Raw genomic sequence first — 72,089 nt, 5'->3', positions numbered from 1 at the left:
GGAAAGTTTGAAATACTGTTTACAGAGAGTGTGAGTAACATACGTAGTTCAGTTGCCCTAGGATCTGGACTCTTAGATCCCATTGTACTAGAGGCTTATTATGTATTCATTGGTAAGAGCTGTAGTATGTGAACTGAAGATGTTCCACTCCCTAGGGAGGTGGGTATCATTAGCTCTCTAATTAAAATTGTAAACTTGAAATCCATTTAGATTGTGGGAGTCCATTTAATATGTGTGAATGCCCATTTTGAGAATGTTGTTCATTTTGTAATAAAGCTGTTAGAATGCTCAGCGTTACCATGGGAGCACATTTTAACATAGCCTTTTCAAAATGATGCATTTTTTTAAAATGTCTTCTATTTCCCTGGCTTACTGTGAGTTTATAACCTGGTCATCAAAGGGTATGTGTGCAACAGATCATTGATTGAAGGAGAAATAGCAGCTGTGGATTTTGCAAATTAAAATAAATCTGAGGTTTTACCTTATACTCAGCAAATTGGCAAAGATGCTGAAAAATGAGAATTATCAAAGAGTGGTTGTGGAAAGGCTGGCACTTTAGTGAACAATTGGTGGAGCTGTAATTGGTCCAACCATTCTAGAAAACAATTTGGAATGATGAGTAAAAAAGTTACTACAGTGTTCATACCCTTTCACAAAGAGATTCCATTGCTAGATGTGTACTCCAAAGAAGACAGTGGCACAAACACAGGCCTACTATGCAAGACAATATTTACGTCAGCACTTTCTGTAGCAGCAAAGAACTAGATAGAAAGTAGATGGCTATCAATTAGGATTTGGCTAAACAAATTCTAGCATATGAATGTAAGAGAACATTACTTTCCATATGGAATGATGTATATGATGAATATAGAGAAATATGGTAAGACTAGTATGTACTGATACAACATGAAATAAGCTGAACCAGGAACAATAAATATGATATAAATAGAAAAAATAACAACATCAAAACAATCAAAATGAAATGCTACAAAAATGTTATGCCCAAGCTTATGAAAATACATGAAATAAAGAGACATAAGACTATAATAATAGTGACAATTGCTAGCATTTACATAATGCTTTAAGGTTTGCTAAGTGCTTGGCATGTTATCTTATGTGATCCCCACAACAATGCTGTGAGGTAGTTACTATTATTATCATCATCCCCATTTTATAGATGAGAAAATTGAAGCATAGAGAAGTTAAGTGATTTGACCAGGGTCACACAGCCGGTAAGTGTTTGAGGTAGGATTTAAACTCGGATCTTTCTGATTCCATGTCCTGTGCTGTATCCACTCTATCACCTAGCTGCTCATGAGTATGAACTGTGGGTGTGGAGCAATGTCTGACTTTGTTGATGTGTTGGTTAGTTTTGCTTTACTGTTTTTTCCTCATTTCTTATTCTTTGTTAAAAAGACTGCCCTCTGAGAGTGGGATACATTTGGAAATGAGGTGATATAAAAACAAAAGATGTCAATAAATATTATTTTTAAAAAATAAATTGATTTTTCTATTCTCAAGGTGCTAGGGTAGTACCTATGACCTCTTTTCCAAATTATCCAAGAAAGAGCTAGAGGATTTGGTGCTTAAAGCTGTCAGTGAGGCAAAGGGTACAGTTAGTATCGTAGCACTAGATTTGGAATGGGAAGAATGGGTTTTAAATCCTCACTCTTTCACTTCCTACCTGTATGACCTAAAGTAAGAGGGGAAGTCATCTTTCAAGGCCTCAATTTCCCCATCTGTAAAATGGAACGGGGGGCAGAAATACATGATCTTTCATATTCCTATCAGCTCAGAAGTTGTGATCCTGTATATGAAGAACTTTCTCAAAAGGCTTCCCCACTACCAACTCTGAGCCCTGGAAACTGGAGTGCCTCTACCTTAGAGGCTGTTGGATTAGTCCTTGTTGGGACTTTTCTTCTGAAGGAAGGGATTTGTACCTACTGTTTACTTTTTCTGCCACAGACTTGGTTTTTTGATTTGTTTGTTTTTTAGGTGATTGGGGTTGAGTGACTTGCCTAGGGTCACACAGCTAGTGTCAAGTGTCTGAAGCTGGATTTGAACTCAGGTCCTCCTGACTTCAGGACCAGTGCTCTATCCACCTAGCTGTCCATCTCTGCCACAGACTTGGACTGGAGACAGTGCTCATCACAGATGCCAGTTTCTTTTTCAAATGTGCTTTGGGCGAGACAATTGGGTATTTCTCATTTTGGGTCTTGAGGCTGAATATTTGTTCCATTTGTAATTAATTCTTCTAAGAAATCTCTTTGTACAATATCTAGGGCAGCACCATGCATAATAAGGCCCTTAATAAATGTATTTTGATGACAGTGGTGATTCTCAGAGCTGTCTTGTGGCACCTATATATGGAACCAAAGGATCCTGAAAATGAAGAAGTTGGAGTATGTTTGGTCACTTTTCTGACTCAGTGTACGCATTTGCACCAGCATTTAATGTAGCTGTAGAGGGGAGACATAGGCCTAAAGTTCATCTTACATTTATATTGCAGCTCAATAGTGATGAGTTTTGTTTTAAGGAAGAGCTGGAAAGACTTGGTTATAAACAGACATAAGAAATGCCAACACTGGGTCATCCCAGTTTTCCGTTTAGCCCAGCCTTCTGTTTTGGATAGGGGTATCAGAGGATGGGTAACAGGGAATTGTTTGTCTTCCATGATGTCATTCTCACAGTTTAGCCAAGTTTCCACAGAATTGTAGTCTTGTAGACTCTTAGAGCAGGAGGGGATGGGATTATAGGATCATTGAGTTTAGAGTTGGAAGAATTTTGCATTCCACATAGTTCCGTTGACTATTACCTATTCTGGATCTCTCACCCATGGATTTCTCTAAATCTTCTTGAACTTATTTCTTTATCTGGTCTGTCAAACCATTTTGGTAGTGAGTTTCTTAAGTTTACTCCTCATCCTATGAAGCTGTCAGTTCCTTTAGTTAAATAGTTAGACATTATGATGTCCCTTTCCTTCATGATGCCCCCTCCTCAGTGGCAGATTCTGTCCTGCCTGGTTTTGGGTTTCCTTTTGTGGTTTAGAATGGGAATGCTGGGCTGACTTCAAAATGAAAATCTCCTTTTCATCTTTTGAGTTTCTAACTTGGATGACCATCCTGCTATATGACAAAAAAATCTTTTGAATGCTTTTTTTAGGTGTTGTTATGTCTTTGACCCTCAGCTAATTATCATAGATCAGACTGATTCTTATGGTTTCATGCTTACTGTAAGGTGAGAGCAATCTGATGACATTAGCTACACCTACCTTCTTTTGGTAAAGTGACCTTATTAAATGGGTTTTGTTGGTTTTAGCAAAGCTTTTTGTGATGTAAAAGGATAAAGACATTTTATTTCCTTATGAATTTTATTTGCTTGTAGGCAGCTGGGGGATGCTGTAGAGTGCTCAAGCTGGAGTCAGCAAGATCAGAGTTCAAATATAGCCTCAGATACCAAGTAGCTATGTGACCCCAGACAAATAACTTAACTTCTGCTTGCCTCTGTTTCCTCATCCGTAAAATGCGGATAATAATAACACCTACCTCATTGTATTGTTGTCATGATCAAACAAGATATTTGTAAAATGCTTAGCACAGTTCCTGGCACACAGTAGATGCTATGTAAATGTTAGCTATTATTATTGTTATTATTATTAAAATTAGATTGCTTACAATCCGGAATTATAGTCATTTGGCCAATGTTCCTTTGGAACAAGGGTCCAAAGGCCAGGATTAGGATACACAAACATTTATATATGAGTGTGGATCCTGCATGGATGTGTTTTTGGGAGGGAGGTAGGGAGGAGTGCAGCAGAGTTCCCAGCAACATGGTTTTACATGTTTGTGCAGAGTCTCAGAGAGCCAGATCCCTAAGAAATATTTGATTGTTATTTTTGCCTCAGACATAAAAAAGTATCCGAGGCAAAAGTGACTGAAGTGATATCCTAGATATAACCAGAAGTATTTAGGTAACAATGACTAGAGTATTGGACTTGGAGTCAGGAAGACCTGAGTTCAAATTTTGCATCATGTATTTATTAGTTATTCTCACTCTTTCTCACTCCCCATATCTAATCTGTTGTTGAGTCCTGTTAGTTTCCCCTTCTTAACATCTCTCAAATACACCTGCTTCTTTAATCTGATACTGCCGTCACCCTAGTGAGGATCCCCATCTCCTCATGCCTGGACTATTGCAATAACTACTGGGGTGGGGGGTGGTCCTACATGCTTCAAATTTCTCCCAAATTCTAGTCCATCTTTGATTTAGCTGCCAAAGTGATCTTTCCATACCAAAGGTCTGAACGTCTCACCTCCTGCTCTGTAAACTCTAGAGGCTTCCTATCATCTCCAGGATCGTATATAAAAAATCCTCCATTTGGCATTCAACACCCTTCGTAACCTATACCCTTACCTTTCCAGGCTTCTTACACTTGACATCCTTCCCTCCCACCATGTATTCTGTAATCCAGTGTTACCCGCCTCCTTGTTGTTCCTTGAACAAGACACACTCCATCTCCTGACTCTGAAAGTTTTTACTGGCTGTCCCCCACACCTGGCATGCTCTCCCTCCTCCTTTCTGTTTCCTGACTTTCTTCAAGTCCCAGCTAAAATCCCTTCTTCTGCAGAAAGCACTTCCCAATCCTCCTTAATTCTAATGCCTTCCCTTTGTTGATTGTTTCAAATTTATCCTGTTATATGGATTGTTTGTACCTAGTTGTTTGCATCATTAGACTGTGAACTCCTTGGGAGCAGAAACTATCTTTTTATCTTTCTTTGAATCCCCAGCACTTAGCACTAAGCCTGACACATAGTAGGTACTTAATAAATATTTATTAACTGACTGAGTAAAATTCTGGGTAAATCATTCAATCTCCTCTGGGCTTTGGTTTCTTCATCTCAAAAATGAGAATAATAATAGCACCTACTTTACAAGGTTGTTGTGAGGATCAAATTAGATGTCTGTAGAATGTTTTATAAACCTTAAAGCGCAATATAAATGTTAGTTATTATCATCATCATCATCATTATGCAGAGTTCTTGAAAAGACTTGAGGAAGAGAGAGCTTTTGCTTTCTCCTAACAACAACAACAACAACACCAAGAACATACACACACATACAACACGAAATATCCCTTTGTTGTTGTTATTCAGTTGTTTCTGTCCAACTCTTTGTGACCCCATTTGGGGTTTTCTCAGCAGAGATACTGGAATGGTTTGCCATTTCCTTCTCCAGCTCATTATATAGATGAGCAACTGATAAACAGGGTTAAGTGATCTGCCAGGGTCACACAGCTAGTAAGTGTCCGAGGCCAGATTTGAACTCATGAAGATGAGTCTTCTTGACTACAGGCCTGGTACTCTATGTACTGTGTCACCTAGCTGACCTCACAATATTCCTAGCTGACCTAGTTTGTGATACTTTATAACCCAGCCTGGCTTTTTGCCTATATTTTTATTCATTGGCTGCATGAGGCATTATACTGAAAAAGTTAAAATCTCTGAGTTTGCTTTTTTTCAACTTTAGAGCCAGTTATATGCAGGGGCTGAGCCCCTTCCAGAGTGGTACCCTACAGGAAAGGGATTCCCAGGGCATAAAGTAATTATTTTATTTTCAGGGGGGAAGGGCATTGCAGCTTGCCTGCAGCAATCTGGGTTGATGTGCACATTCTGAGGTTTTACATGATTATTTAGTTTCCAGTTTTCTTTTCAATTAAGTAGTTATTCTCAGACAGTTGCTGTTGCTATGGGAACTGTGCTACTGACTAAAAGCATTTCCTTAAAGCCATACTCGACTCAATCATATGGTATTGAATATTATGACCCTGTGATGAAAAAATACAGTGGATCTTTACACATAAGAAATGGCAAATTACCCACACCTCCTCTTTCATAGAGGGTTTAGAGAAGAAATGCTTCTTCCTGACAGAGGGAAGAATTTATAGTTTAAAATGAGTACTGGGTTTGGAGTCAGCAAAATGGAGTTTGAAGGCTCTTCTGCCTACTCTGATGGACCTCAGAGGTAATTTCATCTCCTCTCTGAAATGAAGGGGTTAGATTAGATGAACTTTTTAAAGTCTCTTCTAGCTTTAAAGTATGATCCTATTATCCTGTGATTTTAAAAATCATAAATCAAAATTTAGAGCTGAAAAGGTCCTTAGATCTATTGCATCCAACCCGCTCATTTTAAAGATGTGGATACTGAGTCACAGAGAGGTTAAAGGACTTGCAATGGATTGCATAGTAGTCTGGTGGGGCTCAGACAATGAGGGAGATTTGAACTGAGGTCTTGCTAGCTCCAAAACCATGCCCCATGTCAACTTAATCTTTATACTTGGACACATTTTTTCTTTACCTTTGAAGTAATTAGCATATTTGTTCATTTTTATTTCCTGATCTTTGTATTTTAGGGCAGTCCAGACTGTTCTATGTAAGAATCAAGCTCTTCTTTCTTGATAATGGAAGGCAACAGAAATTTGGGAATGGCCAGGCCCCATTCTATCCCTCTGTTTCATGCCCAGAATGACTAGCCCTTTGTAATTGTGGGGATTCATTTAGGGACTTTCAGGAGCCAATACTCCACAACTCTAGGGATCTTGTTAGGAGCTTTCAGAGCTCAGATCTCTGTGGCTCTTGTCTGGAGCCAGATCAAAATCTGGAAGCCATACCTGAGCTGGTCCCATAGATCAGGAATTGTAAGTCATTCCTTTTCTAGCAGCCTCCTTCTGTTGACTTTCTTATGGCCCAAGATGACTTGGCCTTATTCCTTCTGTCTGTTCTCAATAACATCTTTGGTACACTGGCTATGCCGAAACGGTTCCTGATGGGATAAACATTTGGTTTGTTTATTGAGTTTTTGTAAGAGTATGAAAAAGAAAAATGATGCATACTATCACGCATAATCGTTCTATTAAGTAGTTTTGGCTAAATGATTTTTTTTTAATCAGAAGGTAGTAAGGATGAATGATAGAATTGTTTGTTGGCAAGCAACTGATGTGTCAAAACAAAATGCCTCAGTAAAAAAAAATGAGTATAAAGGTTGTCTATTTCGTCCTGTTTTCATGGAGTCTGTGTTATTGAAGGAGCATTAAAGTTCTCAGTTGGGTTACTTTGGCACTCTGACAAGCAGGTGATATTCTATCTGGGGAGAACTAGAGGTGAATCACTTAGTATGCATGCACATACTAAGACTTCCGAAGACTTCTCACTATTTGTGGCTGTCCCTGCCGTGTTGTAAAATTAAAAGATAAATAAATGACCATCATCTCTTTCTTCTGAGCAAAGATTTTCTTGAATCTGAGGCTTCCCAATCTGACTAGGGAGATCAGTATATCAGGATATAAGGATGTGAGTTCCTGTGTGACTGTAATCTGAGGCTCACTCTAGGCTAAGAAGAGGTTTAAATTATAAGAAGCAGTAGATTTTGTTTTTTTCATATCTTTTGGAAGTGACAAGAATGACTAGGAGTCATGTAAGAGAATATCTTGGGGAATAGTTTTGATGCTTAGGAGAAACATGTACCTTATATGTTATGTAATATCATTGCTTTACAAGTTGTATTGATGATAAGTCACAACCTCTCTGGGTCTCAGTTTTCTCATGTAAAATGAGGGGGGCTGGATTAGATGTTTTTCTAAAGTCCCTTGTAGTTCAATGATTCTATGTCTAACAAGGTATTTTACTGGAAAAAATTTTTTCATTATTTCTGAAGGTTTTTCTTTTTTTTTCCTCTTGTTCTTCTTCCTTGCTGCCTATTGTGGTTTCCTCAGGTAACTGGACCTATCTGGGATGGGGAGAACCTCAGAGTATGTAACAGTTTTAATTCTTTTTAACTTTCTTAGTCCTTCCTTTTATCATCCTTCTCCCTCTTTCTACCTTCCCACCCCAACCCCAAGAATCTAGCTATTCATGCATACAAACATAACACTAGGTTGTCTTTCCCTCATTTGTGTGTCTCTTGGCATAATTTCTTGAGGATGGAATGGCATGTGCACTGGTGTACTTCCAGTTTGGTTTCCTAACGGCTTTTTGTATCAAACTTAAAACCAAATTCCCAGTTTTTATGGCTAGCAAGGCCCAGTAGTACAAGTCTCCATAAGCCTTGGGAGAGTTCTTCTGCCTAGGTGTTATCTGCCACCAGCCAGAGTGCTAGTCTTCACATATGATAACACATTTATGATTTGGGAAGCAGATACAATGTCTAGTGCCCTTGCAAATTTCAGGTAGGTTGAGTTTATCCCTTGAATTCTACCTCAATTGGAGAAAATGGACTGAGGGCAAAAGGAAGTGGCCTGATGGTCGGTTTTTAAAACTAATCCATTTTGACAAGAAAAGTGAATGTATTTCTGGCCAAAGTCCCTTTTTGTAGCGATGGGGGAGATGGTCCTCATTTCTTCTTCAAAATAGCCTGGTCTAAACAGACATTTTCATCAGCCTAGCTTGGCATCTTTGATCTGAGAACCCATATACCTAGCAAAGCATGTCTTTTCAACAGGATTCCTAGTGCCAAGCTGGTTGAACTGATTGTCTGATAAACCTAACTTGATCATCCCACTGGTTAGGTTTGGGCCATTGAAGTAATCTACAATCTGTGGTCAGAAAGATGAGTTCTGTGCTCTTGATGAATCCTTTAAAAAATTTTGTTTGATTCTAACCCAGAACGTTTGTCACTATCACTGTAGAGTCAGTCTCACTCTGCTTTTAGGTGATTGAAAGTTTTAAAATAGAATCATAGAAAAAGAAACTGGACATTGAAGGAAAATGTATTTGAGCAATGATTACTCATTATTCCCCAAACATAGCCTATGTTTTCCCATCTCTCTGCCTTTTATTATGCCATATTTTCCTGCCATGTGCAATGTCCTCTCTCTGTCCCTCATATCTCATTGTTCTCCTGCAGGGCCCAACTCAGATGTGACCTCTTTCATAAAGGCTTTTTTGACCTTTCCCAGATGAAAATGGTAGACTCCTGTATCACTTTGTGCCTCATGTATTTATTCAATTGAGTTCAACAAGCACCTATTATCTGCTGGGTTTATCACACATGATTTTGTGTTAGAATCATTTGGAGACATGTGTTATCTCCTTTACCAGCTTATAAACATCTTAAGGACCAATACCAAGTCTGATATGTCTTTGTACAACCGCACAGTGCTAGGCACAGTACTTTGCACACATTAGATATTGAGTAAATATTTGTTGGCTGGATGGACAAATGAATAAGTGAATTTTCTCAGTCTGGTGGGGTTTTTTTTTTTTCTGTTCCTAGACTAGTCATTTCCAGACTGAAGCCTTTGTCTTCCAGATAGATGACAGGTCCCAGTTTTGGTTGGGACTGTTCTACAGTTCCACAGTCTTTTTTCAGTATAAATAGTGCTGCCAGGTGACTTGCAGGAGAGGAGGCAGTATCCTTTCTGAACAAGAAGAATAAATCTCTGAAGCAAACTGGGTGGTTGTGAAATTTCTCCTTTGGTTTTTTCTTTGGTATAAAACCATTATTCAGTTGGTCCCAGAAGGATGATGCCATAAGTGTGATATAGGCATTTGGGATGAGAGAAGTAGGTGTAGGTGGGTCCATTAGCTCTTTTCTTTTCCCTCTTCCCCTCTTTTCCACTCCTCCTGCTTTCCTACTCTTTGTTGTCTCTTTATCCTCTTTTCCTTTCTATTTGCTTCCAACTTTTGCCTCTTAGAAATTGGCCTTTACTTATTTTGTTTAGATCATATACTAAGCTTCCTTGGGAATATTGGGCAATCCCCCCAGATTAGTAAGGGAACAAATACTGAGCAATGGTGGAAGAAGGAAATGAGTCAGTATATGGGGCAGTTGGCTTGAGCCCTGCACTCCTACTGAACCTCTTAATTCTCGTTACTGAAGAGGTCTCTGAATTCTTTTTTTTTTTACTCTTTCTCAGCCCTGTTTCCTGAAGCAGATTTGTCTTGTCTGCCATTGTTTTTTTTTTTTCCCCCAGGACTTTTCCCTTAAAGGTTCCTTTAACTGTTGCCGTATTGCTCTAGTACTCCCTTATGCCAAAGTCTGTGTTGGTATTTCTGTTGTATCAACCACACTTCTCTTCCCCACTGAGAAGCTATTGAGCTTCCTGTATGCTTGAACAGTCCAGAACTGAGAGAAGTCCCTCTTTCCTGCATCCTTTCCTTTTATGTGGGCTCTAAGCTCATGGAAAGAGAAACTGATTTTATTCCCTGAATTTTAGGGGCAAGGGGAGACCTAAGGGGTGCATTTCAAACTAACAGATGCATCAGGGTATAAAATAACCATGGCTAGGGTCTCTCTTTTCTTTACTAATTCGTGTCAAATTTCTTGAACAGCTTTCCTTGACCAGGTAAAAGTACAGGTTTCCAAATTTAGATGCCTTTGAGTTCTGGCTGCCTGCTATTTTAAGTCTTTGTTGTACTGTGTGTGCCTGAAGAGGCTGTCTTGTTTCAGCTAGTAAGCATTAACAATGTAAACTTCTTGAGAGAGAGCCTGTCTTATACTACTTTTTCCCTGAGATTTTGGTAAACCGCTTCTCATTTTCTAATGATGTTCATAGGAATGCTTTGCAAATTGGAGAGCATAACAATCTAGTAAGTCCGTATCTTACCCTGTAGCCCTTTGGACAAGGCGTGTTCTAGTTATGTACACATAAATACCTTGTCTGCCTTGTGGAAGATATTCTGTGGCAGAAGTGGCTTACTGAGACTTCAGTGACATGCGCCACTAGAGTATTGACCCAGACTAGTCACAATGACCTTCTCATATGGTAGTTTCTTCCCCTCTGCCTGGAGAATAAGAGTAACCTTCGACATCTCTTGTGCCTTTGAACAGATTGTGGGTATGGTTTTAGTCAAGCCTTTGCTGAGGTGACCATTAATACTCCACAAATCACCCTGGGAAACTGTAAACACTGCTTCAGGGTTGGAAATTCAGATCTCAGGCAATGCCAAGTTTTATTTCACAGTGTGGACATCTAACACAGCTTTTAGGGTACAGTGGAAAGAATACTGGGATTTGGAATCAAAAGAGCTAGGGCCAAATCTTGGCACTACCATTTGGGGGGCCTTGGACAAATCATGTAATCTCCCTGGGCTTCAGTTTCCTCATTTGTAAAATGAGTGAGTTCAACTAGATGATTTTAGAAGTCTATCCCAACTCTAGATCTATGATCTTTTATGTAGCTCTCTAACTGTAGACATTGTTGGGTAATGGTATATATTGTATGCTTTGCATATATTGTATGCTATTGTATATACAGGGAGGATTAAAGCTGGAAGAGGGGTTCCCAACCAAGACCTGAAAGGCAGTACACCTAAATTTTTTGATTTAAGGGCATTTGTGAGCAAGTGAAAAGTCACCAATTTTAAACATTAATTCTCTCCAGAAAACCCAAGGTTAATTTGATATACTCCACCAGAGTTCTAATACTCAGTTTTTGAAGTAGGAAGAGTTAATTCCCACAGATGATATGATATCTCAGTAAATGATCATTGAGCCCCACTTCCACCATCCATAGTCTTTAAATGCTATGTCACATATCAATTCCATGAAATAATCTATGGTAAAGTACTTTGTAAACCATAAGAGCTCTGTAATTGCCAACTTCTTATTATGCCTAGTATCAAATGGTAATTTGAAATGTTTTTTCAATCTTTTGAAATTCAGTTTATTTTGTTGCAACAGTGCTGTTGGTTTGCTCAGCAGATGACTACACCTAATGGTATAGTCAGGAGCAGGAGGTTGTGTGCTATCTTCTCTGAGGGCAATCAGACTGACCTGATTGCATTTGGAAGGAACCAAGAGTTAGCCTTGAGACTTCAAGGCTAGATGAATGTTTTCAATGAGTGAAAACAAAATAAAACAATGGGCTTTTATGAGTGTCCTACATCAATAAAGCATTCTCCATCTACTAGTTAACACTGCATGTGGGAAGAATGCATGACTGGAGATATCATTGAAACCAAATCCCTATTTAAAAGCCTGTGACTGCCCTTATTTTGATCCAGGCTTGACATGTCAGAATTAGTCCCTTTAAGTGACTGACGGAAGAATTTCACACAATTATTCTTCCATGTCAAGCAGTCCTGTGGGGATGAGTCATGCAGACTTGCCTTGCAGCTTTTCAGGCCGTATTTAGATCCGATGGTTCTTTTCAGCTAATATTATGGCTGTGGTTATCCTGGTGGTGGCCAAAATGGGTCTTGTGGGCATTCCTCCTTGTTTTGTGGTATGTCTGCCCTGTCCTTTTCTCTAGTTCCTAACTAGTAACCTGCCAAAGAAGAACTAACTGCCTGGGACCACCTCTCCCAGACAGATGAATAGCAGATGTCAAATTCTGGTATCAGAAATGTCGTCCTTTTTAAGAGTGACAACAAAGAGCTTCTATGTTGAGCTGCCTTAAAAAACACAGTATAATTAGCCTTTATTTTTGCAAAGGACTAAGTCTGACTGTTGTGCATTTTAGCTGACACATTTACAAAGGCTGTTAATTTTAATTTCACCCTGTGAAGTCAGTGAGAGGCAGAGAAAATTCTGTTGAAGAGTAATCTTTGTTGTCAAGTAAACTTGGCCATGTTTTCAACATCATCTTGAATGATTTAATTTACATTTCTATTTCCACTTCTCCCTGAATTCAACCCAGTGCTGATCTCTCCCTCAGAGTACAGCAAAAGAGGAATGATTCTATATGAGCTGAGTTTAGAGGCTGAGGAAATATTACTGAAGCTAGACAAGTCAAGTTCAGGCAATAAATATTATGTGCTAGCTACATTCCACACATGGTGTTAATATAAAACAAAACAAAACAAAAAACCAAAAAACCCCACAGAAGACAGACCCTGCTCTCAAGAGCTCACAGTCTTAATGGGGGAGATAACATGCAAACAACTATGTGTAGACAAGATATATGTGGGATAAATCATAGATAATCTCCGAGGCAAGGCACTAAAATTAAGAAAGACCAGGAAAGGCAATAAGATTTCTGTTCCTTGAATTTTAGACCCATGGTTCAGAATCCTTAGGTCTTAGTTTGGACTACTGTAGCTCCAGGAGCCCTTGAAGTTCTTCTGTGTCTGCCAAATTTTTACTTTGATAGAATCATTCAATATATATATTTAAAACAGATTTCAATAGCTCTATAATTTCATTGGTGTGAACCAGTGCAGAAAGCACTATCTTCACCTACATGTCCTTTTATTCCTATTCATGTTCTCACAGCTAAGTGGCACAGGGCAGTAATTAGAGCACAGGGCCTGGAGTCAGGAAGACCCGAGTTCAAATTCAGCCTCAGACATTTATTAGCTGTGTGACCCTGGGCAAGTCACTTAATCTTTGTCTGCCTTAGTTTCCTTATCTGTAAAATGGGCACAGTAATAGCACCTACCTCTCAGGGTTGTTGTGAGAATAAGATGAGATAATATTTATATACTGCTTTGTAAGTGGTTAAGCACTGTATAAGTGCTATTCTCCTCCTCCTCCTCCTCCTCTTCATCCCAGTGTACTAGAGGTCTTTCTTTAGGTCTTTTTACGTTTTATAGGAGCAATACTTGGGCTAATGACCAGCCCATCTCTTTTTTTATAGTCACACATTTCCGTGATAAGATTCTTTATGCTATTTCTTGCATGTGGATCATTTTTGGAAACATATTACACACTAATTGTACCCCTCATGCATTATTCCATTGTCTTCTGGGTCACTCACATCTTTGATTTTTCAGAGATCCACAGCCATATATTATCTCCAGAAGAATTTTTGTATGTCCCAAGTACAATCTAGCCTATTCTTCTTTTCCTCTGATTTAATTCTGAACCTAACTTATTGTCCATTTGCAATGCTTGACCATTGCCTTGCACATAGTAGGTATGCAATAAATATTATTAAATTGAATCTATGTACTGTGGTACTAACAATAGGAATTAGGGAAAAAACAGATTTTATTACTTCTCCCCAAAAGTGATCAAGATGACATGAATGATTACCAACCTATATGGCTAAATTCTGAAAGATTTTTACAGAGATGAATGAGATCTTCACATGTATTAATGGCAGCCTTGATGAAGCTATGAAGAAGAAACAGGCACATTTTTACAAATGATTTTCTATAGCAGATTTACATCTTTACAGTTTGATAGTTGAACTAAAGGTGCAAAGAATAAAGGTTCCTTTTCTGTTTATCATTTATCAGTTATTAAAAACCAAAAAGGGAGGAACTTAGTCTTGGTAGAGAAAAACAAAATGTTAAAGGTTTTCCTCCTGAGTCTCTTGTGTATAAGTCAAGATCATTCAAGATTCATTGATAACTCCAACCACCAAAAACAACTTTTTAATCGCTTTCTGAATATTAATGCCAAGTGAAGCATAAAACAAGGTGAATGGATGCTTGGTAAAGGTGGTTACCACTGAAGTGGAAGATGTCTTACCTAAGGTTCAAAGTGAAAAGGGATTCCCTCTACATCAGGAATTGTCCAGTAATCATGCTTGGGATCCACAGGTCTGTGGATGGGTTTTAGGAGGTCTGTGAAGTGTAATGGGAAAAAAAATTTCATCTTTTTACTAATCTCTAACTGAAATTAAGTATTTACTTTAGTTATAAACATAGGTAACAAACATTCTGGGAAGAGGGTTGATAACACAAAAATGATTAAGAGTTCCTGTAGGTGATTAAATTCTCCCAGTGCTCCACTTTGCAAATGATATTGTGCTGATTTACAATCAGGTGTCTGCAATGGAATCCATGATTGCTAAAAAGAGATTAGCCTAGAAATCCTTGGGAGGGATGGGGGGAGACAACTAAATAGATGAAAATGCCCATTGTCCGGACTATGACATTTAATTTGTGAAAATGTCAAACCAGAAAACTCTTTCCCTTTTCCTCTATACCAGGAAAAGGATGGACCAGTGTAGGAAGGAAGGACCACCCCTTGCCCCCACAAACCTTTCTTGCTTTAAATGGAGAGTGTATATAGTTTGTTGGAAAGAACACTAAACTGAAAGTCAGACAACATGAATTGGAGTCCTGGTCCTTTCATTTAATAAAAGCATGACTTTGAGGCTAGTCATCTGAGGTCATATGATTTGGAGTTGAAAGGGATCATAGACCATTTACTCTGGTTCCTTCACTATATGGGTGAGGAAACTGAGTCCCAGCAAAGAGATCCAGAAATGATCTGTGACTAGCCACGTTTGATAACTAGGGAGTAATATGAATAGGAACAAAGGATGGAGCAACAGAAGAGTTTTTGTTGTGGATTAAGTGGTCTCTGAGCCCACCATGTAGCAGCTTTACATATTCTTGGCTCAGGCTTACAACTAAATGAGTTGGAAGGAGGGAGACCTTGAAGGACTGAGGCTAGAGTGTTGGGTACTAATTGCAATTCTTCCTCAGCTTTTGAGGACCCTGACAGTGCTGTGGACGATCGAGACAGTGACTACCGCAGTGAGACCAGCAACAGCATTCCTCCTCCGTATCATACTACTTCCCAACCCAATGCCTCTGTTCACCAATTCTCGGTGCCAGCCCAGCTGCAGCAGCAGCTGTTTCTTCAGGGAAGCTCTCGGGACTCCTGCAATGACTCCATGCAGAGCTATGACTTTGATTACCCAGAGCGGAGGGCCCTCAGGTGGGTACTGTGGGTGAAATTGTGTGTGTGTGTGTGTGTGTGTGTGTATATGCACATGGGTGTGTGCATGTCTGTCTGTCTCTATCTCTGTAGTAGAGAAAATCACTGCCTCAGGAGACTGAAGTACTTCCCACTGGAGGCAGCTAGATAGCACAGTAAATAGAGTTCTGGGCCTGGAGTCAGGAAGACCTGAGTTCAAATTCAGCCTTGGATACTTACTAGCTATATGACCCTGAGCAAGTCACTTAACCTCTGTTTGCCTTAATCTACTGCCAAGAAAACCCCATAGACAGTGTGATCCATGGGGTCATGAAGAGTCAGACACAACTGAACAAAAACTAGAACTAATCCCCACCTCTGATACTTACTACTCATATGCTTTTGGACAAGTTAGTTAACTTCCCTGGGCCTCAGTTAATTCATCTATAAAACAAAAGGGGCTAGACTAGAGAGCCTCGGAGGTCTCCCTAACCTCTCTATCTGTGATCCTATGATCCTACAAAAACTTCATGCAAATAGATCATTGATGGGAGGGATTTGGGAGCTATAACTGGAAATTCAGTTAAAATACAGAAATGTGACCTCCCAAGCTATGGGTGCTTTGTGTAGAGTATTTGGATTTGTTCCTTTTCATCAAAATCTTTCCCTGGGAACTTACTGAAAAAATGCCCCAAACTTGTATACCGACTCACCATACCATGAGAGTGGGGGTAGGCCCATAGTGGTACAGAAGGGACTGCATGTGGGTAAATTTACCATACTGGCTGACTTGACAGTTTATTTAAAAATAATCTAATTGAGCTAATCTGTTTCTTAAATGGAAGCTGCTGTCTAGAAATCTCTTCCTATTGTCTATCTTGCCACATTGCCATCAATGAAACAAAAATCACAAACTTCAATCTGGTGGGCATCTGTCTCCCTAAGAGAGTCATTCAGTGGATTACAGGCTGCCCTGGTTTAATATTCTCTTTAAGGATCTTTCCAAGGAACTTTCTTCACATGCTTGTCATAGAACTAAATTCTGTTTCTTTGTAATCTGATCGTAAACAAGGAATTTCCTTGGAGTTAGCTCCCTTTTAAACTGTATCTTTTACATCTACATAAATATGTACATGTTGTTTCCCCCATTATACTGTGAGCTCCTTGAAGAAATGATTATTGAATGATTGATTGGTTAAATCAATTGGTCATTTGGTTTAATAGTTGGTCACTTGGTTTCTATAGTTTTAATTGTTCTTGGTAGTTCATTTTAGTTCCTGTCTCTCCTCCTTCCAATGGTGATGAGATGTACATTCACTGGCATTTCTTTCACTGAAATCATCACTAAACTTAACTCTTTCCAATTTGGTATGAGGGATGTTGGAAGGATGACAGCTATTCTAGCTTAAGCTTGAGTCATAATGCCCTTTCATTTGCTGAGCATCTCTTATTTGGGAGACAGAGACATTTTGAAATTCATTTCTATAACATTCAGTTTCTACTCTCCTAGAACAGTAAAAACTTGGCACCACAGCTCTTTCCAATCCCAGGTAAATCAACTCAATCTGTAAGAGTCTACTGAATGCCCAACACTCTACTAGGTGCATCATGGGAGTCAATAAAAGTGTAAGACAACCCTGCCCTGGAGCTCCTAATCAGGAACTAATTGAGGATAAAAGACTAAGACACATTAAACAATTAGAGAGCAAGGAAGTCTTAAATTCTGTGGTATTTCCTATAAGGACTATAGTAGGTCAGAGAAAAGAAAGATCTTTATGGAATGGAAATTTAGGGAAAAGTTCTCCTTATTTTGCTATAAATAAAGTTCCCCTAACGTGTAGTGATTAAAATTGAATACTTTAAAAAACTTAGTTGAAAATTTCCTGTGTAGTTTTAGAGTGAATCACACAATCAATCAACAAATATTTTAAAGTGTCTGTTATGTGCCAGACTCTGTGTTAAGCCCTGAGCACTCAAAGGCAAAAACAATCTCTGCTCTGAAAGTGTTCACAGTTCAATAAGGGAGACAGACATGCAAACAGGTACACACACAGGGCATATACAATGTAATGAGAGGGAAGGCGCTAGCAATTTGCAGTGGGGGTAGGGAGGGAGTGGTTTTGCATAGAAATTTTGCCTCTTGAAGAAGATGGAATTTGACCTGAATCTTGAAAGGTGCCAAGGGAAGACAGGCTGCTGAGATGATGAGGGGGAACATTCCAAACATTAGAGAGAGCTAGTGAAAATAACCAGAGTCAGGACATAGAGTATCATGGTGACTGGAGCTGAGAGCTGAAGAGCAGAATTTGAGATGTGCAACCCCATTTTTTGCTTTACTCTGCATCAATTTTGTCAGGTAACTTGCATGAACAACAATTGCCTACTTTTAAAATTCTTAAACAGATTTAAGAAGTATGGGAAATAGCAATGTACTCTATTGTAAAATATCCTAATTAATTATTTTTAATTGATTGAGTATACAAGATTGCAGTTAGTTTAATAATCTAATGATCAGAATTTGAACAGTAAGATAATCAAAACCTAGGACTCAAGTTAGTCATTAAATTATTTTCACCAAACAACTATTAAACAGTCACTATGGGTATGGCACAGGCTGCCACTGCCTGCTGCTGGGCAAGATATCTTTGAGTTACAAATGTCAGTTTTCGAAGATAAGGGTAAGGATGGTTCCATGTTAATGTAGAATGGATTGTAGATAGATTATACTAAGGAAGAAATGAACCAGAATCATCAACTAATGAAAGGACCTTGAAAATCATCTAGTAGAAAGAGGAAGTCAGACCCAGGTTCAAATCCTGCCTCTCACTTAATCTCTCAAGGCCACAGTTCTTTTCATCTGTAAAATGAGGGATTTTTGGACTAGATGTCATTTAAGATGCCTTCCTGCTCTAAATCTGTAATCTTATGATCTAGTTCAACTTCCTTATTAATGAGAATACTGAGTTAATGTGCCACAAAATCAGTGTGTAATACAAGGGGAAGGGAGCCATAGGTGAAAAGTTCTGCCACCAGAATAGATTGAAGAAATTCACCAGTTTACCAAAAGACATTCCAGGAGAATTCAGCAGGCTTGGACAGATTTCTAGTATTTGCCAGCAGCTAAGAGACTTGTTTGCTTCAAGCCTCTTTTTTCCAAGCTTGCTTGTCCTATAGCTAATGAACATCAACTGGTATGATGTAATCATGAATAAAGACATAGTCTCTGGCCTCATGGAGATTTCAGTTTATTAAGGGAGATAAGACCCATCCACAAATAACTCTAATACAAAATAGTGTCTGATAAGTACATAGGAAAGCATTTTTAAAGTTCTGTGGGCATTCAAGAGGAGAATTTATTTCAAGTGAGGGGGGTCAGGGAAAACTTCATAAAAGAGGTTCCATTTGAGAAGGGTTTGAAGGATAAATAAGCTTTCAAAATGTGGAAGTAGGTGGTGATAGTGGGGAACAGGGTACATTCCAAGTACAGAGGGGAGTCATGAGCAAATGTATCCAAGTAGGAAAACTGAAACGGCCAAGGCTAACTATGTCAGAATATAAATATTGGTTCTAAAACGAAAGAGCATAAGGAGCAGTACTAGAAAGTGAAAGCAGTTATGCCTGTCTTAATCTGACTCAAGGGAAAAAGAAAACCTGCAAGGCCAAAGCAGTAGCAAGAGGTTCTCAGAAGCAAGCATGCATAGCCAGAGAGAACAGAGGAAGTACAGAACTGGACTGTGTTGTTCCTGACTTCTCGGGTGTGCAACTGGAAGCAGAGAGGACAAGTAAGAAAGATAGAGCTCCCTTGAAAGGCTCTAAAAAGAAACAAGAGACTTTGCCAAAACCTGGTAGACATGACTCCAAAGGTTTGGGGGATAAGTAGCTAACCGTGGCTCCTTGGTTGTATGGACTATTAATAATAAGAAAGAATCTGCTAGAAAAATAGCCCATTCATTGACTTTCATTTCACATTACCTAACTATGATATTTTCAAACACGATTTCTATTGATTCCCTACAGAGAGGACTAAGCTATATGAATTACTTTTAGTGCTCATAGAAACCTTATCTTTAGACACAGTTGAAAACATAACTGACATAGAAAATACTATAAAATGAAAGAGACCTGGCCACTTAACACTTAGCCCAGTGCCTGTCATGTAGTACATTTTTATTAAATACTTGTTAACTGAACTATTATTGAAACTTAAATATGCATATTTCATCATACTATAGAACTTTAGAGTCAAGAGGGATTTCACAGATCACCTAATGCAATCTCATGCTTGATACATTAATAGCCTCTTGTAGTTCATGAAAAACCCAAGACACAAAGTTTCTGGGTAATTAATAATAAATTTTATCTTTTTCTATAATTTATTCTTAATTTTCAACATTCACTTATGTAAGATTTTGAGTTTTAAATTTTCTCCCCTTTCCTCTTCCCCCTCCTCAAGATGGCGTGTAATCTGATACAGACTCTACTTATACATTCATATTAGGCATATTTTCACATTAATCATGATGTATAGAAGAATTGGAACTAATGGGAGGAACCACAAGAAAGAAGAAACAAAACAACAAAAGAAAAGGAGAGCAAATAGTATGCTTCCATCTGCATTCAGACTCCATGGTTCTTTTTCTGGATGTGGATAGAATTTTCCATCATGACTCTCTTGGAGTTGTTTTAGATCTTTTCATTGCAGAGAACTCAATCTATCCAAGTCGGTTATCACATAATGCGGCTGTTACTGTGTACAATGTTTTCCTGATTCTGCTCATTTCACTCAGCATCAGTTCATATGAGGCTTTCCAGGTTTTTCTGGAGTCTGCCTGCTCATCATTTCTTAAAGCACAATAGTATTCCATTACATTCATATACCACAACTTGTTTAGCCATTCCCCAATTGATGGGTATCCCCTCAATTTCCAATTCTTTGCTACCACAAAAAGAGCTGCTATAAATATTTTTGTACATATGAGTCTAATAATCAATTTATTAATTAGGCTAGCAAATAATAAATTAATGGTCATTGGTTTCTCTTGGAAAACTAGGAACAAAACCATGGAGAGGCTGAAAGTTTTAATATACTTTTAAAAAAGGGGATGCCCCTGACAAGTAAAAATCAACCTTGATAGGTGGACGTTTAATGAGGAGGTGGGCTAGAAGTCTTCAGCTTCTCCTGCTGAGAATGTGCTGCCTCCAGCAATCTGGACAGCAATCTAGAATCCATCTCTTTCCAGACCATTCTGGTTGGCTTTCTCCTTCATGAGCTGGGTCACCTCAAATTCTAATAGAGGGTTACAAGAACAAGGGTTTATTTCCTCAGGGAAGGAACCGCCTAAACTAGATTCTGTTTACACTCTAAATAGAAGTAAGGTCTCCTAGTTGGGTGGGGTCAAGATTGAAGAGCATGTTCCCAGGGTTAGGGCAATATTATCAATCTGCTATGTCCTTAGAGACTGACTGGCCTTCTACAGGGTCTGGGCCTTAAATGAAGAAAAAAAAATTTTTTCTTTTTACTTTTTGAGTTTTATTTTATAAACAATTTTTTTAAACATGTGTTTTTAAAACTTTGGGTTACAAATTTTCTCCCTTCCTCCCTGCCCACCCACACTCATTGAAAAGGCAAGCAACTTGATTCAGGTTATAGATGTGTAGTCATGCAAAACACTTTCATAGTAGTCATGTTGTGAAAAACTAAGTATATTTCCCTTCATCCTATCCCTCCCCCCATTTATTCTATTCTCTCTTTTGACCCTGTTCCTCCTCAAAAGTGTTTTCTTCTGATTATCCCCTCCCCCAATCTGTCCTCGCCTCTATCATCCCCCTGCCTTCTTGTCCCCTTCCCCCCTTATTTTCCTGTAGGGTAAGATAGATTTCCATACCCAATTGTATATGTTATTTCCTTCTTAAGCCAAATCCTATGAGAATAAGATTCACTCATTCCCTCTCACCTTCTCCCATTTCCCCTCCACTGTAAAAGCCTTTTCTTGTCTATTTCATGTGAGATAATTTACCCCATTCTACCTCTCCCTTTCTCCTTCTCCCAGTATAATCCTCTCTCACCCCTTAATTTTATTTTCCAGATATTACCCCTTCATCTTCAACTCACTCTGTGCCCTCTATCTATCTATCTATCTATCTATTCATACATATAATTTTTTTCCCTCCCACTATCCTAATACTGACAGAGGACTCATAAGTTACAAATATCATCTTTCCATGCAGGAATGTAAACAGTTCAACCTTAATAAGTATCTTATAATTTCTCTTTCCTGTTTACCTCTTCCATGTTTCACTTGAGTCTTGTATTTGAAAGTCAAATTTTCTATTCAGCTCTGGTCTTTTTTCAAGAATGCTTGAAAGTCCCCTATTTTACTGAATGACCATTTTTTTACCCTGAAGGATTATACTCAGTTTTGCTAGGTAGGTGATTCTTAGTTGTAATCCTATCTCCTTTGCCCTCCAGAATATTATATTCCATGCCCTCTGGTCCTTAATGTAGAAGCTGCTAAATCTTATGTTATCCTGATTGTGTTTCCACAATATTTGAATTGTTTCTTTCTGGCTGCTTGCAATATTTTCTCCTTGACCTGGGAATTCTGGAATTTGACTACGATATTCCTAGGAGTTTTCCTTTGGGGATCTCTTTCAGGAGGTGATCGGTGGATTCTTTCAATTTCTATTTTACCCTCTACTTCTAAAACATCACGGCAGTTTTTCTTGATAATTTCTTGAAAGATCATGTCTAGGCTCTTTTTTTGATCATAGCTTTCAGATAGTACAATAATTTTTAAATTCTGTCTCCTGCATCTATTTTCTAGGTCAGTTGTTTTTCCAGTGAGATATTTTACATTCTCTTCTATTTTTTCATTCTTTTGGATTAGTTTTACAGTGCTTTGATTTCTTATAAAGTCACTAGCTTCCAATGGTTCCATTCTAATTTTTAAGGAAGTATTTTCAGTAAGCTTTTGGACTTCCTTTTCCATTTGGCCAATTTTGCTTTTTAGGGCATTGTTCTCCTCATTGGCTTTTTGAACCTCTTTTGCCATTTGGGTGAAGCTATTTTTTAAGGTGTTATTTTCTTCAGTATTTTTGGGGGGTCTCTTTTAGCAAGCTCTTGACTTGTTTTTCATGATTTTCTTGCATCACTCTCAGTTTTTCCTCTACTTCTCAAAATCTTTCTGAGCTCTTACATGGCCTGGGACCAATTCATATTTTTCTTGGAGGCTTTGGATGTAGGAGCCTTACCTTTGTTGTCTTTTTCTTCTGGGTGTATGTTTTGGTCTTCTTTGTCACTAAAGGAAGATAATATAGTCTGACTCTTTTTGCGCTGCTTGCTCATGATCCCAGCCAATTACTTGAGTTATAAACTGTTAAGGTAGCGGTCTGTTTCCAGTGTGGAGAATGTACTGTCCCAAGCTTCAGGGGTTTTGTGCAGCTGTTTTCAGAGCTACTTCTAGGGACATGTAAATTTTCAGTTCTTCCAAGGTGCTTTGATCAAGGGCGAGGTGTTTACTCCTTTCCTGGCCTGTGCTCTGGTCTGTGAGTGCCACAAACACTCTTTTCTGTCTTGAAACTGTGAGGAGGATTTCCTCTCCATAGCCACTACAAGCTCTACCACGCCAATGCTCCTCCTTGCCCCAGGACCACCACCTAGATCTGTGACCAACTGTGACCAGATCCAAGCACAGGCAAAGCAAGAGAATCCTGCACCAGCAAAGAGATCCCTGCAATCCCCCTCTGATCAGCCACTCAATTCCCCCTCAGTCTGTGGGCTGGAAGCTCCGGAGGCAATTGCCACCCTGGCACCGAGCTCTGGGACTAGAGCTGAGACCACCATACTTCTCTCTCTCACCATAGACACAGACTTTTCCCACTGACCTGCCAAGTTGTCTTTGGCGTTCCTGGGTTGAGAAGTCTGGAAACCGCCATGGCTGCCCGCAATTCAGTCCTCTGAGGCCTGTTCCAGGTTCGCTGGAGCCTGCGCACCCACACCGGACTGCATTCCTCTCCCAGCCTGACGCAATATGCCTTTCCAATCAACCATCCAACCAACCAGCCAAGGTTGTCTTGGGCGGAAATTTGTTTCACTTTGTCTTTTTGTGGGTTCTACTGCTTTAGAATTTGTTTAAAGCCATTTATAGGTATTTGGAGGTGTTTGGGGGAGAACTCAAGCAAGTCACTGCTTTTATTCTACCATCTTGGCTCTGCCCTTAAATGAAGAGATTAAAGGAGAAAAACCTGGATTCTAACTTAATAATTGGTTATTAATGTAATAGTAAAATAATTCCTCTTACTCTATGACACCTCAAGCAGGTATTCAACCATTTGCTTTCAAAACCTCCTATCACAGATAACTCTTCACCTCATATTGCAATCATTTCATGTTTAGACAGCTCTAATTGTAGAAAATTCATACTTATCTTCAGCAGAAATCTGCCTGCCTAACTTTTATTCGTTGGTCTTAATTCTAGGGATAAGCAACATAAGTTATGTCTAATGGAATGCCCACCCGGATTTGGATTCAGAGATAGATTTCAGCAAAACATTTGACAAAAATCTCTTATACAGTGCTTATGGGTAAAATAGATAACAACAACAACAACAATAATAGAACTTTAAGGTTGGCAAAACACTTTAAAAATATTTTCTCATTTATCTTTGTATCAACCTTGGGAGTTAGGTCCTATTATTATTTTCTTTTATTTTATAGATGAGGAAACCAAGGTAGATAGATATTAAGTAACTTGCCGATGATCACATAGTTAGTAAGTTATCTGAGGCTGGATTTGAACTTAGGTCTTCTAACTTTAAGTCTAGTGTTCTATCCATGGTACTGCGTAGCTACCTCTACGAGAGTTTGGGCTCAATGATAGTTTAGTTAGGTAGATTTGGAACTGATTAAGTGACAGTACTTAAAATATAATCATCAATAGGTTAATATCAGTTTGGAGAAAGGTCTCCAGTAGAGAGCTCCAGAGATGTATCCTTGGCTCTGTTCTGGTAAGCATCTTTATAAGTGCCTAAGATGATATACTTGTCAGATTTATAGTTGGCACCACAAAAATTGGCGGGATAGCTAACTCTGTGATCTGTGAAATCCCATATTTTGTTAAAGAGAATGCTAGTATTACAAAATGAAAGTAGATGATCAGTAAAGAAGATTTAAATGGGTCTTTTACTGTAATTTTTTCATGATAATTTACATATTCTATTTTTGGTTAGCTTAGTGTATGAGAGTACCATGCTACTAAGACAAAGGTCATAGATTTAATCTCCTCTTGAGCTAGTTAGTTTTGTTATGTTACATGGCCACAGACTGTCCCTCCAACCCTGTCCTGGTGACTTACAAATGTGTACCTTTGATCACAAGGGGTACCAAATGAGAACTGATGGATCTGTGCAAACTCAACTTAACTACCAGAGGCCTATTCTCACTCTTCATCCTTCTTGACCTCTCTGCAGCTTTTGACACTGTTAATCAGCTCTTTCTAATTGACTTTTTGTCCTTTTCTTGGCTTTGAAGACATTGCTGTCTCCTGGTTCTTCTTCTAACCACTTCACTTGATCATCATCTTCTTCTTGTCCTTTAACCTGGTTGTTTTCCAAGGGTCTCTCACTGGCCCTCTTTGATTCTCTTATTGTATTCTCTCCTTTGACTTTTCATTCATTCTCAAGGATTCAGATACTACCTTTATGCAGGGAACCCCCAAATTTATATCCCCATACTGGACCTTTCTTTCTTGGTTTAGATTCACATTTCCAACTAGCTACAGGACCTCTCTACCTGGAAGTTCCACTGTTACCTCAAACTATTTATATGTCTCAAACTGAGGTTATTACCATTCTGCTTAATTTTATTCTTCCTGATTTTACTCTTTCTGCCTATGCCACTTGCATTCACAATGTCTTCTGTATTAGAAACCTTGGGATTACCTTTTACTCTTTCTTCTTCCTCAATTTTCATATGCAATTTTTTTTTTACCAAATTTTATTGATTTTACCCCAATAATATCTCTTGCAACAATATCTCATGTTTCTCCTCCCTCCCCTTTCCCACTGGTAATGTCCTCTATTGCCATCTATCAGGACAACTGGAATACAAATCTTACTGCCTCTATTCCTTCTCCCTCCAAACTGTCCTTCCTGTTGCTGTGAGGATAATCTTCCTTACACATGGTTCTAGTCATGTTGCCCCACCACTCAAAATTCTTCATTGGTCTTCTATTTCTTATTGAGCTAAGGTCAGACTCATTTGCCTGACATTCAAGGCTCTCCACATTTGGCACTAACCTAACTTTTCGTTCTTATCTCATATAACTCCCTTCCACTCACTTCATACTCTAGTCAAATTGGTCTGCTCCTTGGCTCCCTCACATTCCCTTGAATTCTCCTCCCTCTGTATTTTTGTTCATATAGTTCTCCCTTTCTGAATTGTCTTGATCACCTCTTGAGTTCCCATCCATCTTTTAAAGTCAAATTAAGTGCCACCTCCTCCATCAGGCCTTCCTTGATCATACCTAGTCAATAACTAATTTTCCCATTGGACCCTACATAGCACTTTGTTTTTGTAATTCTAAAACAAACTTGCCATGTAATATTGTGTTTTATAATTATCTGTGTCTATCCTATGTCCTTACTAGATGATAAATTCAGTGAGAACAGGGACTGTCTTATTTAAAAATGGTATCTGCTGGCTCCAGATCCCAGAGCTAGTATGTAGCAGAAATATATATGTGTGTGTGTATATATCTCTCCTGATTTCAAGCCTAGTAATCTTTCTTCTGTATGTGGAGATGCGATCGATATTATCTCCAAAGGTGATTTTTTTTTTTGCATTAAAGTAAAGTCTCATTCATTTGGGTCCCAGTAATTGTCATTTATTACATTGGGGGATGGAGTTGTATCAATCTATTGTTTTTATACATGCTAAGGATAAATTGCTAGCACAGACTCCTGGGAAACCTTTAAAATACTTTCCAGAATGAACTTCTTTTTTGAGTACATCTAAGTACTTTGGAAACATAGTGATTCTCGTGCAAAATCAAAGGCATGATTGTCTCTTGATTAAAAGTGTTAACTAATAAAAACTCAAATCACCAAATGTTCATATGTATGTACTACATATAAAATAGCACAATGGACTTCTAGGCCTCATTGTGCTTGGTTTAGATTGATGTAGGTACTTGAAAATACCAAATGATATTTCTACACAGATATTCTATAGGTCAAAATTTGTGGTAAATCATCTGAGCTGTCTCCTGCGATTCCAGATTAGTAAATTTTTATTAATAGGCTTGATGCTGTAATTAGACTTAGCTATTATTATTAAATAGATAAACTGCTCCATTCTCTGAGCCATGATCTGAGAGGCCAGTAGGAATATAAATAGAAGATTTCAAACCTTTCTACCCTTGGTCAAATGTCAATTCCACATGGTAATATGTGAAGGATGCCTTTTTTGGATTTCCTGAATTAACTTGCCTCTTGCAGCCAACTTTCCTTTCTTTTATTTTGATTTGCAGTACAAACACTTGGACGGCTTAGTGACTAACAACATTCCTCTTTACTCTTGTTTGTATTTACTTTAGAGACAATAGATTGTACACTATATTGCCAGTAGGTGTCAATTTTCTTGTTGAGTATAATGAGTAGATATGCTTCCTGGGAAGCAAACAGTCTTTAAGTCTGAGAAGTGGTTTAGACCTCAGTTGACAGCTTAAAAACCACCTGTACTTGCAATTTATTTTGCTGTTGTAGAGTGATATAATGATATCCAATTTCTAATATGATTCTAGCTATTGACGTGCAGCCTTCTGTGCTTCTTTAGTTAGATTTCACAAAGGAGTTTATTAATGTTAGTTTGTTAGAATATGACATTTTGACAATAGTTTTTTGTTTCTGATAGTACAATACATGTTTGATAAAGTCTGGTTCATGTTGACGGGCAAGGATTATTTTCATTGCTTTAATTTTTTTTTTCTATTTCTTTTTTCTTTTTCTTTCTTTTTAAAGCCATGCTTTAGGTCATGTTCCTGGCTATATGGACTCCGAAGACTTACTTAGGCAAGTGGGCAGTCATACTGGTGTTTCTTTAAACCCCGACTTATCTTTTATAGCCATAGAACTATTGGGTTAATGGAGTTTTCTTAAAACAAATAGATATAGCATAGGTCTGTTTGAAATAATTAGCTCTAAGATTTTAAACTTGCAAATTTATTTCAGGCACTAATAATATAAATTCATTTTGTTATTTCAATGAAAGTAGAATTAAATTTAAAACCTAACAGAGACAAAATGTGGCATATGCATACGTGAACAAATTTTTCATTTTGGATATAGTTATTTTTTTCAGACTTAAATTATTCTCTTTTACTTCATAGGAATGACATGCTTTAGGAATTCTAATATACGTTTTCTTTGTACCACATTTACAATTTTATTCATTTTGATTGTTTCATATATATTATACAAATCAAATTGACAACATAACTTTTATCTTTCTTATGGAATGTTTATTAAATAAACTTTTTTCTCCCTTCCTTTCCTTCTTTGCCTTCCTTTCCCTTTTATTTTTCTTCTTACATGCCAGACAAGGTTCACTAGTTAGAAATGAAAAAATTAAGATCATTCCAGCAATCTCCAGACCTGGAGATGAAGAACAAGAAAACATATATGAGAATTTAGGAGAGCAATTCATAGAAGGGTTTTTAGAAAACAATCATCAGAACTGGCAGGAAACAAAGCTAAAAGAAATCCAAACCCTTTACAAAACTGATGAAAATTATCACCATCAAGAAAAAGCAAATCCTAAGAACTGGCAAAAGGTGGAACTCCAGGAGCAACATAGGAAATTTGCTATCATATCAAATTTTGGTATTGAGTCAGAAATACTTCCTGTTTACAGATACCCTAAGAAATATAATACAATAGACAGGAGAAGGAAAAAGAAACTTAGATATAATAGTTTTGAAGACAGTGAAAGCAGTCGATATGATCATAGAAGCTTGCGATCTCATGATTCCACCTTAGGTGCTAAGGTAGTAAGTAAATCTGAAACTAAAAATAAATTCTCAGGATATGCCAGTGCTGAAAAATACAACTTTTGCCACATTGAAAAGAAAAAACAAATTTACCCCATTTTGCGTCCATACAAAAATGGATTTTTAGTTAAAAGTGGCAAGTGTGCCACCAAGTTGGAAAGTGTTAAATATGATTATTCAAGCTGTCTTGAAGATTATGAGAAGGTAATTAGCTTAGAAGACTCCAAAACTAATTTTACTCCTGTAGGTACTCCTGAAGAATCTGATAGCAGTGCTGATGAACTGCATTGTTCCCTTATTTCACCTGATGATCTGGATAAACTAGCTTTACTCTCATTATGTCCATCAAATACCTGCCATTATGGAGAGTATCTTGAAAACTCTTATGTAACAAATCCAGCATACTCCCCACAAAGGGTCAGTTCTGATGCCAAAATACATAAAGTTAAAAGAGAAAAGCTGGAAGGTCACATACAAGAGTTGGTACAATCTCCTACTGAGGAGCCTCAGGAGGAATATGTTGATACCATGGATGAGTTGCAGTATTTAGTGGAAACGGTATCTGAATATTTAGCTGAGAAGGAAGAAGAAATCAACAAATTTAGTTCTCTTTCAAAAACTAAAACAGAATATAAACAGAATAGCACTTTTGATGTTATAGATCAGAAACCACCAGTGGATCAAATACCACCTTTACCTACTCAGGAGAGTGGCAAGGACTGCAAGGTCAAGACCCTTCCCCTCCCTGAGTTGACTGGAGTAAAAAACACAGTTAGTTCTTTGTTCAGTTCATTAACTGAAAAGATGGGCTCAGGCACAAAGCATCTCTCTGCGTCTGTGGAAAAGCTAGTTTCCTTAGTTCCTGAGAAAGCAGAAATCTCTTCCCAAAAGGAAAATAGTAGTTCAGATTCTAGACCTGGAGCCAATTCAGTATCACCAAGCCTAAAATTAGATGGCCAAACAGAAAGAGACCTTTCCATGCCTCCTCCATTACTCTCTCAAACAAGTGACAATGCAAATGCTGGCAGATGGGGCACAACCTCTGAAAATGATTGTAAACTTACTAACACTATGACTCAAAGTCTTCAGGATTCATCAGAATCAATCAGAATCCAATCAGATCCATCAGAAAGTGCTATAAAGGACTCACCTTCCCCACAGACTCAGAGTTCAGTCATGAGTTCTATTTTTAATTTGATAAATCCATTAAAGATTTTTTCAGAAAAGGAAGAAACAAAAAAAGAAGTTGACCAATGTATTCTAGCAACAAAAGAAAGCAACTTAAGGGTTGACCATGAGTCAGAACAAAGGGAAGTTACCTTAGTAAATGACAATAGTTGCAGTGTAGTGTTAGATGTGAATTATAAAGAGATTATTGGCCAGGTCCAAGTTCATCCATGTGAGGATTTGCCATCTTCAGGAGTAACCAATGAACTTCTAGACTCAGTTAGTTCTTCCTGTGTGAAAGATAGCATAGAAAACCTTTCAGAAGGAGAAACACATACATATGTGCCTCACCTGTCAAATCAACAAGAAGTATGTGCCAAAGATATACCAGGAGTTCCTTGTGGATCAAGTTGTAGAAATGAAAATAAAAGGAATGTAAATGAAGAGACTCCTTTACCACCTTTAAAGCTAGACAAAGTATCTGATGATAGTTTTTTCCTTAGCCCACTAAAAAAATCCTTTAGTCAGTTTTTTCTTACTTCCCCTGAATCATCTTTAAAAGAAGCTTCATTTGGATCCATGGAAGTTCATCAGCCTGATGTTTCAGAAAGCAGTCCAAAGAAAGATAAATGCTCATTTTCCTTCAGTGGGAAGCTACATATTCCATTTTTGGGGTCTCTTGGTAGTTCTGAAAAGCAGCAGGATTTAAAGGAAAATGGAAGCATCTTTCCTTCTTTATTTAAATTTGCTTCCACTGGCAACATTACAGCCCCTCCAAATCACTGTTGTGAAGACCCACCATTAATTGCTACTGAAGAACCTAAAAACAATTGCTCAGAAGTTTCAAAAAATACGTTAGCAAAATCCAATTCAATTGAAACTATTTCCAGTCTTCCAGATGAGTTCAAAGATACACAAAAAATCCACCAAAGTAAGCACAAACTAGGAGATGAAAATCAATGTGATAAAGATACCTTGGGTACCCCTATAATTGTACCCAAAGAAAACAAAGTTTCTGATTTTTCAGGAAGAAGTAAGAATTTCAAGCAAAAAGTGAGAACTTCAACAGTGTCAGATTCTTCATTAGTTTTAAATGTTGACTTCTCAAAATCAACATCAGCCTGTGAGACTAGAGAAGATAAAGTCATGAATGATGCTTCTAAGAAAAGCACTAGACAAGACCTACTTTACAGACAGCTGGGATTTCCTTCTGAAAATTTGCTCAGTCCACAAGAAATAAATATGAGAAATGAAAGTTCCCATCAGAGAAATAGTACCCCAGGTTTACTTTCTGGAATATTTAAGTTTGCATCAAATGAAAATATGGCAGATGGTAAACCAAATAAGGCAAAGTCCAAGTCTCTAGATTTCAGAAAATGGTTGCATGTAAGTAAGCGTTCTAAACTTGATGAAATGCCTGTGAACTCAGATGAGACTTTCAATCAAGAGAATCATGTTGAAAAGCAAGAAGCTTCTAGCAATTTGAAAAGCTTCTTATCTTTGCCTGAAAAGAAAGATAAAAGCATACAAGTAAGTGAGTCTTGGATAGATGAAAACCCTACAACAACAAATAAACCAGATGAAAAGTATTGCATTTCTTTTGACTATCCTCTTTCTCATAGCATACCTAGTGCTGAACAGGAATGTGTGAAGAAATCATTATTTAGAGAGCAGTTTCCTCACCAAATTCCCGGGCCAAAACTGCAAGAAAATTCAAGTGAGTTGAATTCATCTTTACTGAGGACTAAAATTATCTGTGCACCAAACTACTACCAGGCTTTTGAGGACATGAATAGGCCTTGGGGTTTTGAATGGAATTCTGGCATAAAAGATTTCTCTGGAGATCTCAGTGAAATCATGCAACCAGTTTATTATGTTTTAAAGCAAGATACCCTTCCATTAGCTGAGGTTTTCTCCTGCCCTCAATCAGATAGTTCAATAATTAATCTTTGCCAAAAAGACCAAAACACAAATACATTGGAATGGAGAACAAATCTGGATGGTGTTGATGGCAATGAATTGCCATATGAATCACTTGACCAGTTAGCATTTCTTGAAGACTACTCAGTAAAAGGGAGTATGTGGGCAGCTAACTCATTGAATGGAAACTGTAGTCATTTTCCACTTTTTGAAACTAATAATAAGTATTTCTTTGAAGAATTGCCCATTGACTTAAGTTATTCTTCAGGTTCTAACCAAACAATGTGGACTCTAGTTGATCAAGAATCCTTAAGAATGGATGAAACTTTTGCATTTTTAAGTTTTGATCATGAGTACCATGAATGGTTGTCATGGCTTGAAAATGGAATATGGTGGCCATCAGACGATGGGGAATATGGGCATTATGTGTACAGTGATGGTCAATATATCTATTCTCTGCTCACTGATTCTAGTGGGCAATATGTATATGTTTGTGGACCTGATTCTTCTTTTCAAGAGTGTTTGGACTATGATTTCCAGATGGATGTTATATCAGATGCTATGTTAGATGATAACATGATTGCTTTATGTGACTTCAAAGTCCTTCTTGGCAATGAAGATGAATTATTATGGTATGGTAAAGAGAAACCATTAGATGACTCTATTAATAAGCCTCTTGATTTGTCTATGGCATTGCAAAGAAGTAACAAATTAATGAATATGAATTTTGAAACCTTTTCTGAAATGCTTGAGGAATCAATGTATTGCCAAAGTGATCAGCCATTAGATTTTTCAGGATACAAATTTAAGAAGTTCAAAGTACCTTTAGGACATGAAAAAGAAAGATCTGAAGACCTTGAGGAGATCCTTGATCTGCGAAGTCAACCCAAACGACTTAGTAGTTGGCATTTAAATGGAAAGACTCAGATTAGAGAGAAAGATAAAAGGCAATCTATAGCTGAAAATACATCAGGTGGGAATTTTGATTTCCGTATGCAACAGGCCTCCTCTAAATTAGCTACACCTTTAGTTCTTCCTGAAAACACAATCACAAGCCCTAAGGACATAGCAGAGAGATTGCCCACAAACAAAATGACTTCTCTTTTTTCTACTTTGGGTGATTTGGTGGGGAAGACTTTGAATTATGATAAAAATGAGTCCTTAGAGACTTCTGCCATGAAGAAAATGGATATACAGTTACAATCAACTGAATTATCAAATGATGACCCTCCAAGTGAGCTATCTGCAGTGAGCTCAAAAACTGTGGAAGAAACTCTTCCCAAGAAAGATGTGAAGAGAAAAGCCATTTTTAATATTCAGAGTTTAGAAATTACTAAAAATCAAAAGCAAGCATTACCTATAAATAAAAACACTCACGTGAAAAAGCAAAGTTTGTTAAGATCAGCTTCACAAGTAAGTCAAATAACTCCCGATGTTACACCAGGTGAAAAAGAGCATAAACTTATTACAACTGATCTTGTTCTAACCCCTTTTGAATCCCAGTCCAATAAAAATGAACAGAAAGATTGTAAATTTCCTGGGAGCCAATCTTCCATAGAACCAGAAGGAACATTATTTAAAAGTGCATTGAAACTTTTCGGTCGGGGAGAAGATTCTTCTGTAATTACAGCAATGGATAAACCCCAGACATCTGGATTTTTTGACTTCTTTAAGACCCAGAGTCATAAGGGCAGTTCACCAAACCTCGAAAGTAATGGTGGTAAAGAAGGAAAGGCACAATCCCAGGAAAAGTCTACAGGGATTTCATCTCTCTTTGGTTCTCTTGGGGATCTCTTTAAAGCAGATGTGTCCCCTTTACAGTCAGCTGAGAAAGTCTCCATTCCTTCAAGTATTGACAGCAAAGAAATGGTCATGACAAGTACTAATATTATTCAACCAGCCAGCCAGGATGACAATGTACTTCCTTCTACACCTATTTCTTTATCAAGAAAACCTAGAGCTAGAGTCCTGAACAAACAGGCCACTATCCATGACAGTGGGCCAAAGGAGCCTTCAAATGGAGAGAACCAAAGGAAGAATAGTATAGGAAAAGGCATATTAGGAGATCAGCCACTCAGTCCAACTCCCTCCTCCAACCATCTTGAAAAATTATCCAAAGACTCTTCATTGGAACATGGTGGAAATTTGTCTTTAGTGACAATGGAGGATCCAGGAGATAATCAGAAGTCTTCTGATGCATTGGATGGGATTAGTTCAAGCGAACAAGATGAGTTTTTTGGCAAAGAAGGGAGTTTTTCAACCACTTCAAACTCTTCATCAAAGCCAGAGTTTCCAATGAGCAAGAGTATATTCTCTTTCCTGACTGAGTCAGAAAAATCTAGAAAGAAAACTCCTGCTACTAGCCCAAGTGCTAAATTTCAAGAAGGAGAAGGGTTATTTAAACTACCTTCCTTCTTTTCCTCTAGCAGTAAGAAAAGTGTCTCTCAGAGTAGCTCCAGTTTTGGTTTCTTTAACTTGTCTTTCTGGGATGAAAAGCAACAAAATACTGTTGAGAAACAAAACCTTGTCGATGTACCTCCAGTGACTTCCCAACCCTCTAAGCTGCCAAGTGTTTTTGCAGCCACCAGTAACAATATGGACAGACAAGAAGGTTTAAACGGAAATACGGTCATATCACTTATGGAGGTACTGCATGAGCAGAAAGTGGCTACTGGTGCTTTCCCCAGTGGCACCAAAGATGTCACCTCTGATGTTGTCAAGTGTAATGGGGAAACAAAGACCTATTCACTAGATTCTCTGTCTTTAGGTTCTTCAGCCCAGGTTGTCCAGTCACAGAAAGACAGTTCTCATTCTCCAGAACTTCAAGCACCAGAGAAAACATTCCTTATGGACACAGAAATTGCAAAACCCCTTATGGAAACACCTTATGAAAAAGAAGATTTAGGTCAGAAAATCTCTACTAGTGATTCCCTATGTAATTCCTTTTCATATGATATCCATGTGTCTGAAAATCTAAATGATCTTAGTGATTCTACTAACATTCAAAGAAATGAGAATTTTACAGGGGACCGGGTCAATTTGCCAAAGAAATTGCTCAACCAAGCAACTGATAATGATAGCTTACAGCATGACCTTGAACTGGCCACTTTTTCTGATCAGTCTGTGAATTCACTGAGTTCACAGAGCAAACCTATAGAAGCCCCAGAAGGAAATTCAGTTTTGGATTCTTCAGCAGAAATATTTTCAGGCTTCATAACTAAAATGAAATCTTTCTCTGGGAGAATGAATGAATCTCCCAAAACCCTCTCCGGACTTTTCTCCCCATCTCAAATGACAGGAGGAGCTTCTCAGTCTCCAAAGAAAAGTTCCTTTTTTGGTCTTTCATCCAGTATATCATCTCAGACCCTCACAGGAGACTTGTTTAGCGTATTCAAAGGTTCCAAGCCAGAGACTCATGAACAAGATTCACATGTCCAGGTGAGTTCCCAGCTTCCAGACAATTGTCCCAGAGAGACTGTGGAATCAATACCCAAAAAGAAAGCCAAGAAAGAAGAAAACTCAGAAGCTCTTCCTTTGGAATCAGCTATCAATGATCTTGAAAGAGCAGGGGGCAATGAAAAATCAGAAGCTTCAACAGATGGCTCTGGATTGAAAATTGAAATAGAGGACAATAAAACTCTTTTAATTGAACTCAAAGAACCTGAGTTAAATGCTTCTGATTCTTCTATTTTGGAGAATGATGTTGTGATAAGAACATTGTCTCTAAGTAATGTAAGAGAGAATGAGTCATTGCAAGATACCAACATGGAGCACACATTCAAAATAGAGAATGCCTCGGTTACCTTACAAGTAGATACAGACCCTGCTTGCCTAACCAACCAGACTCCTCTTCCAGAACAGGCACTCACTGGAGTTTCTGAGTCTTATCTAAATCATACTCTTGAACTGGTGCCAGATCTGCCAGCTGCTCAGACAAGTCAGGACTTGTTGGATTCATGTTTAAGTAATGGATTAAAGACTGAACATACTCAAGATGATCAGGCAGAAGTCAATTTGTGTCCACCCAGCCCAGGCAGCACATCAGAGACCAAAGGACAACTGGAGGAGCAATTAGAGATGTGTGCCACCCCAGAAACAAAGGAAGATACTGGCCAGTCCCATTCCCTGAAGAACCCACCTGCTGTCCCTTCAGAAACAAGCCATCAAAAATCTATGTTTGACGTTCCAAATGTGCCCAATCTGCCAAAGTTTGATTTCCTGTCTTCTGCTGCTGATCGTGGGAAATCACTTGGCTCTTTCTTTTCTCCTTCATCCTCTTTTGGGAATAGAGCATCAACAGAATCTGGTTTCATGTCAGGTTTTAAGAAGTTCTCAGTTCTGTTTGAAGGAAGTAATGAGGGGAAAGGGAATGCAGTAGATTGTGGTTTAAAGCTAGGATTTGGAAAGAAGCTAGACATTCCATTTCTATGGCAAAAGGAAAACAAGGAGAGTACTGCTCAGGGGGCTCCAGAAACTCTTCCTCCAGTTTTAGTAATAGACAGTGATCGAGGTCATAGCCAAAGTAGAGAAAACATGGCTACGGAGTCTCTTGATGTACCTGGAGCTAATACTGAACCAGCTATATCCTCCAGCAATCCGGAGGTCATGCAGAATGCATGCATCAGAGACCTTGCATGGCCTGAAGTGATTAATAACAATCAAGAAATTCCAGCATCTGAAGAGCATCATCATACTGGGAATATGACATCTTCCTCCATGAATCTCATAGAACAGGAAGGCAAACTTTGCCCCAAGTCTGAGCTGCCTCAGCAGAAGGAAAAGCAGGAACAAGAAGTTGTGCCTGACAGAGGGCTTCTTACCGATGGAGACTCCTTATGCAAGTCTCCGCTGACAACATTGAAAGGAATCATGGAATCAGTGACTGAGAAAAGGCCTGTTCTCAACAAGAGCATAATAAATGGTTTCAAGCAATTGACCATTTATTTTGCAAGTGACATAGAAGTAGACCTAGGGCCCTGTGTTGTCATTCATGGTCTTATTATTTCCTTCTCTTGTCTATGTTTAGTGTTAGAGGAAGGTAAAATAGTCAATGTGTCAGCTTCTCCAGCCTGTTCCCTTTTTACTTGTGATGCTTTTGTGTTAGCTTATCTATCCCACTCCCTCTGAGGCTTCGCTCCTGGGTGTACAGCCTTAGAAGAGCTTAGTCATTTACTCATTTGCCTCATTTACTGATTTAAAAGAGTCTGCTGCTAAAGAACTTTACTCTGATGCTTTGGGGGGGAAATCTGTATTGCATAATGAGTGAAAAACGAGGTCAGGGTGGATGGTAAGGAGGAATATTACCAGGAAAAAATCAAGTATTCCATATGAGTATCAATGAAAGTGGGCTGGATTATTTCTTTGAGTCTAAGCTACTTAGTCAAAATTTCCCTTGTTCTGTATTTGGGGGACAATTTTTTAAACTCTTCTCACTTGTCAGTCTTCTGTGGCACTTACTCCAATAGCAGTGAAGGTGCTTGATACAGCTAGATGTGTACAGAGAATAAAAGCAATAATAATTCACATTTATATAGCATTTTAATATTTACATGAAAAATCTACACTCTACACTCAACTCATGCCCCTTAGCTGCTCAGATCTGTGCATCTTCTTCCCTACTATCAGCCGTTGGTTAGGGCAGTGGGCCTTTGATGTCCTTTGTCTGGCTGTCACTACCCTTAGGCCCAAAGGAAGTTATAGAGCCCAAGAGAACTCCCAGGTGAGCTGGGTCAGCCCTACTCACAAGACTAGAATACTGTCCTTATAGGCAGTTGTAGAAGAGATGGACTTGTTCTTTGCTGTTCCTATCATAGGTTAGCATAGGACATTGTTCATGACTTAGGTACAAGGGACAGTGTTTTCTTTGCAAGAGAAGCACAATCAAGTGCAAATTAAGAATGCTGCCTTGCATTTTGTGCCTGGGCCAACTGAACTGAAATAGTCATAGCCTTTATAGAAGTAGAGACCAAAGTTGTTCTATTTATGCTCAGGAAAATGCTCAGTGCAAACCATGACACAGTTCCTATCCCAGCAGCATTAACAAGGGTTATTGGGAGTGGCCCAAGAATACCAGTTTTTGAAAAACTACTCCAATTTCTTTCTTTACCATTAGATTTGCTCTCAGAGTGGGTGAAAACATGGCTGCCCGTGGCAGGAAAGTATCTTGCCTGCCTTCCTCAATGGGAAATTCAGATGGTTCTGTTTTCACAATATCTTAGCCAGAAGAAAAGAATTATTGGGGCTGTGGGGACATAAATTGACCCATGGTGTAGCTGGTCTTTTTTATACCCCAACTCTAGATTTTTCAGGTCCTGCTGAATTTGTGAAGCATCCCTGGGCTTCCCAGCAGGAAGACAGAAATAAAAAGAGGACATCTTATTTGGTCTACCTGCAGTGGGCTAGCCTGCAGTCGTCTTTTGAGTAGAAATGCCTTATTTATCTCTGAATTATTTGGTATCAGATTCCAAAGATAGGACAATGCTGTGGATTTGTTTAGTAAACAGTCAACCTAGGTTGTCAGCCTAAGGTAGCACCTTCCTGTTGTTTCTATTTCCTCTTCCATGTTGCCCACCTTGCCATTTGTTCACTCTGCCAACCTGTTCCTCAGCTTCTTTAATTTACCATAATTATCTTCTGCTGCAGAGTGGATTGCTTGTGGAGCAATGTAGGGATAAAGTGGAGAGGAAAATAATATGGATGTTAATGATAGGGGTAGAATAAGGAGATCTATGGGTCTGCTCCAGGAATAAGGACACCTGGCATGGTTCTGCCTTTAAAAAGGGAATATGCCTGATTCATCCAAAGATGGGCCATGCCCTACAAATAGTTGAGTGACCTACTAGGGGGAATGCTACCTGTCATGGGTATGTGTTTGTGATTCTTCCTCTACGGTCAAGATTTTTAGTTGTTTTATTCAATAAAACAAGATCATCTACTTGAGGAGTTTCTTTGGTTCTGATTTTGTTCTTTCCATGGCTTATCTCAGGTTGTGACTGACAGCAGAATGAGTAGTGCCATTTGCCTGTGGTTAACATAAGAATTAATCATTTACATTTTCAATGGTGAGGAAGGAGAAAAGGGAGACTTCACTTTAATGAAACAAAAGTTTTCTCAGTGGATCAAGATCAACTAAGGTTCATTTGGAGAAATAGTAAAAAATTAATACAATATTAAATCATTCCAGGGGCAGCTAGGTGGCGCAGTGGATAGAGCACTGGCCCAGAAGTCAGGAGGATCTGAGTTCAAATCCAGCCTCATACCGAACACTTGTCACTTACTAGCTGTGTGACTCTGGGCAAGTCACTTAACCCCAATTGCCTTAAAAAAATATTAAATCATTCCATTTCCAATGTTCTAACCCACTTTGTGGGAAATGGAAAATGAGTATAACATTGTATTCATGACAGCCACTGGATAAAAGTTTCCTGAGAAGATTGTGAGGTAGAGAGGAATTTTTGGGTCAAAAGGCCATACTGTTTTAAACAATTCTTGATCTTGTCAATAGAAATATAATATACAGGTAAGATAGTCTTTGAAACTGGATACAAGGCTGATGTTAAAGCTTTTGGAGAACCCAGGAGTCAACTCTATTTTATGTTTTTCCTCTACTGTAATTTTTGTTAATTAGAAAGTAGTTCTACTAGACTGTGAGGTCTTCCCACTAAGAACCTTAATGTGAAATCCCCAATGCTACTGTATGGAAGCAACATTTCCCCTGCTGGTTCTTAAGCTCTGCCTGGGCACTAGTTTATATTCATTTCCTTTTTCCTTTCTAACTTCTGACTTGTCTTTGTTTTCCTCTTCTTCTTACAGCCCCACTGGCAGTAGTAGGTATGGTTCCTCCTGTAATGTGAGTCAAGGAAGCTCACAGCTGAGTGAGCTGGACCAGTATCATGAACATGTTCATAGCTCAGAGCAAGATGATGACCACCGAGAAAGGGACTCAATTCATTCCTGCCACAGTACTGGAAGCTACACAAAGGATGGCCAAGCAGGCTTTGGGGAACAGGAAAAATTGCTGGATGTGACCAGTGAAGCTGAGAAGGGAAAAGCTTGTGAGCCAAAGGAAATGATTAAAGAAGATAAAACATCTCATCTTCCCCTAGAACTGGAGGCACATAAAAGCCCCCAGGAGAGGTAGGTGATTTTTACCTCAAGGGGAATTTTTCCAGCTTGCAGATCTGGCTCCATCATGGCAAAATGTTTCTTTCCCATTCCCTCCACACACCTCCCCAACAAATCACAAAAAAAACAACCCAACTTGGTAGATCAGCTATGGTGCTGCTGAACATGAGTCCTTTGGACTTTTGTAGTCTATTGGGATGCTGCTATTCCATATATGGTCACTGTGTAGGGTCAGCACTGCTTTCCTGTGCTCGCAGGTCCTGACCTTCTGATCTACCTCAACATAACTTCTGTAGCTCCAAAACTGACCCTAGAGACATTCAGAAGTGAAAAACATTGGGGGAATTACCCTAGAAAGTAAGAAGAGCTTGGCCACTGCTGACTGCCTTATGGATTATTTTTATGGATTCAAATTCTTTTATTTCTTAAATTCTGAGTGTATCTGAGGCCAAATGACTCAGGACAAAGCCATTAAAAGTCATTCAGAAAGTCTTTACTGAATCTTCATCCCGAAGAGCATAATCTTGTATTAAGCAATTTGGACTTATAAGAAAGAAAATAGAAAACTTGACCTTTTAAAATCCATATAGGAGCTAAGCCCATAAATAGTGTATTGTCACTGCCAGGCAGCATTAGTCAGTCGGGTAGCCAGGAGTAGCTGACAGGTGGTGGAGGGAGGGTGATTGAGGGTGACTAAAATACTTGGTATTTTGAAGCAGAATAACAGACTCTACCCATCCCTCACCTTGAGTCCAGGAGCAGCAAAGACTGGTCACTTGGCAAGTGAATGTATAAAATAGAATGGCACATCTATCATGTCCCAGACCTAACTCTAGTTTTGGGTACTTTTCCATAAAGACAAAGCTGCCTTTTCTTTTCTCCTTCCCTCTGCCTAGTAAGTGTCCACTCTTGGTGAATATTCACCAGACAGGAAGAGGCTAAGGAGGCTAAGCTTTGGTATTATACTTCCAGCCAGCAAGTGGTCCACATTTGTATTAGACCAAATAACCTAGCCTTGTTTTGAACAGTGGTAGGACAGGTGTTTGTGTAGATGGATGCTGGACATTTCTCTGTCATCCCAAGGCTGGAAAGAAGGAGGTGAGTTACATTATGATAGTACATTATGTACTATCAATAATAGGACATGTGACAAAATGACCTGCCTAATGTGATGTAGTCATCTCTCCCTACAAGATATTTGGTCATCACCATTGTTTGCTTCACAGAAAAAGTTTTTCAGACTTGAGAAGTTCTTTCTCTGAATCAGGGAAAGTTAATGGCAATAATGGGGCTGAAATCCTTAGTACTAGGACTTTGTGTTTAGGGTAAGTCAGCAATCATTCCATAGTGTCTGAGATTGGTTGTTCATAGGCAGGGGACATTTCACTTCTCTGAGAATTAAAGAATTTCTCTGGGCCTAAGTTCTTCTAATTTATATAAACAGCTCTAATCACTGGGCTGCCATCTCATTGCCATTGGCCTAAGTTGTCAAACCTCAGTCTAGTATTTAGTCTACAAGTGGTGAATATAAAATAGGGCTGGGGGCGAAAGCAGTTCATGGACAGTAAACTACGGAAAGCGTCAGATGAATCTTGCTATTTGGTTTTGGATGTTGCTTAGTTGTAGTACCTCTTACTGAGTATTCTTGTTTCGTGGGATGGTCTGTTTCTAAAAGAGCTTTTTTGTCTTTGTTCTAAGTTGTCCTGAAGAGAATCACTCTTCGCCATTTACCCAAGCTAGAGCACATTGGATTCGAGCAGTTACCAAAGTCCGACTCCAGCTACAAGAGGTAGGGAAGCTACTGGTGTGGTATGGATTAAAGCTACTTATCCTTTGTGAATGAAAAGCTTATTGTACTCATTGGTGGGCATTTCTTGGTGAGGATGTTGGAGAATAAGAAAATTGTTAGTTTTACCAGACAGTGCTTCCAAGAGGACTTGGTCAAAGAGCTGGGAATTGGGAAGGAAGAAACCATGAGATCTGAACTAGTTTTTAACCCCTCCCTGAGTGTTTTGGGGTAACATGGCATTAGCTCTCTTCTTTTTCATTATCAAAACAGGAGAATCAGATGAACATGATACAAGAGTATAGAGGTGAACTTAAATGCTCACCTCCAGTATCATAGTTGCTTACTCAAATGTATCTGTGATATCATTGATTCAGAAGTTCTTGCTAATGATACAGATTGCAACCTATCCATTCCTGCTCATCAATTGTGTCTCTTGTTTATGTCCTCCTGCATAGTCAGCAAAGGGGGGGTCCCCTCCCCCAATATGTGAGAGATTTTCCTTGTCTTCTTCTGACATCATAAGAATATCAGAGGAGCACTTTAGCACTTTGGCTGTCCACTTGTCATCCCTTGCTTCACCCTGTGACATGCCTATCTTCTCTTTTTATCATGAATAATTCCATAATCTCTTTTACTTCTATTCTTTGGGGTCTTCACTGGTTATATGTTGTAGCCTTCTTTCACTCACCATGCACCTCTCCATTACTCTCTGTGTGATATTCATTTTTAATTCTATCGAGACAGTTGAATTTCATATTTTGCTGCCATACAGTAACACGAGTAAAATTTTAGTATTGACAAGATGGGCCTTTGCTTTCACTGGAAGCTTGGGGTCAGTAAAGGAAGTTTGCCAGCCAGCTCTCCTTTTCTTGTTCCTGGGTCCATTTTGTTATCCATCTGTACTGTCTGCATCAGATGTGCATACTGTTGAACTATTTTTACAGGGTATCCTTCCAAATGCGCATTAAAATTTGGGTGTTAGCTATTCTTGTATTTCCTTTGTGGATGGTCAAATCAACTCTTTTGAAGAAGAAATGGCACTAAAGAGAACAAAGATGAGGAAAGCAGCCAGATTGGGTATTATAGGAAATCATGTCTATATTAAGGAAGTGTATATTAAGGAAATCATGCTAAAGGCAACACAATTAAACAAGGCATTAAAGAAAGGAAAGATATCAAAAGTGCAGGAAAAATCTCAGACCTTATTAATATCATAAAAAGGACCAAAACAGCGTAAACAGTTACCATCCTACATGCCTCCTTTACTGTCTAAGATTCCATTGTGCTTGTTGTTTATGATGAAGCATTTGATTTGGTAGAACATATCTTCACCTTATTGACTCTTTTACAAGGTGTCTTCCATCTATATGTCAAAATCATTGAAGATTCCTTAAAAGATAGAACAATGGTAATAGCCCTGTCCAATGATCCTCTGATAACAAGCAAGTGAGACATAAAACAAAGATAGATGCATGCTTGCCAAAAGTGTTTGCTACTCTAATGGAGGAGATAGAGTGCCCAGTCCAGGTTGAAGAGGGATTTCCTATGGATAGGAAGGCCCTCCTGATGCTCCTGTTTGCATGTGGCATTGTGCTGATTGCATCAATGAAGAACACTGCAAATCCTCCTACTTGAGATCTTGATGGAGTTTGGCCCAACCATTGTTCTTCACAAAGTCATTTTATTCTGGTCAAACCTAAATTACTTTTTCAGGGTTGTGGGACTCTATAAGACTCTCTCAATCAAACCATATTTTAATTTGTTGGGGATTAAACATTATTGACTAACTCCCTGATTATGGGCCTTAAGTTGTTCAACATCTGTTTTCTGTGAATTTCCTTTCTTAATTTAATTGTTCAAGAGCCAAGACATCACAACTATCCATATTTGATTATAGTGAGGCGACAAACTTTTTGTTAAAAAGTGAGAGACCTTTCTTGTATCCAGTGACAGATTTGAAATTTTTAGGAATGTACCAACTTTAGAGCCAGGTAGGATAGACTGGCATTTTTTTCCTTGTGCCAACAGGAGCAGTTGTCACTGCTCACAATAGGAGAGGAGATGTGTGGAGGGTCTCTGGAAAGGCAAGGTTGTCTATCATGATTATGAAATAGCAGGACACTTTGTTCCTGGGTTGTACCTGAGAGCTTGAACTTTGTTGCTATACCTCTTAGGAAGTGCTGAAAGACTTTTTTTCATGAGCTGCCTTGCAAAGGAAGCTGTGTCTTGCTAAATCAGGTGTATGTAAACTTTCTACTTTAGTATTTTTCACTCATTTGCCAGAGATCATGAGCCCCAGAAAGAATGGTTGAGGAAGGCCTTTATGAGGCCCATAGCAAGAATGAGGTTTGTTTTTTTTTTCTGTTTCTAAAGGAGCTATCAAAGCTTTTTTCCAAATTTTGGAGTTGAGTGTTGCATAGCGGTAAATGGAATGGTTTGAGGGTCTTGAGAGGTCGGTTCTGACTCTCTCTCTTCCACTGACTGGCAATGTGACTTTGGGTGCTTCCTGGGCTTTAGTTTTCTCATTGGTCAAATGAGTAGATTAGATTAGAGCACCTTAAGAGGTCTCTTCAGGTCCTTAGCACCTCTCTCCTGGACTATTTCAGTAGCCTTCTATTTGGTCTCTCTGCCTCAAGTTTCTTTCCATTTTAATCCTTCCTCTACACAGCTGCCAAAGTGATTTTTCCTAAAGCACAAGTCTGACCATGTCACCCTTACCCCATTCAGTAGACTTCCAGTATCGCTCTGTTAGCTCTAGGATCAAATATAAACTCTTACTTGGTATTGAAAGTTCTTCACAACCTGACTCCTTCCTACTTTTTCCATCTCACAAGTTACTTCTCTCCACTTACTCTATGGCCTTTGACACCATTGATCACTCTCTCCTTCTAGATACTCTCTGCTCTCTAGGTTTTTGGGACACCACTCTCTCCTGGTTCTCCTCCAACCTATCTGACCACCCCATTTCAGTCTCCTTTGCTGGATCCCCTTTCAGATCATGACCTCTAACCATAGGTGTCCCTTGGGGTTCTGTTCTGGGCCCCCTTCTCTTCTCCCTCTATACTACTTCACTTGGTGGTCTCATCAGCTTTCACAGATTTAATTATCTTGATGCGAATGATTCTTATTTCTACCTTTCCTGCCTCAAGACTCTCCCCACCCCAATCCATCCTCCATTCAGCCACTAAAATGATTTTCCTGAAACACAGGCCTGATCATCTCACTACTCTTCTCAATAAACTCCAGTGGTTTCCTCATACCTCCAGAAATAAGTACAAAATGCTCTATTTGGCATTCAAAGTCCTTCATAGCCTACCCACTTCTACCTTTCTAGTCTTCTTACACCTTACTTCCAGACAAGTACTCTTCAATCCAGTGACACTGGCCTCCTGGCTGTTCCATAAACAAGACCCTCCCTCTGTCAGCACCAGGGATTCTCTCTGACTGTCCCCTATGCCTGGAACACTCTCAGTCCTCATCTCTGCCTCCTGACCTTCCTGGCTTCCTTTAAGTTCCAATTAAAATCCCTCCTTCTACAGGAAGCCTTCCCCAGCTCCTCTTAATTCTAGTGCCTTCATTCTGTTAATTATATCCTATTCATCCTATATTTAGCTTGCTTTGTATACGTTTGCATGTTGTCTCTCTCTTTAGACTGTAAACTCCCTTGAGGGCAGGGACTGTCTGATGTCTCTTTTTGTATCTCCATGTTTAGCATAATGCCTGGTATTTAGAAGGAGCTTACTAAATGTTTATTGATTGATGTTCCTCACACGTGATGCTTCATCTCCTGTCACTGTGCCTTTGCATTGACAGCCCCCCATGGTTAGACTGCTCTCTCTATTCACTTTTACCTCTTGAAATTTGTGCTTTGTTCCAAGACTTAATTCAGGCTTTAGCAGGAGCTTTTCCTAGAAGCTCCTTTCCCTCTAAACTCCCTCCAGCTGCTAGTGCTTTCCCTTTTAAAATTATTTTATAGCTGTGTTGTATGTATCTTGTATGTACATACTTATGTACATGTTGTCTCCTCCATTAGAATGTACATTTCTGGAAGGCAGGACTGTTTAACTTTTGAGTTTCTTAGCACAGCTCCAGCACAAGGTAGGTGCTCAATAAACATTTATTGACTGATTGATTGATTCAAGATATAATACTCTAGCTGTAGCCTTCTTAAATTTTCTGCAGTTTTGCAATCAAAATGTTAATGTATTATAATGAAATTGCTACTATAATGTTGCAATAAGTCCGATCATCAGACAACAATCCAGCACTCTTCATCTCCTGCTTCACTTTGATCAGTCCCTAGACTCCTATGCCTTTGGCTATCCCATATGTTCTGTCTTGGACCAAATCCTCCTTGACCTGTCTTAGCTCCATTCAGCTTCATCCTATGCTCTTCTTCAGCCTCCTCCCCCTCATGCTTTGTGCCTAGAGTATCTTTAGCTGCTCTACTCAGAACCTGTATCCTGGTGCCCCTGGATACTTATGACTTCTGGCCTGCTTTCACATCAGTTTGCTACATTGACTTTGAGAGCTCTATGGCCTCCACTTGCCTAGGGCACTCTAGCTATTTGATCTGGCCCTATGCCCTAAACATCCCATGCCTCTAATCATCAAACTCTCCTTCCTGCCTTAGTTCCACTCATTTTAGCCCCAAACCATTCCCTGGGCCTCGCCTAAACCTAGAGCTGCCTTACTACTGCTTCATGCTAGACTACCTAGAGTTCTCTGCTCTTTTCTGCATTGTGCTCTGTCATAGCCTTGCCACCTCTTTCCTCAGGACCCAGCTATCCTACTCAGATCTGCAAGTGGTCACCATCACCCTTCCAGGATCAAAAAATTAAAGTTTTCCTGTGGCCTTAGCTACCCCTTTTTCTATTGATTTCACTCAAACTGTATTTTTTGTAGATCCAATCAATGGAAGACAGAGTATGGCTGTGCAATTTATCCTGAGGAGAATGAATTATAGGGATCTATTGGCTTTGTGAATGCAAAGTGCTAGAATAGTAAGTAGCTTGCTTTAAGTGTATTCTTCCAAGGAACTATTCTGGCCTTCCTTCCTGCCCAGTCAAATGATAGGTAGCTTTTGGAGATATTGAGCTAGTCCTTTACCATCAGCTAAAGTGAAGGGACTTTTGATGGAGCCTGATGCCTTTCCAGTGGCATCTCCCACTCAAGAACTCTTTACCTTATGATATTGATGCTGGACATGTGCATCCGGGCCTAGCCCCCAGAATCTCTTCCTTGATGACCATGTGAACAAGTACTGTTTTGGCTTTTTCTGTTGCCTCAGTGGAGACTTCAGTAAATGGCATCTAAACTTAGCCTTTAAGAAAGCCAGGAATTCTAAGAGGTAAGGAGAAATTGTAGTTTGTGGGTTAAATCAGGGACAGCCTGTGAAAAGGCAGAGAGAAATGGGAAATGGCATATTGAGTTTGAGGAGTAGGCCACTTTAGCTAAAATATGCAACATATGAAAGAGAGTATTAAGAAATGAGTTTGGAAAGGCAGGTGAGAGCCAGATTGTGGAGAGCTTTAAATGACAGGTCTTTTATCCTAGAGTCAATGGGGAGCCCCTCAAAAGTTTTGAGTAGGAAAGTGACAAGATTAAATTATAGTTTTAGGAATATTCCTTTGGCAATTGTGGAGCAGGGAACCAATTAGGAAGCTATTACAGTAGTCTAGGTAAGAAATCATAAGGACTTGAACCTGGGTATTGGCGGAAGGAGTAGAGAGAAGGATACAAATCAGAAGATGTTATGGAGGTAGAGTTGACAGAACTTGGCAATTGATTGGATGTTGGGAATGAGGGAGAAAAGAATCAATGATGACTTAGGTTGTGAAATTGAGTAACTATAAGGCTGTTCGTACCCTCACCAGAAACAGGGAAGTTTGGAAGAGGGATTTTTTGGGAGAAAAATTAGTTCCATTTTGGAAGCATTGAATTTGGAATGATGAGAGGGCATCAGGTCCCCTCATGGTACCATAGGAAAAGTGCTGGATTTCAAGCCAAAAAAGCTGACTTCAAATCTCATTTTTGCGACTTACTACCTGTATGACCCTGAGCAAGACACTTAACCTTCATAAACCTAAATTTCCTCATCTCTGAAGTATGATCTGTGATCCAGGTGGATATATTTAACATTTGGCAATATGATGCTAGTGTTCAGGGAAGAGATTGAAATTGGACAGCTATGTATAGATGAAAATTGAATCTATGAGATCTGATAAGGTTTCTAAGAGAATCTATGGACTAGAGCAGGGGTAGGGAACCTTCAGCCTCAAGGCCACATGTGGCCCTCTGGATCCTCAAGTGCGGCCCTTTGAATCCAAACTTCAGAGAATAAATCCCCCTAATAAAAGGATTTGTTCTGTAAAACTTAGACTCAGTCAAAAGGCCACACCCAAGGATCTAGAAGGCCACATGTGACCTCAAGGCCACAGGTTCCCCACCCCAGGACTAGAAGAAGAAGAGAAGCTAACCCAAGACGGACTCTTGGGGACATTCATGTTTAAGGGGCAGGAGATGCATGATGATTCAGCACAGGAGACTGCAAAGAATTAGGCAGTTAGAAATGTCACAGGAACCAAGGGAGGTGAGACTATCCAGGAGAAGAGATTGGTTGACAATGTTAGAAACTACAGAGAAGTCAAACAAAATGAAGATTGAGAGAAGATCATTGAATTTCAAAGTTAAGAAATCATTTCAATTGAATAGTAATTTTAAAGACAGATTACTTAGGTCTGGGAAGTGAATAGGAGGTGAGAAAATGGCGGTAATAATTGTGGATTATTTCTTCTAGGAGTTTGACTGTGAAAGGAAGCAGATATATAGGATGATAGCTTCAGGGAATGACAGGGTCAAGTAAAAGCTTTTTAAGGATCAGAGAAGCCTGGAGATGTTTGAAGGCAGCCACAAAAAAGTCAGTGGATAAGGAGAGATTAAAGAAGAAAGGAAACATACATTTACTAAGCACCTACTAGGTGCCAGTCACTGTGTTAAGTGCTTTACAAATATTATTTCATTTAATCGTCACAACAACCTTGGGAAGTAAGGGCTATTATTATCACCATTTTATAGTTGAGGAAACAGAGGCAAACAGTTTAAGTGACTTGCCCAGGATCACACAGTAAGTATCTGAGGTCATATTTGAACATAGGTCAGCCTGCCACTAAGTCTAGTGCTCTATCTACTGTTCCACCTAGCCATAAGAGGGGAATGAAAAAAAGGGACGAGCTCCCTGGATCAGAAAGGATCAAGAACCCAGGTAGAGAGAAGGGTTGGTTTTGTCAAAGAAAAGGATCGCTTTCCTCCTCAGAGACTGGAGGAAAAGAGTAGAGAATGAGGAATGGTGTACTAGAGGCCTTGAGGTGTAGGGATAATGGAGCAATCACAGCAGATGGGTCCTATTTCCTTAGTCAAGTAAGTGGCAAGGTCTGCTGGGAGGGAAAAAAGGTGGTATAGGGATCTTAAGGAGCTAAGTAAAGGTTTGGAATAGTTTCAGGGAATAGTATAATAACCAGATGAGGTGGAATAAAAGGTTGCTTTGTAGCAAGGAGGGCCCAGGTGAGATTAGTTACATTTTTCACATGAGGGTGACCCAGGTAAAGAACTTCCTCCAGATTGATGATCATCCAATGCGTTCTGAATTCTCCTTTGCATTGTCCACTTTGTCCACAAGGACATTATGAGAAAAATGTTAACTGCTTTGTGGAAATTTAGGTATCAGTCAGTTCACTCATTTTTCAGTCCTGTTTGACTCTTCATGACTCCATTTTGGGTTTTCTTAGCAAAGATACTGGAGTAGTTTGCCATTTCCTTCTCCAGCTCATTTTACAGATAAAGAAATGAGGCAAAAAGGGTTAAGTGACTTGCTTAGTGAGTATTTGAGGCCAGATTTGAACTCATTAAGATAAGTCTTCCTGATTCCAAGTCCAGTGCTTTATACTCTCTGCCACCTAGCTAGTCTTAAATTATTTTCCTGACCTCCTAGGCTACTAATTCTGCCACTGAAGGAAATGAAGTTAGTCTGGAATGAATTGTACTTGAACCCATCCAAGTTCTTAATATAATACTGGGTCTTAGAATTTCACCATGAAGTAATGCTTGTAAGTCCATAGCTTAAAGAATCTATCTTCTTCCTTTTTTTTTGAAGATTAGTTCATTTCCCAACCCCTTGTCCTGTGGCCTCTCACCTATTTTTCACAACTTTTCAAAGATCATTAATAGTGACTTGCAAGTTTTAGTACCCTGGTCTAGGTGATAAAATCAGTGAAGCCAGCTGGATGCTTTTCCCCATCATCTCATTTATCTCATGAATGCAAGATTCAAGAACAATCCAAGATCTGAGGTGGTCAGATCAGTGCTTTATCGCTATGGCAGCTGTGTGGAGAATGGATTGAGTAAGGATGACCTTGGGGCAGGGAGACCAGTTAGGAGATTTGTGGAATAATCTGGGCAAAAGGTGATGAGAGCCTGAGAATCTCACTTCCTTTTTAAACATATTTGATCTGTACTTCTCACTCTGAGGATCGTTCTCCTTGTTAGAGAAAAGCAAAGAAAAGTAGGAAGCATCTCCATTGTTTTCATCCCTTGTCTTACACCGCCCCGCCTCCCCCCCACAAAGCACTGTCACCAAGGTATCTAAAATAGCCCTTTATCTTGTCAGTATTCATTGCAAAACTCAACTTTCTCTTGATTCTGGTGGTTTTGTGAATGCAAAGTTTAAGAGCAGTAGCTTGCTCTAAGTGTCAAAATGTATTCTTCCTTGGAACTATTCTGGCCTTCCTCCCTGCCCTATTAAATGATCAGTGACATTTAGAGATACTGAGCTGGCCCCTTACCACTAGCTGAAGTGGAAGGGACTTCTTGAGTCCAATGTCCTTTCAGAGGCGTCTCCCACCCAAGAAGTCTTTACCTCCTGCTGGACATATGTATCTTGGCCATCAGGATCTCTTCCTTGGTGACCATGTGAACAAGTACTGTTTTGACTTTTTCTGTTGCCTAAGTGGAGATTTCAGGAAGTGGTATCTGAGCTTAATCTTTATTAGAAAGCCAGGGATTCTAAGAGTTAAGGAGAAATTGTAGTTTAGGGACTAAATCAAGTATAGAAGATGAAACTAAAGACAGATGGGGGAAATGAATACCAAAAAATGATATCATCCTATAGGATTATGGATTTCGAGCTTAGGCATCATGTAGGCATACTCTTACTTTACAGATAAGGAAACTGAGGTACAGAAGGTTTAAGTGACCTTCTCAGTGTAGCACAGGTTGAAATTGGGAGAACCAAAACTCAAACCCTAATCTTCTGGCTCCAAATTCAGCACCCATGAATCCAAATCCAGCAATTTAAAAAACTGAAGTTGGTTAAAGGTTTCCTTTTATGACCATATCAATCTCTTTAAACTACTTTAGACTCCTTCATTTGTTTGTGTCATTAGAATTTTCTTTTTTCAGAACATAGTATCCCTCTTAAGTAGACTTCCTATGAAGAGGCTTAGATTATGGTATCATACCAGTCCTTTTTCAGATTTGGCAAGCACTATGTCCCAGGTTCTGTGCTAGGTGCTAGAGGTACAAAGACAAACATTAAATGCCCTCTGTTCTCAAAGAGCTTTCTTTCTATTAAAAGAAAATAGCATATCTATAGAAAGTTCAGTACAAAATATATACAAAGCAATTTTCAGGGAAAGGACACAGGTCTAACATAAAGGGGAAATTGTTCATGATAGAACAGGGGTTCCAGGACGTACAATGTAAGAGTAGGGAAGTACAGAAGACTGGAATAGAACCAAAGGAGTCATACTGTTCTTGCCACTAGAGACATTGAGTTACAAATTTTTTTTAAAAATCCTCTCTTTAGAATTCTAGAATACACATCACATTATCTTATGAAACTCAAGGATGATGTGGTTACTTGCTCCATTCTCCTTATCCTTATTGGTCAGAATAAGGTGAGAAATATAATTTTCCCTGGTTGCTTTCTCTACCTTCTGAAGTATTAAAGGCTCATTGAGGTGTGCCAAGAAGTGTTTTCAGTGTCCTTCTTTCATCAGAGAATGATCTAGATGTTTAGATGAATTTCCCCCTCACCATTCTGTCCTCCTTTTATGTGATTTTTTTTCTGTGTCTCATAATCTAATTCCTCCTTCTGGCAGTGTTGGGGTGGGGTGGCAGTGGGAGGCTTGTAATATACTCCCATTACAATATGACTTATGTTTCTTACTCCTTTACTCCCTATCCAGATGTCTCCTCCTATGCCTCCTCCTTCTAGCAAATGGATTTCTATGCAGCAGTGTGATGTGAAATGTTGCTACAATGCCTCATCTATCCAATCAGTTACCATCATTATTAGGGCAACACTTCTAAGTCACTTATATAGTTTCACATTAGTTATGAATCATTTTCTGTAACTGGAGTGGGGTGCTGCCAGTTCATAGTTAGTACTCATTAAGACCCTTTCTTGAGTTTTGTAGGAGATAAACTAAAAGACTTGTCACAGTTACTACTCTGTAAACTATTGCAGGTTGATACATTAACATAGATTGACCTCTAAGTAAGGGAAGGGAGCTTTGTTTTTATGTAGGCAGTTATCATACTTACTTTGAAAGGGACAAGTTGAACCATTGCATGAACTTTCACGATGAAGACAGATGCTCCCAGTGTTTGTGTGTGTGTGTCTCTCCCTGACCCTCTGCATGTATACCACATACACCTATGTAGGTATTAAATGGTCAGAAAGAGGAATACAGGCATTCATTGTGGAGTGGATGTGAGTCATCTGATATCAATTAGGTCTCAACACACCATTTATTGGTCAATTTTTAATGAGAATAGACTGATAAAATTGTACTTGATTTTGTAAATTGACTCAGCATGAAAAATATGCTTTGAAAATTGGATTACATTCCACTTTTGCTGACCACATGATTGACTAATGAGTCATGCTCTTGTTCCTGCATCTTTTTCTTTCCTCCTTGCTTTGGGTAATGAGGAGTATTTGTTAGCACCTGGGACTTAACTGGGTGGCCAAATGGGTTGGCCAGCACCAAGAAACAGGCACCTATTTTCACACACAGAATGTACCAATCAGTTTATGACAGGCAGTATATTCTTTTCTGTTCATCTTCCTTTTAGATGGGGCCAGCGGGCTGGATGTGACTAGCTGCTTGGGTGTCGGGTGCTAGAAAAAGGAAACTGTCAGGTTTTCAGCTGTCATCATTGCTCTACAGCAGCCTTACAGACATGGAGAACAGGAGAACTGTGTCTGTGTGCCCTTTCTGGGTGTCCCTGTTATTTTCATGGTGAAAAGAAGGATTTAAAGGTTAAAGCCATTGAAGAAAAACTTGGGATATCAACCCATCAACTGACTTTTGGTGGTTTTTTCTCCCAAGTTTCCAGTTTCCCCCAAAACGCCTTAACTTCTGTAGGATAATCTGGCTTTTAGTTATAGGAGACTAGGGGAGGAGTACTCAAAGCCAGTGAGACCAAAGCCAAAGGAGCAGGCTGCAGCCAATTAATATTTTTTAAAATAAATTTTTATTGCTGTCTTTTGTTTTTACTTTGCGTACATTTTCCCCTTGTATTCCTCTCCCTCTCACAACCCAGGGGACGATCTCTTATGACAGTTTTGTTTTCTTTTTTTTTTTTTAAAGAGGAAAAGAGAAATGAGTCAGTGTTCCTTGAACAACGACTGCTGTCCCCACTTAGTATTAGACAAAACCACTTAGTTCATCCCCCAAACCTCTTAGCAGCCTTGGATAGCCTTTAGGTACTTCAGAAAAAGATTTTTTTGTCTTAGCGGAGGGTCAGATAAGCTGCTAACTTATTTATGACCTAATGTTTTGGTGGCTTGTTCTCTATATGTTATATAAAAAATTATTTTATTTAGCAGGTCTTCTCTTGGTAGGCTTTTCTCTAAGAGATCCGAGGGAGCTAGTGGCAACGTTGTGTTGTGGAAAAAGCCCTGGTCTTTGAATTAAAGGGCCTCGGTTCCTATCAAAGATCTACTGTTTCTGATATTTCTATAGACACCAGACTCATATGAAGCTTTCTTTTATGCCTTTGCTCATATGCTCCCCCCACTTTCACCCCTCCCCCAACTTCCCTCCTCTGGTAATGCCGGGGAGAAGAAAGAGATCCCTATGAGTTGGATTTATTGGAATACTTAACAGAGGAGGGGGTACTTGAATTGTACCTTAAAGGAAGGGTAGTATTTGAATAGCTGAGAGAAGATGGGGGCAGGGGCAGGGCGTTTGGTGGTATATGAGCAAGGACATAAAGAAAGGTTCTACTAAGTCTGTTGCTCGTAGAAAACCAGTTTGACTTGTGCTGACATCCAGCAAGAGTGTAACTATGGGGTTCTTTTTTCTCCTTTTATCCTCATTAATCCTCTCTCCCATGAGAGTTCCTTTCATGTTACTGTACTGGAGCCAACAAAAATTTGCTTTGATATATTCTATAATGTCTAATCTATATATAGAGATGCATATAGATGTAGAAATAAATATGGAGGTAGATATAGGTATAGATATAGATATGTTTGTTAGGATTTTTGTAGGTACAAATGCCAGTCTGCTTCTGGGAATGCAAACACATTTATATTACTTGATAGGGGTCATGTATGTACATCTCTTTCTCTCTCTCTGTATATGTATGTAATAGTATATATATGTATGTAAGCTGATACAATTTTCCACATAGAAGAGGCTAGAAAGGCTGCTTCCAAGTGGAGTATTGCATTAGCTAAGTATGTATACATTCTATGCGGACCCATAAGCGTGGGGTTTATTGGCCAGTCTCCCAGTTACATGTTCAATGAATTACAAGAAGGCCAATGTTATAAAGTGTATGGTGAAGACTAAAGAATAAGAAGACTATAAAAGTAGGAAAGGAAATACATAATAGTGTGTGTGTGTGTGTGTGTGTGTGTGTGTGTGTGTGTATGTATGTATAGATGAGGTTTTCCCTCCTAAGGTCAGAATCCTAGTACAATCTCATCTCCTTATCTTACTCAATGTTTCTATAAAGAATCTCAAGGGAAAGTTATAAATTCTATCAAACAAAGACTCTATTGTCCTTCCCCATTGCCTCCCATCCCAGCCTTCCATTCCCCTCCCCCCCTCTTCCCCAGCAAGCTTCCAGGCAATTTACCTGGGCAACTGAAAAAGCTATTTAGAAGATAAAGAAAAGTATCCTTAGGATACTTTGAGCACTTTTGCTTAGCTATGCAATTCATAGCAATTTCACTATTTTGCCTAAACTGCAGGGAAGATCTCTATTTAAAACTCTGATAATACTCATCTCAGCCCAAATGAAAATTTTTGAATCACCTCAGTTCCTATAGATAAGATTGCCACATCCTAAGTGGAGATAACAAAGAAAAAAGCCTTTAGATCCTTCATTGGCCATCATATTTAGCTAATTATTGCCCCAGTAGGCTGGGAAATAGAAAATTGAAACATTTTACTGACATGCAGCAAAAAGGACTAAAAAAAAAAATAAGAAGAGAAAACTGGTGAGCCATCTTTGGTACTGACACCTGAGTATTGTCCCTCCCACTTCTGCTAGCCATCTGTGGTATAGCTTTCCACCTGTAGTGCTACTTGCCCTATCTTTGGTGCTACTGCTCTCCTGAGACTTCCGGGTATTGTCACTCAATCCCCAGCTGATCTGGGGCCCGAGGCCACTGTGCTATCCAAACAGCTGGTTATATCACCCACTCTAGTTGTTTGGTGAACTGCGTTCCATCCACTCCTCTTTTTCTACTAGCTGATCTAAGATACAAGCCTTTGTGCTGCCTGTATAGTTAGGGGAGATACAGACCTGAGGAACATTCTATCTCATCTCCGGCCCTTTGGAACTAACTCCTCATGGCTACAAAGAATATCCTTTACTATACCTTATTAAGGTGAGTGATGTGTAGGGTCTGTTTATTTCTTCCCTGGATATGTCAGTTAGGTATTTACAGAATCATTCATCTAAATGTAGGAATTAATATGAATATGAGAAGCTAATAAAATCTTTTAAATTATTTTCTGTGAACCCCAAAAGTAACCCTGTCTAATTTGAAAGAAGAATGCTAATTCAGATGCATATTTATCCCTCTAAGTGAAAAAGTTACACAATACAATGCAAACATTTATTTGTTGCCATATCCCTAGCACCTAGCATAGGACTTGGCTTGCAGTAGGCAATTATAAATTTCTGTCAATTGCTTGATTAAGCAAATATGTGTGGATTACTGGGCACTTGAGGAATAAACGAAGTTTGAAGTTTAGGTGAGATAGTTTCTGCTCTCAGGAAGTTTACAATCTAGTAGAGGATATGACATTAGCAGAGAATCTCAGAAGTGATCCCAGAAGTCATTTGTCAACCACGTGCTTTTCTAATATTCCATCATCTAATATAGCTAGTTATACTACATAATATTACATAAGTACTTTAGAAAGTTACAAAACAAAGTGTACCACCACCCTCCTAGGCATCTAGGCTCGCAGCTTTGGTTTATCCCTCACTCTTGTTCACCCCACATATCCAATCGGTTGCCAAACCTTGTTCCTTCCACCTTCGCAATATTTCTTGTATAGCTGCTATTAATAGTGATAGTTAACATGTATACAGTGCCTGCTGATGCCAGGTACTGTGCTAAGCGCTTTACAATTATTGTCTCATTTGATTCTCATAATAACTCTGGGAGGTAGGTTATATTATTATCCCCATTTTACAAATGAGGAAACTGAGGCAAACAGGTTTCAGTGCCTTGCCCAGGATTATATAGCTAATAAGTGTTTGAGGCTGAATTTGAATTCAGCTCTTCCCAACTTCAGGCCCAGCACTTTAACCACTGTGCCACCAATAGGGGGTACTTGCTCTCCACTCACACAGATGTAGGCCCTTGTTACTTCTTGCCTTACTGCTGTTCTCCCTGCCTTAAGATTCTCAGCCCTCCAATCCATCTTCCACTCAACTGCCAAGGTAATTTGTCTAAAGTAGTGGTTCTTAAACTTTTTGTCCTCAGGACCTCTTCACATTCTTAAAAATTATTGAGGACCCCAAAAAGCTTTTGTTTAAGTGTATATCTTTTGATATTTACCGTATTAGAAATTTTGAAAAGTAAATATCTATTGATATTTACCATATTTGAAACTGAAATCGTTAAAATATTTAATTATAAATTCATTTAAAATAATAATACATATTAACAAAACATTTTAATGAAAAAAAAAACAACTATGTTATCCTAAACAAAAAGTCAGAAGAATGACATGGTTTTCCACATTTTTTTAATATTTTTAACATCTGGCTTAATAGAAGACAGCTGCATTCTCATATCTGTATCTGCATTGTCAGTTGTTTTAGTTATAGTATATGAAGAAAATCCAGCCTCACACAGATATGTAGTTGTAAAAGAGAATATTTTAATAGGCAAATAACATGTTATTATATTATATATATATTATATTATTGGCCAGTCTCCCAGTTACGTGTTCAATGAATTGCAAGAAAATCAGTGTTATAAAGTGTATGATGAGGAGTAAAGAAGAAGAAGATATAAAAGTAGGAAAGGGTCAGGTTATGAAGTTCTCAAAGTATGGTTTGTAGACCTTTGGGGGTCCCCAAGACCCTTTCACAGGGTCTATAAAGCCAAACTATTTTCGTAATAATAATATAATAATTATTTTTTGAGGGCAGAGATGAACCCTTTTTTCTTGACCTCAGAACCCACTGCCCCCAACATAGCTTTGTTAATTTTCAGTGCTTTACTGACTGACTTTCCAAGGATCATTTCTGAATAACCTAAAAGAAAATAAAAAGATGCAGTGGATAGAGCAAGGACCTGAATTCAAATGCAGCCTCAGACACTTGACACTTACTAGGTGTGTGACCCCGAGCAAGTCATTTAACCCCAGTTGCCTCCAAAATAAAGAGAGGGGGAAAAAAATGAAGAGAGAAGAGTTCCAGGCTGGAGGTTTCTCAGGGTAGCAACACAACAGGTGCAGAAAAGGAGATGTAGTCCAGAGAAAATTGAGAGTGAGGCAAAATGGTTGTAGTCTTTCCCAAAGTAGTGGGTTTAGGCAGGGAATAACCAATAATAAGAGAAGAGTCCCGGGTCAGATGTTTTCTAGAGCTGCAAAAGTTTGATACAAATGTAGAGTATGGCAAAAGTGATATGAGGTAAAGTTGAATAGGTAGGAAAAGGTGCAAAGTTGTGGAGAACTTTGAATACCAGGCAAAGTGAATTTGACCCAATTGGTGTCAATATCTACCAAACTTTCTCTCCCCTATAGATTGGGCCAGTTCTTTCCCTAAAACACAGAGAAGCTATCCCCAAAATGTGATTGGCCCAAGGGGTCAAGGCTGAAATCTGGTGGCCATAGGCCATGCTGACATGGTTTCCTGGTCATCTCAGGGCATAGAAACTCCTATTCCCACAAGAAACTCTAACCCTTCAGACTTGGGAGATGTCTCAAGTTGGGTCTAGTAACTGCACCCTTAAAAGGCAGATGTATGTAGTAATCCAGGTAGATATTCCTAAGAGCCTGTACTACTACCTTGTAAGCAACCCTGCTAATGGTAGCATCAAGGATGTCCACAAGGTCATGAGAAACTAGGTGAACCATACTGCTATGTACAGAAATAACATAGTCAGACTTCAGTGAGCTTAAGTTATTAGCTAATTACCTGTAAAGCCCAAGAATGGTGTTCATGGCAAATATATGGGAAAAAAATATGAAAATACTCCCAACATAATGCTCTTTCTAGGATATTATATAAGTTTTTTCAACATGTCTAGAGACACTGCTTTGTTGTGGAAAGCAGTTACAATCCTAACTGGAGGCAGGTGGCTAGGTGAGGGTTACTCCAGAAAGTCTTCTCACTAGAGAGAGGGCCCTGAGGTTTATTTCATGACTAGAACTAGCTCTGGGGTTTTTCCGCACTTTAGCCATGTGCTATGCTTTCTATGCAAATAATCTCTGATACTCATGAGGCTGTTCACAACACAGAGGTAGGCCTGACTCTTGAGAGAGTGCTTCACCCAAATCTCTGCTTTATAATCTCTTTCCCTGGTCTACCCCCTGCTTAAATTAAACTATTCAGCTTTCCCCAGGTCTAAATGAAGTCAGCCTCAGAGCTCCTGTCAATCTTTCCACACATCCCACCTCCATGCCTTCTCCCACTCTGTCCTTTCCACCTGGATTGCCGCCTACTTCACAGGCACCAAATTATCATCTCCCAATGTTCAAATCTTGCTTTTTCCTCCAGGAGATTTTTTCAAGTAAGGTTTACACTCATGTCCATCCCCACCCACTCTACCAATATGACTACCTAGTTATCATCACTATCAACTAACATTTAATGAGCACCTGCTCTGTGCTAAGGATATACTGAAGTAGAAAGCATGGTCCATGCCCTGGGTAGCTTAGTTGAGATGGGAATATAGGACATATATTTAGAAAGATGATTAACATTACATGATAGCATATAATGAATGCCTCATGGGGAATCCAGTCAATATGTATGATAGATAGAAGGAAGAGATTGTGGCAGGGGTGATTGGGAGAGGTTTCCTAAAGGAACCTAGAGGACAAAAGATTATATTGTTTCAAGTTGGAAAGAACCTTATGATAATATAGTGCAACTTCTTCATTTTATAAATGAGGAGACTGACCCCTAGAAAGACATAGCAACTTGCGGCATGTTATAATGGAAAGATCACAGACTTTGTAGTCAAGAGAAACCTGGGTTTGAATCCTGGCTCTGATACTTACTAGTCATGTGACTTAAATTAAATTAAAGGTGAATTAAACCTCTCTGAACCACTTTCCTTGTTTGAAAATAAGGATAAAAATACTTGTGGTATGCACATCATAGGGTTGTGAGGAAAATGCTTTGTAAACTTTAAAGTGCTATTTAATAATAGCAAACATTTTTGTTAATATATTTTATTATCTTTTGTTTTTCATCTCTTGGATTTCCCCCTCCCTCCTCCTTTTCCCTCCAGAGAGTTAGCTTTTATAATAAATAATTTAAAAAAAAAAAGAAAGAAAAGAAAAAGAGGAAGGTGACCAAAAAAATTCAGCAAGATTAACTCATGTGTAAAAAAAAATCTAGTGCTATATGCAGTGTTTCATATGCATGGGTACCCCCCCTCCACACACACCCGTCTGCAAAGGTGTGATTGAGGTGTTTTCTCTTTTCTCTTTGTTGTAGCCAAGCATTCTTTGTAATTTTGCACCATTCATTTTTGATTGTTTTATGGTAGTTTTTTCCATTTACATTTTTGCAGTCATTGTGTACATTGTTTCCCTGGCCCTAACTAGCTCATATTTATACAACACCTTAAGGTTCGCAAAGCACTTTACATATATTATCTCTTTTGTTCCTCACAACAACCCTGTGAGCCATGTGCCGTTAATATTCTCATTTTACAGATGGGAAAATTGAGGTTAAAAAAAAAGGCTAAATGACTTGTCTGGGGCCATAGAGCTTCTCTTGGGTAGGTCTTCCTGACACGAAGTTGTTATCTACCATACAACCTACCTATATGAACATTACTGAGGTGTAGTCATTGCCCAAGGTCACACAGGTAGTAACTAGCAGAATTGGGAGTTTTGTTCTGGGCCTTCAAGAATTTAAGTAAGGGAGAAGGTCATTCCAGCCAAAGAAATACTATAATCAGAGATGCAGGAGCAGATATGGATGTCCATACTTTATACTCAGAAACTAGGTAGACAATCTTGGCTGAAGTAATGGATTCACATAGAAGTGTATCAAGAAAAAGATATTGGAGAGGTAAATTAAATTAGGGCCAGATTGTGGCAGGCTTTTAGGGCCTAGGTAAGGAGTTTCGATTTTATTCTATAAGTAATAAGGAACCACTGAAAAATCTAAGGTAGGAGAGTGACATGTCCCAAGTGTGGTATTTTAGGAAAATTAAGCTGACACCAGTATGCAGGATGAGTTGCAGTGAGAAGGGACTAGAAACAGAAATAATTAGAAAACTGTTTTACTATGGGTATGGAATAATATATGTATTTTCAGATTTTTCAACGTATTGATTGTTTTTTCTGATTTTTTTTCTTTTTCCCCTAAAAATTATTTTTAAATGAGGTGGCTTTCTGGGAGGAGTAGAAGAGGGATACAAAGGGAAATTTAGGTGATGTAAAATAAAAAATATTAATAAAAATTAATATTAAAAGAAAAAGAAAAGTATTGCTATAGTCTAGTTTTGAAGTGATTAAGGCCTAAAAAAGGAGAGATCTGTGTTGTCTAATATATTGTGGTGCTAAGAATAAATATGTAAAGCCACATGTATGCATATCCTCAAACATAACTTATTTGAAAGAGCTAAACTGGGGGCAGCTAGGTGGTGCAGTGGATAGAGCACCAGCCCTGAAGTCAGGAGGACCTGAGTTCAAATGTGGCTTCAGAACAAACACTTTACACTTACTAGCTGTGTGACCCTGGGCAAGTCACTTAACCCCAATTGCCTAAAGATGAAAAAAAAAAAAGAAAGAACTAAACTGGTCGGAAGGTCAACTTGAAAATCTCTTCCCACCCAAATAGAAATCCAAATTATAGGATTTATTTTGAAAGGGGTAATTTTACTTCTTTTGATGACACATGATCCTTGTTTTACAAACAAGTTTTGTCCCAGAAGTTTATTTATAAATTAGTTGTTTAGAACTCTGAATGTATTTTCACATAGAAATGATATTATAAATGTATTTGGAAATGATTTTTTGGGTGTTTATGCTAGAAACAATGGAGTATTTAAAGACATTTAAGACAGTTTTACCCTCAAGAAGTTTACAGATGGAAGGGATGTCAGGCATTTTCTAGTGCAGTCACTTCATTTTATACATGAAGAACCAAGCCCAGAAAAGTGAAGTGACTTCCAAAGTCAGTCAGTCAACTATTATAAAACTATTATTAAACACCTTCAATATACTAGGCACCATACTAAATGCAGAGGACACAAAGAAAGGCAAAAGACCATTCCTACTCTCAAGGAATTTACAGTCTAATGGGGGAGACAACATGTAAACAATTATGTGCAAACAAAAGTATCTAAGGATAAATTAGAGATAATGTAAGGAAGACACTAACTTTAAGGAGGATTGGGAAAGGCTTCTTACAGAAGGTAGGACTTAGCCAAGACTTTGGGATGCCAAGAGATGGGGGAGAGGAGATAGAGTTTTCCAGAAATGTGGGACAACCAGTGAAAATGCTCAGTTAGGAAATGGAATGTTATATGTGAGCAACTGCAAGAAGGCCAGTGTCACTGAATTACAGAGTATGTGGTAAGGGCAGAGGCAGGGGATGTAAGGTGTAAGAAGACTGGAAAGGGAGAATAGCAAATTAGTGGCAGAATCAAATATATTACCTAGCTCCCCTGCCTAGTAAGGGAGAATAAAGAAGTAACCTCAGTTAGGAAAAGGGACCAATTCTCAAAGCTGAAACCCAGACCCGGTTTTGCCCAAAGTTCTTTTCACTGTAATTGGTTGTTGTCCTTCATTCTCGAGGAGGACCAAAATGACATCACTATGTTGGGGTCAAGGTAGAGTGTGTCCAGTTGTGGCTCATCAGACCAATACCAGATCAGAATGCTGTCCTACAGGTCAGGCACAAATAGTCTATATGAACATTTGGAGATGTCTCTAAATTTGGGCATCTCACATTTCCTTCGAGCTACTGCAGTTCTGCTTTGCTCATAGAGCACAGGACCTTCTTTGATGTGGGCTGAGCAGTCCTATGCCAGTGTCTCCCATGTCTCACAGTCGATTCCGAAGTTCTTCAGAGAGACCTTGAGAGTGTCTTTGTATCACGTCTTCTGACCTCCATGTGAGCACGTGCCTTGTGCAAGCCTTTTAGTCAAACATATGTTTGGCATTCAAACAACTTGGCCAGCCTATCAAAGTTGTGCTCTCTGCAGTAGAGTTTGAATGCTTGGCAGTTCAGCTTGAGAGAGAACCTCATTGTCTGGTACTTTATCTTGCCGGGTGATCTTTAGAATATTTTAAGACAATTCAAATGGAAACAGTTCCGTTCCCTGGCATGGCATTTGTAGACTGTCCAGGCTTCACAGGCATACACCAATGAAGTCAGCACAGTGGCTCTGTAGACCTTTAGTTTGGTAGGCAATCTAATACTTCTCTCCCACACTTTCCTCAGTTTTGCCCAACGTTCTTCTCACTGTGAAAGAGCACACCCTAGAGCTGTTGAATTGATCATACTTCACTGCTTGTTCATAGAAAGAAATTATTCCATTGAGGAGGGGAAAACATTCTCAAAGTCTGATGCTGACCTAATCCTATCTGAACTTCTTAGGATATATAGGTATTTTGATTCCATACTAGTCGATTTAGCATATTTGATCCAACAGATATTTGTTAAAGTCTACTATGTGAAAGGCATTGTGCTGTCTTCCACCCTCTCTCAACTTGTAACAAGCTTTTCTGAGCCTATACTATTTCCTGAATCTTAAGGAATGTATATGTGCAGCTTGGAAGTCTTCATAACTTATAGAATGCTATGTTCCCTGAGATAAGGGAATTCATATTAATGTGAGGAAAGGAACTCAACATCTGAGATGTTATATCTGTAACATTTGTGATGCTAAAAATACCTCATCATCTGAGATCATAAAAGTACCACCTAACCTGGTGTGCAAACTTCCTCTCATAGGCAAAGTTTTAGCTTTGCCGGAATTCGGATAGACCTGGCAGTAGGCCTGGTAGAAAATGCTACCTATTGAGGGGAGCATCTGAGGAGCAGCCTGAGCTGCTTCATGATTCAAAACAGAGCCATTTTTGGCCAGTTCATAGGTTCTAGACCATGTGTGGATCTTGAACCACACAAAAATGACTCAGGCACCCAAGGTTTTCATATTAGAAAATTTTGGGGAAGGGAGAAGAAAACTAGATCTATGATTCCATGCTCTATAGAACTGTCACTGAGGAAACTCCTTGTACTAGTGCACATCTACACTTCCTTGGCAATTTCTATTTTCCCAGTGAGTTACCTGAGAGCACTGAGAAGGTAAGTGACTTGTCCAGGGTCATACATCTAATGTGTGTTAGGTAGGACTTGAACCCAGGTCTCACATTCTCTACAACAACTGGTCTTCTGAGGCCAGCTCTTTTGCCACTATAGAATATTAGGTACCAAATAAAGTTGGGCTTTTAAGGCCAAAATGAGCTCCTTTCTTTCTCTCCTTGGAACTTGTTAATAGAGATTAAGAGAGACTTCTCTTTCTTCTTTCCTTAACTTGTTTCTCCCTTTCGAAATTACACACAGTATGTAGGAAAAAAAAAAACTGCTAGGTCCTATTTCTTGTTCCTGGGAAAGTGCCACACTATACTGCTTATCTGTGAAGGGTGGGTTATGCAATCCTGATGACTCCTGGGGGCTGGCAGCCAGAGTCCTTTGCTACATTTGCATATTTTTGCCTGTTGTTCTGCAGAGGCTCCCTTCCCTGTGCTTTCTTGGGTCTTGGGTCCTGCCTGGGGCCTAGAAACAAGGTACTTTCTGAAAACAAACATTTCCCCTCACTTCCTCTTTTATTTATCCCCTAACTCACTGTGACAAGCTGCAATGATGTATTTGGTGTGAAAGGGCCTGAGGGCCAAGATGTACATCTGAAATGTCTTCCCACTTTTGTCCATAGGTTCAACACTCTTAAGCCTTTTTTTGGCTTAATAGAATAGCATTTTGCTTTGTGTTGTGAAGCTTTGTCAAGAGAGGGGTACGTGTTTATGTTAGGCTTGAGAGACGTCTGCCTTTACCCTGCAGCCTCCCTCTCACAACTTCAACTGAAGCCAAGCTTCACTGAGGCCACCTTATATAAGATCCTTTTGGTATTTGATAATATGGGTCCAAACCTCCATTCTGAATAAATCTTTGCCTTACCTTAAATCTAATTGATGTCCTCACCAGCACCTTTAGTCACTTTACTCTTTCCTGCTTTCCAGTCCATCTCCTCTGCTATCACTTCACTTTCTTCTCTTTGCAATTTTAATTCTAGTTAACCATTCACCTAATCACTGTCCCTCTACCCTCAGTTGTCCTCTTGAACTGAAACCCTGACTCACCTCCAACCATCTGCCTTCTCTTCTCCCACTTGAATGCTGCTGAACTCCATTGGAGGAAGTCACCCAATTGAGACAGCTACAAATTTATGTTGTCTAATCTGTCATTTATCCTCTGATTGACCCTCCCATTCTCTACAACAGCTGTTCCAGAACTTCTTTCTTTGGACCTTCTGTTGCACTCATTTCCTCCTTCCTATCAGAAGACTTCCTTTTTACTTAACTGAGAAAATAGAAGCCATCAGTCATGAGCTCATTTTTCTTTCCCAGACCTATTTTCACTTCAAGATTTCTGTTTCAACCAAATTTACCTGATAGCTATGATGAGGTGTAGATTCTTGGGGTGCTAGGACCCCAACATGACACGTAGGTCCTGCCCAAATGAATTCCACCCAAATCTTTTTTTAGCCAGAGACAGGGTTTTTATTAGAGATATACCATATGGACCAGACTCTTAAGGAATCTGAACATTAGTGATGCCTGTAAAAATGAGCAGGCATGACTAAATCTCAGCATTTAAATGAGGGCCAGGATGGATCTTATATACACCCGAGTAATTTGGGGTGTTTGGAGGAGGGGCTGGGAGAAAGGTCCTGAAGCTGGGGTGAGTTTAGGAGAATTCCAGTGGAAATATCTGGGAGGTTGAATAGACAGTGGGAATAGACAATGGAACAAAGAACTGGAAGGAAGAGGTTGATAAGATCAAAGATGGGATGAAGACTAGGCTTCTTCAAAGAGAGATAGGGAGAACCAGTCCATCAGAATAAGATAAGGAAAAACCAGTTAAGTGGAATATAGCCTCAGGCAACTGTTTGAGACCAGTGTGAGGTCAAAGAAAGTTTAAGGATTTTCTGGTGCCCTTAGACAAATGAAACCCAAAGACTTTTGGGGGTGAGGGGCAAAGGTGTCAGCTTGGGCCCATACCCCATCAGCTATTCCCAAACTTGGCATTCCATTTCCTGCCACTGAATTCTCACAAGCCATCCCACGTCTGGAATGTACTCTCTTTGTCTTTGCTTCTCAGAATCCTTATTGGCATCAGAAACTGATATTTTGTCAGTGGAAATGATATTAATAGAAGAGATTTTAATAGCTGGTTTGGTGCTATACTATAGGGACTGTGGGACTTTTTAGTCTGACTCTAAATTTAAACCTTTCAGTTAGTCAATAAATATTTATTAAACACCTACTATATGCCAGACACAATGCTAAGCACTGGAAATACAAATACAAATGAAAACAGATACAGTTCTGGCCCTCAAAGAACTTACAATTTAATGGGGGAAAGACAGCACATAAGAGGAAGCTGAAAGTGGGATTGGGGTTGAGGGGAGGAGGTCCCCAGTAAGTGTGGGGACATGATGGAGAGTTCCAAAGAAATCTAAAAACTCTGTAGCTGGTGGGAAAAGGGGAGAAAAACTGTGCTGAGCACCATATTGCATATTCCGTATGCATTATCTCCACCATTAAAATGTGAATTCCTTGAGAGTAAAAATTGTCTTATTTTTCTGTTTGTTTCCCCAGAGCTTAGCACACTGCTTTGCACATAATAAGTTGTTACTAAATATTTCATTTATTCAGAATTCTCATCTTCCTTCAAGGCTCAATTCAGGTGTCACCTCTTCTATGAAGCCTTCCTTGATCTTCCTGGTTGTTTGAGTATTCCCACTTACTCAATTTTCCTTGTCCTATACATATTTGTGTACATTTTGCATCCTATCAGTAGAAAGTAAGCTCTTTGAGGACAGAGTCTATTATTTATTTTTAGTTTTGTGTCCTCGAGGTCTGACACTGTGCCTTGCACTTAATGTTCATTTAACTGAATTGAAAACTATAGGCCAAAGAGGTTGGCTTCCATTCATTGTGAAATTCTAGATGGATTATCAAAGAGCTGCTTCATGAACATCTAGAAAAAGAAGTAAGGGTCGTAAAGAACAAGGATGACTACATTGAGAACAAATCATGCCAGACTAACTTTGCTTTTTTTTAACAGAATGACTCTTGAATAGAAGATCAGGAGAAAGCTGTTGATGATAGCTTACCTAGATTTTAGCAAAGTGTTTCATAAAATATTTCATGCCGCTGTTCTGTAAAGATGTAGAAATATAGGCAGAAGACCAGGTATAGTATGTGAAAGGAACAGCCAGGAGGCCAGTTCAGCTGGACTATAGAATGCATGAAGGGATAGGAGAGTAATGTCTAATAAGCCCAGAAAGATATGATGGTAGTCAGATTGTGAAAGTCTTTAAATGGCAAATTTGTTTTTTTATCCTTGAAGTAATGGGAGCCTGGAGATTTTTGATCTCAGAGTGATATGGTCATACCTGTATTTTAGGGATATTAATTTGGCAACTCTGTGGTGATGGGGTTGGAATCTGAGCCCCAGAAAGGAAAAACCCTGGACTTTCCCACATGGCCAAATCTTTGGAGCTCCCCTGGGGCTATAACCCCATCAACTGGTCTTTCATTGTGGCTACACCCAATCTCCCCTCTATTGTCTTGCCTCCCTATGGCCCCAGGCCACTTCCCACCCTTGGTCCCACCTAGACTCCATTTCCCACCCTTGAGAATTCTATTACCTCATGGACTACTTGGCGACTCTCCCACGGTCTTTCTGTGTATAAGGTCCATCTTGTCTCCATTAAGAGGCTCAGATTTTTACAATCTAGCCAATAGCCCACAGATGCTCAGACTCCTTAAGAGTCTAGCTAATATGGTGAATCTTCAATAAACTTTGTTTTTGGCTGCAAGAAGGCTTGGGTAGAATTCTTTCTGGCAGGACCCGGGTATCGTGATTTTGGGGTGCCAGGACCCCTAACCTCTAGACCACATCAGTGGGAGATGGATTTGAGAGGGGAGAGATTAAATGGATGCAGGAAGCCCAATTAGGAGTCCTTTTTGCAATAGTTCAGGTGAGAGGAGATGGAAGCTTAGGGTGGTGTCCATGTAAGTGAAGAGAAGGAAATGGTTGGGAGAAATATAGAGGCCAAGATCTGGCCACTGATTCTATGGAGGTGAGGGAAAGGGAGGAGTGGAGATGGACTCCGAGGCAGGACATACCATAAACACATTAAAAGTTGTAAGAGAAATTTTATTATTCTATTATATTAATAACTAATTGTTAAATTAGGATTAAGGTTTTTCCTTGTTTCGTCATTCAGAAACTAGCCCCTGTAGGTCATTCAGCCAGTCTCTGAAGGACAAGGCTGATAGATGAGATTGCCCAAATCCTCAGAGAACATGCTTATTGGTCTTGCACAGGACCCCACCCAACTAGGAGACCTTATTTCTCTTTAGAATCTAAACAGAATCTAATCTAAGTGCATTCCAGCCCTAACACATTAAACCCTTGTCCTTGCACCCCTCCATTGGAGTTTAGGGTAATCTAACTCATGAAGGACAAAATCGACCAGAATAGTCTGGGTAGAGATGGATTCCTTTGTTTAGATTGCTAGAAGTGGCTGAGTCTCATGATCAAGCCACATTCTCAGCAGGAGGAGCTGAATACTTTTAGCCCACCTCCTCATTTGACAATCTACCTCCTCAATAATTGTTCACCAGTCAGGGTTGATTTTCACTCGTCAGGGATACCCTCCTTTTCCAAATGTATTTAAGCATTTGGTGATCTCCATCTATGATTTTGTCTTTGGTTACCTAGAGAGACCACTGACCATCAATTTATTATCAGCTAGTCTAATTAATAAATTGATTATTAATTACCCAGAAACTCTGTCTCTTGGGTTTTTTATTCATCTCAGTTACATAATAAAATATGTAAATAATAATTGACAGCAATAGAAGAGATGTCACAAGGCTACGTGATTAAATGCCAAGTGAATAGTATAGACAATAATTACTAAGGGAATCCATAGAAAAGAGCTTCAGTCTGGTGTAATCAGGAAAAGGTTTATGGAAGAATTCCCAGGGTATTCTAAATTGGGAAGATTGTATGGTGCCAGGAAGCTCTGAGAACTTATTTCTGGGACCCAGAAAGTTGGTATTGGCAGGAGGGGAGAATTTATTTCATCTTCTGTTTTTACTAATAAACTGGGCATGGCATAATGAATAGGGTACTTGATCCAGGAATATCTGTTTTAAAATCTTGCCTCAAATGCTTACTGTTTGTCTCTGAGGAAGTTACTTAACCTCTTTGTGACTGAGTTTCTTCATCTATAAAATTAGAGGGTCGAAGTCCATGATCTTTGAGATTCTTTCCAGCTCTAAATGTATGATTACAAAGCACTTAACACATGACAATTAAATGGCACTAAGATCTATAACTCTAGAGCAGTAGTGTTAAATAGGAATGTGCAGAGAGGGGCACTATATGGTACATAAGGACCATACAAAATGCAAGCTGCATTTTGTCTTAGAAAACCACATTAACATTATTATGTTCTATTGTATTTTTATTTATTTTGTTAAATATTTTCCAATTACATTTTAATCTGCTTGGCCACATTGGAGAGATTTTCAGGGGTGGGTTTTGAGTAGAAACCTCTGTTCTAGAGGGAATCAATAGGTTTCATTTTTTTTTAACTTCTACTCAATTTAGGTTTACCAACAATGTGCTCAAACTAGGAAGGTCCTGAAACACAGCTGGAAGGGGGGTGACATGAGGTTTTGAGTGAGTGAAATTACAGGGATGAGTCCAGACAAGTACTCTACCTAGAATCTTGAGACTTCTTACTTCCTATTCCTGGTCACATTCCAGGATATTGAGCAGATATGTCTGTTTAGTACGCCCCCAGAGAGCATTCAGAAATAGTCCTTTGAACATAGGCAGAGATGACGGGCAAGAAGAATGTTTTAGATGAAAGCTAGTGTCCTGGAGGCTGTTGTAATGAGGGATAGGCTGATGACTCAGAAAGGTGTCCAGGGTGGGTGTTCTGTGTGCTAAGATATAGTTTCTGAGAACTACTTGGTGAAGGCCTGACCTTTGAGCTAAGAAGGTGACTAATGCTATCTGGGGAGGGGTAGGAAAGAAGCTAAGGAGGCCAAATGGAAAGTGACCAGAACTGTTGCCTTTATTCTTAGGTTAAGCTCCTACTATGTACTAAGGATTGTACTAAGTCAGAGTTGGTACAGCTACAGTACATACAACAGAATGAGTTACTGGATTTGGACTTGGAGTCAGAACCTTGGTTTTAAATCTCTGCCTATGAGACCGTGGCAAGTCACTTAATTTCTCTATTAAGTTCTCTCATAAAATGAGTGATTTGGAGTAAATGATCCCTAAATCCCTTGCATCTCTAAATCTATGATCCTGTGGAATGGTCCTTGTACTTAAGGAGCTTACATTTTCCTGGGTGAGCTAGGTTTTAGTACTTCCAGGTAGGACTGCCTTCTGTATGGTTTCCTAGAACCAGGAATTTACCTCAAGGCTACCACCTTCAGAACAAACATCCTGTGACTCAAAAATCAGGAGGACCATCAGAGTTCCTACCAAGGGAGGAAGTTCTAGGGCCTTATGGATAGTAGGACCCAGTTGAATTTATACAATTTCAAGGGAGACGGCTCTTTAGTAACTGTACTGTAGTATCCCCAGGCAAGCAACTTATTGGGGCAGCTGCCTTTTGTTTCCTAATTTCAAAACCTTAGGAGGTGATTAGATTGACCATACTAAGTTATAATTAACACAGATGTATTAATTATTTTACTGCCTTTTATTGTAGTATAGTGGATAGACTTTATCCACTATAGTCTCTATAGTCCAGTGCTGGCCTTGGGAGTAGAGAAGACTTAGGTTTGAATCCTGCCCCAGATATTTATTAAATACCTGACTCTGAGCAAGTTTTTATTTTCCTTGGATCTGATTTTCCTTATCTGTATAATGAAGAAGTTGGATTATTAACTTTTAAGGTCTCTTCTAACTCTCAATCTATGATCCTATGATAGTCCCATGTTCCATCAACTTGCCTCAATGGCTTGCTGAGCTGGAAATGAATTGATTGGAGGGGGCAGGTTTGGAAGGAGTTAAAATCCTTCTTTTTTTCTTCCCTCTTCTGTCTTTCTTTACTAGAAGTAAAATGTCCAATCTAAGGAACAGAATAGCATCAGTGAGCTTGCCTTCAATTCTTGGCAAGATTCTTGATATTAAAAGGATGGTTAGTGAACATTTTAAAAGAAGTGGCAATTACATAGAGCCAATGCTTCCTAATAATTGTAACTATATTAAGATTGAATAGAATAGGTACACCAATGCACTGTTGGTGAAGTTGTGAACTGGTCCAACCACTTTGGAGAACAAATTGGAACTATACCCAAACAGCAATAAAACTGTGAATACCTCTTGACTCAGCAATACCACTAGTAGGTCTGTATCCCAAAGAGATCAAGGAAAAGGGAAAAGGACACATTTGCACAAAAATATTTATAGCAGCTCTTTTTGTGGTGGCAAAGAATTGGATACTGAAGGGATGCCCATCAATTAGTGAACTGAACAAGTTGGGGTATATGATTGTGATGGAATATTATTGTGCCATAAGAAATGATGAACAGGATGGTTTCAGAAAAACTTGGGAAGACTTATATGAACTGATGCAAAGTAAAGTGAGCAGAACCAGGAGAACATTGTACACAGTAACAACAATACTATAATGATAATCAGCTGTGAAAGACTTAGCTACTCTGAACAAGACAACAATCCAAGACAATTCCAAAGGATCCGTGATGAAAAATGCTATCCACCTCCAGAGAGGGAACTGATGGACTCTGAGTACAGATTGAAGCATACTTTTTTACTCTATTTTTCTTGCTTTTTTCCCCAACATGACTGATACGGAAATATGTTTTGCATGACTTCACATGTATAATCCATATATTGCTTGCCTCCTCAATAAGCAGAGGGATGGGAGGGAGGAAGATAATTTGGGACTCAAAATTTTAAAAAAGAAATGTTAAAAATTTTTAAAAAGATGAATGAGTTGCCTCTGAAAGTAGTGTTCCCTTTCATTAGAGATCCTCAAGCAAAGGATGAATGACAAACAATGTCAGGTATGTTCTTGGTCAGTTACTGGTTTGAATAGGTGGCCTTTGAGTTTACTTCAAACTGAGACTCTGATTTTGTGATACTCTGCATTATTCAGTAGTATTATGTTCACTATGTTCACAGTAGTACCATATTTTAAGAGGAACATTAAAGTTTAAGCCTTTATGGTGAAAGGTGTATGGAGACAATTTCATGGAAGGAAGGGTTAAAGGTTTCATGTTGGAATGGTCAGCTTCAGGAAGAAAAAACTTAGTGGGGACATAATAGATCTTTCCAAATACTTGAAGAGCTGTTATTTTTAAAAAGAAGCATATTTATTTTATGTTATTTTGAAAGACAGAACCACAAGCAGTGGGTGGAAGTTGTAT

This window comes from Vombatus ursinus, unplaced genomic scaffold (genome assembly GCF_900497805.2).
Source record: "Vombatus ursinus unplaced genomic scaffold, bare-nosed wombat genome assembly UNPS02014832.1, whole genome shotgun sequence".
Lineage (NCBI taxonomy): Eukaryota > Metazoa > Chordata > Mammalia > Diprotodontia > Vombatidae > Vombatus > Vombatus ursinus.
The sequence above is the reverse complement of the archived record's forward strand: the minus strand, read 5'-3'. Positions refer to the sequence as shown.